The sequence below is a fragment of the Suncus etruscus genome, chromosome 3, assembly GCF_024139225.1.
Source record: "Suncus etruscus isolate mSunEtr1 chromosome 3, mSunEtr1.pri.cur, whole genome shotgun sequence".
Taxonomy (NCBI): Eukaryota; Metazoa; Chordata; class Mammalia; order Eulipotyphla; family Soricidae; genus Suncus; species Suncus etruscus.
In genome coordinates, this window is record NC_064850.1 from 99,599,974 (window position 1) to 99,672,062 (window position 72,089).

At 35.4% G+C, this 72,089-nt stretch overlaps 1 non-coding gene and 1 pseudogene across 1 annotated transcript; both read left to right on the top strand.

Moving 5' to 3' along the window:
- Positions 1 to 31,250: 31,250 nt before the first annotated feature.
- Positions 31,251 to 31,357, top strand: LOC126004584 (U6 spliceosomal RNA). The gene has a single exon (XR_007493856.1). It is a non-coding gene; the product is annotated as a U6 spliceosomal RNA (small nuclear RNA).
- A 14,674-nt stretch (positions 31,358 to 46,031) lies between these two features.
- LOC126005161 (uncharacterized) lies at positions 46,032 to 46,184 on the top strand (annotated as a pseudogene).
- Positions 46,185 to 72,089: the final 25,905 nt, after the last annotated feature.

The window sequence follows — 72,089 nt, forward strand, 5'->3', positions numbered from 1 at the left end:
GTAATTTTATTTTTGGTTTACTATCAACATATATGGTGACCCATGTAAAGAAATAAAGATGTTGGGCCGGGTGGTGGCGCTAAAGGTAAGGTGCCTGCCTTGCCTGCGCTAGCCTTGGACTGACCGCAGTTCGATCCCCCGGTGTCCCATATGGTCCCCCAAGCCAGGAGCAACTTCTGAGCACATAGCCAGGAGTAACCCCTGAGCATTACCGGGTGTGGCCTAAAAACCAAAAAAAAAAAAAAAAAAAGAAATAAAGATGCACTAAGAGTTGGGGGGAGACAGAGAGACAGAGAGAGACAGAGAAAGAGGAGGACAAAGAGACAGAGAAAGACAGAGAGAGAGAGAGAGAGAGAGAGAGAGAGAGAGAGAGAGAGAGAGAGAGAGAGAGAGAGAAAGAGAGAGGGAGAGAGAGGTTCTGACTTTTGCTGACTACACTGAGCTTCATGATTTCTCAAGTTTTCACCTGAGATTTGCAGTTTAGTGTTGATCTCTCCAGAGTGGTTATTGAAATATTTAACTTTTTGTCCAAGGTCCGAGGGTCAGTTTGGTACTTAAAAGGTTCCTCGGAAGTTAGGCTATTTCACTGAAATTGCACCAATTGTCCATAGATTCTATGAAATCAGATGGTCTTATGTTCATTTACTCCTTTGGGGACAGATCACCCCAATTTGAGTTTGTGTAAGAACTCAGTTAAGATAAAATAACCTGTTCTTAATTTGAAATTATTGTGTGTACATATTTAGGTTTATCTTCTACCCTCTTTCATTTTAAAATAGAATTTCAAGGGAATTGGGGCCAGAGCAATGGCACAGTGGTAGGGTGTTTGCCTTGCATGCGGCTGACCCAGGACAGACTGCGGTTCGATCCCCTGTATCCCTTATGGTCCCCAAGCCAGGAGTGATTTCTCGAGTGCATAGCCAGGAGTAACCGCTGAGCTTCACCAGGTGTGGCACAAAATCAAAAAAAAATTTTTTTCAAGGGAGTTTAAGATTTTCTGACTCTAATAAGAGAAAAATAAGGTCTAGATTACCTAGAATTTACAAAAGCATTTCTTCAGAATCCTCTGCCTCTTTAATCTGGAAGTCCTGGCAGTAGAAAACACACCCCACAAAAATCACTATATCAGTAATAGTGCTTTGAATTACTGGACAATGTGGCCACATTGATGACCTCATGACAACTTCATTTGAGTTTAGAACTATCATTCCCATAGGAACACACTAATTTGGATGCTAATATGTAGCTAAAGTTTTTTATTGTTCAAAAACAAATGAAGTAATAAAATGGTCAGTTAAATACAAGAGCTTATTAAGCCTTCTGCCTATGACTTAATGACCATATTGGAAATCAAATAATTGTCACAAATTTGTTTTGTTGCTCTACTTCATTTTAAAAAAATCTTATCTTCCTTTTTTCTTTTTATTTTTTTAAAATAATTTTACTGTCACTTATTTGGAAACAAATGTGTTGCAATAAACTGTCAACTACGTGAAACATACTCTTCAAATAAAGTAAATTAAAAAAAACTCAACTTTATTTAGATTAGGGTAAATCTGACTCACCATAAAATAAAAAATTAATATGCATGTAACTTAACCCCTTGACTGCTTTCTTTAAAAAAATGTCTAAAAATAACTTTTTTTAAAACAATTCAACAGTAAAAGTTAAAATGATTATCCCCTGAATGGCTAGTGATATTTTTCTAGGCACCCACTCTGATGCCATCTTTCTTTAATGGTATTTCTCTCTGTTTCTCTGTACCTCTTCTCCATGGAGAGAGTCCTTCTGTTTCCCACATACTGAAATCAGTTTATCCCAGATTGCTATGTTACCAGTACTTGCTTGCTTCATCAAAGCAAAAAACTACTTCAGATTGTTTGCTCATTGGTAAATTGGTAAATTAAACTCCACTAACTACTAATATAATTCTCTGTCTATAAATCAGGTTTCTTATTTTTTTAATGTGAGGATAGAAGTAAATTCCCCATAAACATGAAAATTAAAATTAGAGAAAAAATTATAAAGAAAATCTAGGATACAGATTCGCCAATAGAATTTTCTAGAGTAAAATTTCATGACTAATATAATATATGAAACCACCAATTAAGTTAATTATGAATAAAAAGTTAATTTATGATTAAAATCAGACAGAACGTTATTAAACAGAAAATGCACAATAAATGTATAAATAATACAACCATGCATTTAGAGGAAGGCTAAGAAAAATTTGATCTAAGCTCTTTAGAGCTAAATAAATAAAACATTAATGACTATAGATCTAACAACAATTAGAAATTCTGACAAAAATTATATTATTTCTATAAGTCAAATATGAAAATACAAATATGAAATATGAAAATAGGAATCATCTAATATGAAATTAGGAATCAGGTCATCATCTCAGCTAAAGTTTTTCTTTATTTTATTGGCTTTTGGGCCACACCCAGTAATGCTCAGGGGTTACCCCTGGCCATGCCCTCAAAATTCGCTCCTGGCTTGGGGGACCATATGGGATAAATATATGGGATACCAGGAGATCGAACTGTGGTTCATCTTAGGTCAACAACGTGCAAAGCAAACTACTTACCACTGTGTCACTGCTCCAGCCCCTCAACTAAAATTTTATTGGAAATTCAGTTTTTAATACATAGAATATTTTCTTTCAGGATGTTTCTTATTAATTCATTCATAGTTTTATGTTCATTTTCCACAGCTTATATCAAATTAGTTGTTCGTTATAAACTGTCACTGTAACTGATTAATAGAAGTTGTGATTTTCATTTCCAGTAATTTTCTAGGAGTTTATTTTTAATAAGACAGATTATTCAGCAACATAACTTTTATATTTGGTTTTATATTTAAAAACTTATACTAGATAAATGTTTTCAAAAATTGTTATGTAAAGGGAAGAGAGTAGGGAAAGCCCAAAGATCAACCCTCACATTATGTACAATTAAGCTATGACAAAACAACTGGAAACATGAAGTGGAGCAAAATACAAACAAACAAAATACCCCAACCCTTTAACAAATGGAGCTGGTTCTGGGAAAACTAGATAAATATATGCGGAAAATAAAGTTAGGATCCATAATTCACACTATAGATAAGAGTTAATTCAAAGGGCATTAAAATTAAATCAGAATGCATACTAACTTTCCCGAAGAAAATATAGATGGAATTCTCCAAGAGATGGGTCTGCTATGTTGTAAATGATTTATTCCATTGACAAAGATAATAAAACTAAAAGTAAAGAACTAGAACTACATAAAATTATTTTTTTTACACAGTAAAAAAACTAAATCTGAAAAAAAGACTTCCTCCATAATGGGATAAAATATTTGCATGCAATATATCCAAAAGGACTAATGTCCAAAAATATATAAAGATTCAAAACTTTCAGGAGCTCTTCAGTTCAATTGGCTGGCAGTTGCACTCTTGAATTTCAAACCACATTACCATCTAAGCACACATATGAAATGAATTGCTTTCCTTTGTCTAACCAATAATATTTGGAAATGAATTTCATGCAAAATGATGTCTTAATTATATGCTCTTTCAAAAATAAATAAATTCTGTTAATTATATGTTCAATGCTTTTTTAATTTTGAAGAATTTTCCCCTAAATGTTGTATTTTTGTTTACTTCTCTTTTCTGCTGGACCTTTTCTGCCATTAAAAAAAAAAAACTGAGCATGTTGAAAGTATTTAATCACTAGTAAATAATGCTTTAACTGTTTCCTTAGTATTTGCTGTTATTTTGGGGCTTATTCTTGATTTCCAAATGTTATGTCTTATTGCTATATTTTACAACATTTTTACAACATACAGCATATAAATGCTTTAAAATAATATTCAGTTGTAAATGCAACAGAGTAATAAATGTTAAACTCCTTTTTCTTTTCTTAACTTACAGATTCAAAGGCAACCCAATTTGTTTTACTGAATCTTACAAGAATTTTTATAGCAAGGTTTTGTTGTTGTTGTTGTTGTTTGTTGGTTTGTTTTTGTTTTGTTTTGCCTTGCTGTTTGGGCCACACTCATTGGTGTTTAGGGATTACTCCTGGCTTTGCATTCAGTAATTACTCCTGACAGAGGGAACATCTGGAATGCCTGGCATATCTGGTCTGAAACCAAGTTGACCACATGTTAAATAAGATATGGATCTTATGATATAATAAAATTAAAAGAGATTTATGTAGGCAGAATACAATTGCAACTAATTTTGACTAAAAAAAATCCCTTTTTAATTTTGTTGTTTTCCTTTTGTTTTGGTTGTTGGGTCACACCTGGCATTACTCAGGGCTTACTCCTGGCCCTGTACTCAGGGATGACTCCTTGTTGGGCATATCGAATGTTGTAATTATCCTACTTCCTGTATCTCTCTCCAGCCCATTGGTAAAAAATTTTAAGTTATTTGTTCTGAAGATGTCTTCTGCTTTGTGATGCTGGAGTGCTCATGTCAGCAGTAAGAAACCATTGTTCTGTGAAGGGGCTGCAAAGCAAGAACTTCTAGCAAACTACACATACCAAGTCCACCTTACGCTATTTCTGTGAGGTGCAAAAAGAACCTAAGATAAGTGTCTGATGTGAAATCTTTAAGGACATTCTTTAGGACAAGTAATTCAATGACCTTGATCTGATCATCAGAGAATGTGTCTGACTCTGTAAGATTAAGTGGTTGCTTTATTTCCCAATAATTTTTTATTACTGAATGAAATGTTTAGGGTAATTACATAATTTGTCCATGCATGTAACCTAATTGCAGAAATATATATAACTCCCCCAAACCTTTTGAATAGTAGGAAAATCACTTAGGAACAGTCACTTAGGAAAATCTATTGTTTGCTTCTGTTTATCTAGGTCCTCATGAAGATTAAGTAGTCTTTCAATAAATTGCATCTCATCTCATGTCTGTTTGTCTGTCTGTCTGTCTCTGTCTCTGTCTCTCTCTCTTTCTCTCTCCTTTTTCTTCCCCCCATCTGCATAAAACAAAAGCCACGATGTGAGGATATAGCAAGAAGTAGAGCAATTATTTCTGCAATCTGTGATTTACTACCAGAAAAAAAAAATCTGCTAGCCCCTTCAACATTCTGGGAAAATAAGAGAAAATCAACTTCTATTTTCTTAGTAATGGTTGAGACATTTGCAAATTGAAAGGTTATCAGAAATATAATTGAAATAAATTTTAAAAAATTAAATATTGAATTTTTGTATCAGTTTTTTAATTCTTAAAAAGAATGCAATTTTCAGTCTGGGAGATGGGTTAAAGGACTAGAACACAAGTTTAGTGTATGCAGAAGCCCCAGGTTTAATCCTGGTACAGAATGATTAGCAAAACTAGAACTAGAAAACCTGAACTAGCCCCTACCAGAGGTCTCAAACTCAATTTACCTGGGGGCCGCAGGAGGCAAAGTCGGGGTTATCCTTGAGTGTAAAGTCAGTAGTAAGCCTTGAACATTGGGAGGTGTGACACAAACAACTAAAACAAAACAAAACAAAAAAGATTCCTCTAGGACAGGGCCACAAAATGCTGTACGGAGGGCTGAAAACATCCGGTGGGCCATGAGTTTGAAACCTCTGTGAGTACTGCCTTCAAACAAATACAACAATAGAATTACACTCTTCAAAATTAAAGCTTTTGTCTACAATTTTTAATTTTAGAAGATTTGCTTTCGGTTGGAACATTAAGTTTCTAAAACTGTAGACACCATGCTGGCATCAGGAATCTGTCTAGTATTTATCAGATGTGTGCCACAAAACCTTCAGTATGAAAGAGCAACTATTCAAATATTGTTCTTAGATGACAACTTACTTGCTATTTACATATGGAAATGGCGTTCAGTAAAAAATAAGCCTCAATTACAATTGGTAAAATAAAAAAATTATGAGAATTTCTAGATACCAAGTTTAATGGTTAACAGCAAATGGAAATATAATTTACATAGATTATAGATGCTCTTGGCTATTCCACATATAATATAGAAAACAATACAACCTCTGTCTTCATCTTTGACTTACTGTTTTGCTTAGCCTTTGAGGGGAAGTGAGGTGAACACCATACAGTGCTCAAAATTACTCCTAGATCTGTGTTCAGGAGTTGCTCATGGTGGTGCTCAGAAGGACAAAGCAGTGCCAGGGATTGAACTACAGTTCAGTTAATGACCTGCAGGGCAAGTACTTTAACCTCTGAAATAGTTCTCCAAACATTTTACTTGATTTTTATCACCATTATTATTGCATTTTCAGTCTTATTTATTTGTGTCTTTTGCCAGTAGGAAAGAAATTCAATAAATTATTTATTTATGCATTCCAACACCCAAAATAACCCAGTAATATCTTTTGAATGATTGAATGTATAAATGCTAATTTGGATGTTAAATAGTATGGGGTATTTTATGAGTGAGAAGATTAATTAAATGTTTTTGTTCATTTGTTCAGTAAATATTTACTAAATACATATTTTAATATAGACAGTATTCTTAGTTTGAATATACAGAAGTCAGATATAGCTTCTGTCCTAAATATATCAGTTTTTAAGGTATCCTAAAATAAGTGTGGATTCAGTGGTTCATCATCATTCTCTCATCCTCTGCTACTTTGAGCAGGCCTAAAGTCTGTTCCTACCTGAGACCTTTTACTAATGCAGTTAGTTTGGAAGCACTTTTCTCCAGTGCCTAATGAATTGTTTTGATACGTAACTGTATCCATGCATAGTCTCAGAACTACCTTATAGAAAATTAATTTAAATGTCAAAAATAATACTTCTTCAAAAACAAGAACCAGAATTAGAATGATTAAAACTTGAGCTGGACTTGGACTACTACATTTAGTTTGGAGATGTTAATAAAACCAGTAAGTTCAATTGTTGATAGAGACCTAAGCAGGTTTTTTCATTTCTCTTAGAATCTTCTTGTAACAAAGGCAGAAATAAAATATATAATAAAATCTAGAATGAAGTGAAATAGCTATGGTTTGTAACAAAAACACTAAGGTGTGCAGTACCTGTTATTTTCTTAATCACCTTCACATCCAATTCTTCATTGAGATGCTTGTAAAATAGCCACAATACCTTCCCATATAAGCAGCATTAAATTTTGTGGAACCAAGATAGATACTATTTAGGTTATACTACAATAGAAAGTGACCTGTTCAGTGACAATCTACTTAATGCTTTAATGCTCAAGGAATATAAGAAGACATTTTGTTTACTTACATTATGACAATAAAAAAATATCTTCACATTAGACTATATACACAAAACGATTTCTATTTCTGTTTGTGATTATAGTTTAAACTTAATACTAGGTTTTCTTTTTTCTTTTTGTACTTTATTATTATACCTACACAGACCAAGCTCTTTAATCCCAATGCAATGTTCTTTTAAAGAACAGTCAAATAATTAGTCTATGCAATTAATAAAATTATTTGTCAATGAAGAGAAAGAGACATATTGCCGGGATAATACTCATACAAAACTTTCTCTTTTTAAAAAAATATCTTCTTCTAAATAAACAGCTGAATAAACCAGAGATTCTCAACTATTTAAACTAGAAACAGGCTGATCTTTGTAGTTCTAAGGGTTAAAACGTTTGATAACTGCATCACAGATATATTTTTGTTTATATAAAAACATGCCAGATACTGTGAGAAATTTAGATTTGATTCAAACAACCAGGTGAAATGATATTTACAAGTATTATTATTTATTTACTTAGTTGCAATCCTAGTCATAGAATGTTGGTAATAAAATATCGGAAGGAAAGAAACAATTGCTATTTGATAAGACAAAGAATGACTGGTTGAGAAGCTGACAAGTGTCTTCAGGGTTCATGTAATTCTGAATATATTATTAGTAGAATGTGCTTGCTTGATATCCAGCATATTAGTTAGTGTCACAATGTACTTGAAATAATTAAGTCAATAGTGATCCACAGGTTAATTGTATCTTGGGGGAAAAAAAAGAGGAAGCAAGCCCAGAATTATTTTTGAATACTTGGTATGGGAGGTGATTTTAATTGGAAGCTCCTGTTTTCTGCCAAGTAATTTGTTTATTACAGTCTTCATCTTTTAGCATATATTTAGAACATACTTAACAACAAAATGTTCCTCCATTCCTCTTGTTATTTGTCCTGACTTTGCACCAGTTTAAAAGTGTTAGTGATTTTATTTCTCTAGTGATCTTGTGATACAATGCTCTTCTGTCCATACTCTACTCCCATTAAAGACCCCAGGGAAAAAACACACTTCCTAGTTCTTCATCTCAAAGAATGGCTTAACTATGCATCAGATACTCAAAGAAGTCAGAATCTTTAGATGTTTCCTGTATTTATGTTGTCATCTCTATATTTATGAGTTGTTTAAAAAAAAACATCTATATAGAGTAAATAATATGAGTTAAACAAAACTAAATAATTTTCAAAATTAGTTAATTTCATAACCATCAGTAGATCAAAATCTAAGGCACAGAGACAATATATATATTGTATATATGTATATATATATATATATACTATGTAAGGCTGCAAAACCAATAGGTGCTAAATATACAATTTACCCCATTTTTTTGGATATACCATGTTGTCTCTCCAATTCATTATTACATTTTGTTACTTCTATTTTGTAAGTATTTATCACATTGCTCCATCTCCCCTATAATTATGCCAGTTAGTTTCCATTTTCTTCAGTAATCATCTCTTCTTATACTGTCTTTAAATTTAAAAATTTGATCTTACACTGAAACTTTCAACTAGGTAAAATTTTGACTAATAGCAGAGGGAAGTCAACACACGGGTGGAGGAGGTTGTGGTGTTGGGACTTTTTATATATACTATCCTATTATAAACAATATTGTAAATCATGGTGCCATCCAAAAATTTAAATAAATAAAACTATTAACATAATAGAAATAAAATAAAGTGGCATTTGAATTATATTTAATTGAATGTCTTTTCTTATAGAAATGAAATATAATATATAAATGAAATAATGTAAAATTATTCAAATAATACAGATCCACTCAAATTTAAAATTTACAATAAAGTCAATTGTGTTCTTTTTATCAATTAATTACCTTTATACTTCCTGATTTACAATTTACCTCTCTACTTCTTCCATTAACAAAGTTCTATCTATCAAAGTCTGCAAAACAAGAATTGATCAATACTGACTAAATTAACCCCATGTTTTATGGACTGCATGTGCCATAAGTAACAAAAAAATAAGTTTTTGTAGTAGTTTGGCTTCCACCTTGTCTCTGTTCATCTTTTCTCTTAAGATCTGCATAATTAAGTTCTCATATGATCCAGCAATACCACTCCTAGGAATATACCCTAGAACACAAAAAAGACAATACAAAAATGCCCTCTGCACTCCGAGTCCATTGCAACTCTATTTACAATAGCCAGAATCTGGAAACAACCCAGATGCCTGACAACAGATAAGAGACTAAAGAAACTCTGGTACATCTACACAATGGAATACTATGCAGCTGTTAGGAAAAAATAAAGTTTTGAAATTTGCCTATACATAGATGTACATGGAGATTATTATGCGAGTGAAATGAGACAAAGGAAGAGGAGTAGACATAGGATAGTTTCAATTATCTGTGGAATATAAGAAAAATAAAAGACAATATGGTAATAATATCCAGACATAATAGAGATAAAGAATAGGAGGACCAGCCCATGATATGAAGCTTGCTACAAAGAGCAATGAGTGCAGTTACATTTAAGGGGATGAAAATGGGGAACATTGGTGGTAGGAAAGTTGCATTGGTGAAGAGTGGTATACATTCTGTGACTGAAACTCAACTGCAAACATTTCTGTAACCATAGTGCTTACATTTAAAAAAAATTAAAAATCTGCCTAAAGTGTTAAAAAAAAAATAGAAGAGAAGCCTCTCCCATCACTTAACCCTGATGTTACTCAGTTTGGAACTGGCCCTTGGTTGAGAACTAAAATTGTGGCTTCTATTCTTTGGTAAATTCCTTGCCTGACTTTCTCTCTTGGCTTGACAGGCCAGATACTATAGTTGGCTACTGGAGACTAGAATGCTGGGAAAAAACTTATATGCAAGTAAATACTTTATTATAATATTTCTTGAGGTAAAAATGTAGGATGAAACAGGATTAGATAGAAGGAGATTTGACCTGGAATGCTATTTCAACAAAGACTTGTACATAACACAACGCTGAGATGATACATTTGACTTAACTTACCCTTGAATTTAGGAGCAGAGCATTTAGAGATCAAAGTAAATACTCAAAATAGCCTTGAATTTAAATTTGTTCATTATTGGAAGCAATTTGCCAAGAAGGTTGAGAGTTGGGACTGTAATTCAGCACTAACTGCAATAACAGGAAAAATACAGCAATCTACCTCTTGAGCTACTCATACCATTAGTTAATATTGAGAGGTTGAAATTAACTCATAAAAGAAAGACTTAAGGGGCAAGTTATACTTTGCTCTCATGTGAATTAAGGATTATTTCTAAAACTCATTGTCTTCTTCTTCTACAATTTATTAGAGATTTCCTCACCCAAAGTTCTAACCTCTACTCATTTCAGTATAATGAGTAGCTTGCAACTGTGAAAAATATTTTTCACAAAAGAACCTGAAAGTTCTTTGTTCTTTTTAGTCTATAGATTCTGCATTCTCCATCAAAATTGAGCAAGGATCTTACAAGAGGGCCTAATTAAGTGACCTCAGTGTCAACCAGGTTACTCTTTAAATCCATTGTGGAGTAATTATGGGGTATCTATTGAAAAATCAGAGGAGGCTGGTTTACCAGAGCTGGGGTGATTGTTGAATATTTGCTATGAATATTATTTCCAAAGAGTGAATGTGAATTTAACGATTGTCAGTGAAATTAAACTTCTAGCAACAACTAATTGAATATTTAAAAGTGGCTGAAGTAATAAAAATATGCATTATTTTATAGAAAATGAGCCTAGAGTCAGACAACTATCGAGTTAATTAATTTAGTAGCTCCATGATGTAAAGAATTTAAGTTGTTTCATATTTCTTTTAGATTTTTTTCTTGAATCCTGAAACATAAATATTACATGCCTACAACAAAGAGCCAGGCATCTTCCAATAAGCAACTTAAAGGAAAGTTGATTTTTTTTATTTATCTCTTTATTTATTCACTTTTAAAGCCAACTGTGTCAAATAGTTTTTTCTGAAAACACCCAAATTTATACTCCTTGCAATAAATGTCACTTTGGTATAAGAATTCTAGAAATAATAAGAATTTCCCAGTATGCCTTAAGAAGTATGTTTTAATTACTTAAATAATTTTACTTAAGTTATGAGCAGCAAAGACCCTAAAGAAAAATATTTTTCTTGTTTCTTCGTTCTTTTAAAACTTTGAGAAGCAAATAACTTCTCGCCTCCCCCATACTTAGTAGAATGCAATTCATCAACGAGCTGTAGAGTCTTGATTTTTTTTATTTATTCATTTAAATGTTAGATTTAAATGTTAGGTAACATGATTCACAAAATTTTTCATAATAGTGGTTCAGATATACAATGTTATAGTACCAATTCCACTACCAATGTCAATTTTGCTCCACCAGTGTCTCTATGTTCCATCCTCCTACTCTTCAGCCTCAAATACAGATTTTTCAGTCTCTTTCCTCTGTCTGAGACTCATCTTTTTTAACACTTAGAATAAAAAAATTAGGTCATTCCTTCTTTGTCATGAAAAGGATCTCTCTTCTTTTCTCTTGACATTCTAGGAATCTCAACATCACTACGTAAGATTTGCCACATTATATTTTAGAAGTTACAGTCATAATATTCTTATAGTATGAGGTCCAAATTTCAAAAACTTTCCCCACCATAGTGAAAAGGTTTCACTTTATGTTTCAAACCAATTTAATATATTTACAATATTATTTTATTTGAGGAAGTTTGCATTATTACAATAAGTGAATAAGTGAGGAGGCAGTAAAAGATAAGAGAAAGGTTTATGACACATTTAAAATGGAGCCAGTCTTAACAGATTGGCTTGCTGACAGATGTCAATATGGTCTGGAGAATTCCTTGAGCTATTCTTCCATAGAGAACCATTCTTAGAGAGTTTTCCTGATAGCCCTTGCTAAAATGTGAAGAATGTTTTCAGACTATGAAGGCTGAGTTCAGAAGACATCTCAAATTGATTAGATAAAATGCTATCAGGTGCTGGAGTGTAGGGTAGTTGGTAGGGCACTTTCTTACACACATATAGGTAGGCCACTTGCCTTACACTCATTTAGCATGCTATATTTAGTATCTGGCATGTTATATGGCTCACCAAACCCACCAGAATAGATCCTGAATGCAGTCAGAAATTAGTCTTGAGCACAACTGGGTGTGATCCAACAAACAATAAGAAATATCAAGATTATCTATTGATTTTAAATTACATAGGGTCTCTTACACAGTCACATTTTTCTATTATTTTTGTCTTTCACAATATTTATTTAGTAATATCTTTATAAATAAGTGATTGTTTTAGATTCTAATGTAAGGTACCCCTTCTCCATTGTCCCCCAGCTTCCTACCAGAATTCCACTATAATTTAAACATCTTCCTCTTTTCTTTAATTGGGCTTATTACACTATTAATGCAAGTATGAATGCACTATTCTTATGCTAATCAATTTTAGCTTTCTTTGACTAAGCAGCCTGATGTTAATTTATATGCCATCCCAGAAGAACTCAGGTGCCATAAACTTTTGCTCACTTAGCTCCCTAAAATATTGTTGTATTGTAAGTTTAATATCTACTATAGAAACTGACTAATTTAGTCTTTATTGGTGAGCTATAACAGCAGGGAAGATGGGGGCTGGTTCTGAGATGTTCGTTTTGTTCTTATTTATTTTTCTGCTCATACAACATTTAAAATACTGACATTTTAAAAGTATATCAAAGTTTTGTGTCCTTCTTATATAAAGATTAAATGAGTGTCTATAGTTCTACACAAGGGAAGTAAACCATTTTTATTAAGGGACATTGATTCTTCTTTTTATATATTATATATACTTTAGGTTTATTTCTTTTGAATTAATGACAAATATGGTAACTTCCAGGAAAAATGAAAGAATAGAAAATAATGGCATTGAAGATTATAGGTTCTAGGAATATGAGTAAATTAGGGGTATTAAAACGGCACTTTGATGGGAAAGATGTATGGTATATGGTATACATAAAACCAGCATTTTTTGAAAACATGAGATCCAAACTACAATAACCAAACTTTAAAATTCACCTTTCATGGAAACAGGCAAAGGGTTGGTAAGAAAACTAGGAACATTGGTGCAGGAAGTTAACATACAGAATTAGGACTGGAACATTGTATGTAACTTTGTAAGTCATGGTGTCTTAATAAAAATAAATAAAATAGGACTAGAGATATAGTACAACTGATAGGTGTTTGTTTTACAGGTAGTCAATCCCAGTTTGATTCCCCAGCACCCCATATAATCTCACAAATCTACCAGGAGTGATCAATTCGTGAGAACAGCATAACCAGGAGTAAGTCTTGAGAACTACTGGGTGTGCCAAAAATTAAATAAAAAAAAATTAAACTAGATTAAATCTTTGAGAAAACACAAAATTCAATTGATTACATAATTAGTGTCTTAATATCTATATTCAAAAAGAAAGGATCTCCAAGTAGCTTTACAGAATAAGATATTTTATAGAAAGTGGGAATCAAAGAGGGAAATTAGCAAAAACAGCTTATTTGTGGCAAAGTCACTTTCTTTCAGGTAATAGCCTTAGTAAATGGACTGTCTTATTTGCGCTGACTAGGTGATCTCAAATTATCTGGTATCATTTCATTCTTGAGAGTTGTTAAACTTATACTTAAATTAATTTTATTTGCCACATTTGCACCAGGCTAGCTCCATAAACTTACCCTTTTTCTCAAAATAGATGCAAACCAAGTTGTGAAAAATTATGTATACACTGGCCACGCAACAGAAAGCTGGCATTTTCAGAAGAGGGCAGGCCAAGCCTCTGCCTTGCTGAAATCACACCCAGAATCACCATTTTGTCTATCACCCCACCTCAGTGCCCTCGATGATTCTCTTTGGGAACACCACCCTGACCAAATTTTAGGTTCACCTGGTATTTGGGATGATATTATCAAGGGTTTTTAGAACAGAGTGTGGACACCCTCCCCCTATATCTTTCTTCTTCCGGTAGGTTTAGCAGCAGAGTACATGACCCTAAAAGCCATAGTTTTGGTAATAGTGCTTTGAATTTCTGGACAACTTCCTTTGTTTGATGTTGTCATCCCTATAAGAACACCCCGATTGAACAGATTAGACAACTGATAGCAAGAGCTTAAAAACTTTTGCATTGTATTAATAATTTCATTAGAGATACAATAATTTTCATTAATGTGCATGCTTGCACTTCTTTTTCCTTTCTTTTTAATTTTTTTCTTTCTTTTCTGCCTTATTTTGTTTCTTTTTTCTTTCTCATTTTTGTTTAATTAACATTGCTCTCACTTTTCTGGAACAAATGTATTATGGTCACCTATGTCAACCATGTTTTGAATTTTCTTTAACTAAAATATAATTTTATTAAGTTATGGTTTAATGACACCAAATTTAATATAAGTTGCTGTATCTTTGGCCTATTTTTTAAAGACTCAATTCCAGTTATTCTATGTGTACTTTCAACTGCTCAGTTTCCTTAGTCCTCAGTTTATTCATTAATAAAATAAGAATAATAAAAGTAGTTACTTCATAGCCTTTTAATAATTAAATAAAAATTTTTTATGTTCTTAGAAAAATTCAAATAAAGAACATTTTTCTCTGAAAGATCTTTGGTAGTATTTTATAGGAGAAAGGAGCACTCGAGTTCAAACTTAGCTTTTAAAATTGTCTTTGATTTGTTCTGTCAACATCAGTTTCAATTAAAATGATACATTTTCATTTATCTTTATGACTACTTTTCCTGAGATATTTTATCTTTATTCTTTCTTCTTATCATCCCACCTTCTTACTTTTCTTTTAAATCTTGAAATAGTTTCAAATCCATTGGTATAAGGTTTAACATTTTCTATAATATGTAGATTCATATTTTCCATCTCTGAATGAAACTAATTTGCTGAGTTATATTTAATAATGAGATTCTAGTTACAGGTCAGGATTTGGTGGTGGTGGTGGTGGTGGTGGCAGTTGTGGTGGTGTAATTGGTGGTGGGGTGGTGTGTGTGTGTGTGTGTGTGTGTGTGTGTGTGTGTGTGTGTGTGTGTTGAGAGAGAGAGAGAGAGAGAGAGAGAGAGAGAGAGAGAGAGAGAGAGAGAGAGAGAGAGAGAGAGAGAGAGAGAGAGATGGACCATTGAAGTGAGATTGAAGGCAAATCCCTTTCTTCCTGAAGAAATGCCTCTACCTTGAGGTCAGGAGCTTCTAGGATTCCATCAGGAAAGACCACAGCAGTGAGCTGACATTTGTAAAGAACCTACTGTGTGCAAGTGGCCATTTGTCGGAATTGATTCTCAACGTTACAGCCAGTTGAGATCTGCTTTGGATCCTGGTGAACTGCCAGTAAAATTTCTCGTTGCCTATCGGAGATACTCGGTGTTAGAGGTCTTTATTTCACATCTCGGCTGGTATTTATCTACAGACAGTGAAAGAGGAAGGTAGGAAGTCAGGCAGACAGGACAAAAGTGAGGCAAGAGCAGAAAGTCCCTTCTGCCAAGAAAAGGGTGGGTCCCTTCTTCTGCTAGCTGGCCAGGGAGAAGCTCAAGAAGACACCGAAGGTGATGGAGATACAAATCGATCATGAGGGCCTGATGGTCCCGAACTCGCCCCAACCCGCAGGAGGAGTGAGGCAGCACCATGCAGCTCCTGGAAGCCACCCTGGCCCTGGAGAAGGAGCTCAACCAGTCCCTCCTGGAGCTGCATGAGCTGGGCATGGTTCACAGTGAACCCCTGACCCTCTGTTCCTTCCTGAAAAGCTTCGTGGATGAGGAGGTGAAGTTCATCATAGAGATTGGGGACCTGCTGACTACCCTGCACAGAGTGGGGGAGTCCACGGATAGGCTGTGTCAGTTTCTCTTTGAAAAGCTCACCCTCTGGACTGAGTAGGAATCTGGGGTTCCCCAAAGTCCTTTTGTGCATGTTCATGATTGTGCATGTGGTTCCCCCAGATGTCAAGGGCTTGGTTGTTTCTGGGCAATTAACATTTACTGGGTTTATAACTGACCAAATAATTTACACTCCCAAAAGAAAATTAATAAAATATGTTTTTGCTAAAGACAAATATATTATTCTCAGTTTCTGTAATTGAAAAGTAAAATGCGGTAGGGAAGGTAGTGTATAGCTAAGCATCTGGAATGGAATGTTAACTGTATATATTTTTATTTTCATGTCTAAAGCAACAATTGTCTCCGCTACCTACAAACTGCTCCTATTCTAGTCTTTGACATTACAGATTTATAATATTGATTCTCTGATAACAGATTAAAAAATCTGTTCTGTTCAAAGCACGAAGTTACTTTTCATTACCTGAAAAGAATGCATCAATCTTAGACTGAGTTTAACCTGACTTGCAGTTAGTCCCTTTTTTCATGCATCAATCTTCACATTTGTTTGTTTATATTCCCCCTAAAATACTATATTCCTCCTAAATTTATTTCTTCCAAATAGTTCAAAATCTAGTTCACTTCTCATTCCTATGCCAATTAAACTAAATTTCTCCCTTCTAATTCATCACCTCTTTTAGAGTTCTTTACCACATAGTATATTATTTTTGGGGGAAGGGGGTGTTTTTGTTTTTGTTTAAGGGCCATGCTAGGTAGTGCTCAGGGGTTACTTCTGACTCTTCGCTGAAAACTCTCTCCTGGCAGGCTCAGGGGACCAGATGGGATGCCAGGAATTGAACCCGGATCTGTCCCAGGTAGACCACATGCAAGGCAAACACCCTACTGATGTGCTATCCCTCTAGTCCCACACAATATATTCTTAATGTTAATGTCATTCGTGATTTAATTTTTCTCACTAGATTATATATGCCTTAAAATAGTAACTAGCTATGTTTTGCACACAGAACCTAGTATTGACTCTATTTATTCTATTTTCAAATATTTTAAAATTGTGGTTTATTTAATAAGACATAAGTGCTATGGTGGAGACTAACTTTTTTAATACGTGAAATTTCCCATATTGGCATGACTTTTAAATCTTGTTTTGACTCAATTGGGTTAACAAGATATTTTTCAATCCTGTTTTTCAGGTGTTACTATTCCAAAGAGTTCATTATTTTCTCCTCAATTAAAATGCAGTCACTTTTGAAATTTGTAAGAGAGGAAAATAACAAGACTTACTCTCATTTAGCAGATAATAAATTTGCAAAACATCTTAAGATCTTGAATTAAAATTTGTAGAAATGTTAAGCATTGTTATCTTGTATCATTAGCATTTTGGCTGGGAATCTCTTCTTTTAGGCACATATGGGATTTTTATTTTTATGCATAAATTTGCATAACTGTTTTACTCTCTTACACAGACTATAGTCTTTTGGCATAATTTGATAACCATCATGATCAAGTCATCCGTTTCAGTCTTAGTCAGTGGGCTTGAAATTTCTTAATGAAGCTATTTCCATATCTACTCAGCCTCTAGTTTTCTCTTCCCTAAAGTAGCTCTTGATAAAGCAGTGTCTGTAGATTGGCATAACACTGCGCTCTGAATGCAGTATTATTATATACCATATGCCATATATCTAATACTAGAAATCTCCCACAATATCCTTTATACAATCACTGTTGCTAAGACTCTGTTAAACTGTTTATCTTAATACCACTTGTTGATAAAAATACATAATTTTCCTATATCCATGAATCTTCAAATTATCAACAAATACAAATTAATACCAAATATTTCTATTAATTTGTAAGTATCTGACTCCTAGGTCTAAAGTATTAATTTTTAAACAATATGAAAGCTGGTATGAACAAAGAATAAAAATATTAGTGTAAATAGCTTTAAAATTACAGCTGTCAGTTTAAGTATGCCAATTATAAGAATGTCAAATTTAATATTGCTCAACTCCTTACTTTTTTATCCATGCCAGAGCAAGTGAGTTGGTTACCTTTTGCTGTATAACAGATAAATATCATCAAGTCAGCTGTTTTGAAGAACACATATCTATTATCTCAAGTTTCTCTTGATCATCAATCTGGAAATAACATCACTGGGCTTTCTAGGAGTATCACTCAGGGGTGGGTTTCAGGTGAGGTTTAGATTTAGAAATGCACTTCCAAGTTTACATGACATTTCCAGGTTCAGTTTCTTATATCAAAGTAAGAATGTTATCTTGCTAGTAGTTAGCTGAAAAGCATCATCAGTTCTCTGCTATCTTGCCTTCTCTAGATGATGGATTACACACACAAAAAGAACCACTAATTCAAAAAAATATATACAAAGCAATGTTCATTGTAATGTAGTTTATAATAACCAAGATCTGGAAACTGTCCAAGTGCCCATCAACAGTTGAGTGAATAAAGATGTAACATATGTTCATAATTCACCAATTAGAAAAAATAAAATGTTTCTTTTGCTGTGAAACTAAAGAAGGTCATGCTAAGCAAACAAACAATAAAGAGAAAATCAAATATAGAATGATTTCTCTCATATGTAGTGTATAATGAAACAAATCAGAACAAAATTAAACGAAGTCTTAGATTCTCATCACAGATTATCGAGGCGCAGAAATGTGGGCTGATAGAGTGATAATAACATTTTGGTATAGACCTATGATGGGAACATTTTAATATACATAAATATTTGAACTCTTGTAACCTGTTATGAAAGTAAACTAAAAGGCTAAAAAACAGTAACTTCATCTACATTATAGTTAAGTAAATTTCTATAAAGATTTTAGTTGACTTTTTTTACCTTGGACTATTTTAGCAAGCCCATATTCAATCTTCAGCATTTTCTGATCTTCCAAACACTTTCATGAGAAATCCTAAGCACAGAAAAACCTAAAACACTATCAGTGTGACTTAAGACTTAAAAACAAATCTAAATAGTGAGTCATTTGCCTTTCCAAGAGTAAATGACAAACATTGAAGAAAAAAAAACAAGAAAGATTACTTAGCCTCTATTCCACATTTGATTACTTCCTTCATTTGAAAACAATTAGTCTCTTTTATAATGTTTAGATGTTTTTATACTTGAAAATTTTAATTAATGATTTATTTCAAATATCATGCAATCCTGCTAGCCTTGCCAATCATGCTTCATTAATTTTGTTAGCAACCTGAAAACAGTGGGTGGTGTGGGTTGTCCAAGTATCTTCTGATTATGCCTTTAGAAAGGAGTTGAGGGTTCCATGCCAATATTTCTCTGGGGTTCTCTTAATGACAAGTAGATGATGTTCTGAATTCCTATCTTTCCACTCTTTTTTGTTTGTTTGTTTTTTTGGCTACACCCATTTGATGCTCAGGGGTTATTCCTGGCTAAGCGCTCAGAAATTGCCCCTGGCTTGGGGGACCATATGGGATGCCGGGGATTGAACCACGGTCCTTCCTTGGTTAGCGCTTGCAAGGCAGACACCTTACCTCTAGCGCCACCTCGCCGGCCCCTATCTTTCAACTCTTAAAAAAGATAAATTTTTCTGGGTATCTTCCACTGGTATGTTGGGGGCTCTGGGCAGGACAGCTAGCCATAGGCCCCCTGGGCTGACCACTTATCCAGGGAACTGAGATTCCCCCCACGCCAGACTGATCTTCAGGGCCAGGCCTGGTAAATCGGGCCCTGGGGCGAGGGTTGGGGAAACAAACTTCTGTCATATGCATGCTGGACCCCATTCAGGGGTTCTTTTCTTACTAGTAGGGGTTCTTTTCTTACTAGTATACATTTTCAAAAGCGCGCGGGCACATTTGCACCTGCACGATATATATACTTTTTAACTTTACCCAAAAATGTTCTTAATTCTTGATTGTTTCTAGGGGGAAAAAATGGAATGCTCTAGATTTGGAGGATAACATTCAAATAGGTCTCTAAAATCAGTGCATACTTAGACGTGACTTCCTATACAGTGGTCCTCTCTTACTGCCAAGCCTAATCCATAAACAATTCAGCTATACAATGTATATAACCCATCTGATATATTGCCCCTCCTCCACACCAGAGCCCCTTCTACTCCCTCATCTCCCAATCAGGATTCGTTAACTTCCCCTGAATTAACCCTCTTTACCCTCAGTTCTTAACTTCTTAGGCACCAAGACCGACCTCCTGCCCCAACAGATTCTGCCTTTCACATACCCATACAAAGCTCATTATTACTCCTTAACTTTCTCACCCCAATCATCAGTACCATCAGTACATTTACTCTTTTTAACCTCAGCACTGCACAGTCCTAATCACAGATCAAAAGTCGTGCATTGGATTTAACAACCCCCAACTATTTCAAAAGACATAAAATGGACACATATGTCTTTTGAATATCTTATGTGTATTTTCTTTGACAGCTATAACTCTCACTAAGTATTCTTTTACAGTGACAATTCTACCCACTTTTATCTTTTCTTCTCTTTGTGAGCTGTTCAATAAGTAATTTTGGTGAAAGAGTCCCTCAGATTAATTCTTATGATTAATTGAACCATGTCATGGGGATTGTTGGACTTGTACGGCCCCCATATGCGCTGATAATGTCACGTGGCATTGTTCCTTGTTTGCATAGGCACATTAAAATGAGAAAATACTATACATACAAATAAGTTCTTATCTAATAGAGATTGGAACACACAAATCTTGTAGTGCAATGGGACCTTACACCTGAACATTGATATAATGACCAGGCACAGGCCTCAGAAGAATGGGCATCCTCCGTTCACCTCTGATTTATGGAAGACATCTACGAAACATCCAAGGTTTTTTATAACAACACCTGGAAACAAACCTCTACCAGGGAAGACCCTACTACTGCACTGACATCGACCTGCTCAAAAGAGACTTTCTTTAACACTAAGAACACTTGACAACAACAACGACCTGCTTACAGGGCAGGGCTCTCTGCATTGCCCTTTAATTGTGAGGTGAAACGAGAGGACACTCCGCACCATCCTGACTGCAATGTAGGATATGCAGATTCCGGATCTTTAATACAGAAACATGATACCAACAACAGATACTGTGTGAAAAATAAAAGTGTAATGGCACTACAGACAATGACTTGGATTGGAAAATCTAGTTTGCCTGGAGCCTAGAGTTGGTCTTATGCCAGGACACTTCAGGGGTAGGGTCCCCTTGTATTTAGGCCAAGGCTTTTCCTTTCCATGTCCCTCATATTTTGGTGGGCCTATGCAGACAATAATTGCCATTCTAACACCATTTTTACTGTGCTCCTTTGACTCTAATTCTTAAGAAAAACAACCCAGTTAAACTTTTGAGGTTAACTTAAACTAATATGCATGTTCATGGAAATGTAAAAAGTACTTTGCCTTCAATGTTTAAGGAGTTACATAAGTTTTATGGCTTTAGATTGCTTTGTGTGCTGCTAAGAAATATTATGTATTACAATCTGGGGACTTGAGGGACAAAGTAACTGTACGTGGGTTCTGTTTTATTTTTCTTAATGTTCTTTGGCTGAAAGTTCAAAGTTCAGATATCAGCAAGGAGATTTCTGAGAATTCTGTTTATGGGTGATTGTCCTTCCACTGTAACTTTACCTTGTCCTCTTTCTTTGCATCTTTGTTCTCATAATTAAAAATAGAAAATTAAAAAAAAAGATAAATTCAGTCTTTAGTGTTTAAGTAATTCTGTGGCATAAAAAACTACTATGGTGTTCACAAAATTAAGTTGAGAACAACAAAATTGTCAATCAGGTACTCTTCTTATTTCTCCTAGAAAAGTTTATAATATTCCTTTTCACATATAATTAAGCAATGGTGAAAATATGGTTATATTAATCATTTTCCCAAGATTCTATTAAAAATTCCTTGAATGAATAAGATTGATGAAAACATGTTTTTACTGATTTGTCACAAATGTTATGGGGGTAATTAACAAATAACTATTAAAATATTTAAATATTAAAAACATTTCTGATTCTCTTAAACTGCTCATTTCCTTTTTCTCTCCTCTGCCTTTCCTTTCCTCCCTGCATCCTTCCTCCCTTAATCATCTTTTAAGTGATACCACATAAAATACTTTGATTTAATAATTATCTTCTATTTCTTTGTAATTTTAGATTCAGATTTGTTTGTTTGTTTATTTGTTTGGGGACTGCAGTAGTAACTATGCTCAGAAATTACTCCTAGGAGACCAGGGGGACCATGTGGGAGTCTGGGAACCAAACCCGGGTTGGCAGAGTGCAAGGCAAATGCCATACCTTACCTATGCTATTGCTCTGGCTCCACTAAATTCCTTTTTAATCACTTTCTTTAAAGATCATGTATCACATAGTTGACATAGTTAATCATAATGCATTTGTTTAAAAGTAATTGGGAGTGAAATTATTTTAAAATAAAAGAAAAAGCAGAAAAAGGAATAAAGTACAGCAACAAAAAATCTGTGAAAATTATTCTCTCATAAGCTCAAAGTCATTAAATCATTATCAGAAGCTCTTGTTGCTAGTTGATCATTTTGTTTCTTCTTTAGTTTCTGAACTAACTGAGCTGGCTTCAGATACACATTGGTATCTAAATTGTTGTGTTCCTACAGGGATGACAGTATTTTAAAAAATTGGAGTTGTCCATGAATTCTAAGCACTATTGCTGATACCATGTCTTTTTTGTGGGGTATGGTTTTGACTTTCAGGGATTCTGGAGTATGAGAAAGTGGGGTGTGAAGTTTGAAGATATTAACTCCTATAAAATGCTGAAGGTAGCATCCCAAATACTGGCATACTTGAAGTTTTAATCAGATTGTTATCTTTGCAGAGAGTCATAGAGGAGTGGTGAAGCTGGGCCATTGGTGAAGTAGCAATTATGGGGTGATGGATTTGGCAGGCATGGCTTTAACAAGGCTAGACTTTGCCCTCTTCCTGAGATTTATAGCTTTCAGCTAGTTGTGTGGCTGCTGTACCCATAATTTCTCATGGCTTGGTTTATATCTATTTCAAGAACAGATTGACTCTATAGAGCTGGACAAATGCAAACATGGTGACTTTCAACTCAATTCTTTATTAGAAAATAAAGTATTCCCATTTTTGTTTCCAAAAATGGTGATATCAGAAACTGAATAGAAATTCATATACTGAATACTGTCTTGATTACCTCAACCTGTTTCTCTTCACAAGGTTCCTGAGGTTCCCATTGGTAATAACTCTAAATGGCAGGTTTGTCTACTGACTAAATGACTTGAGCAGCTTGAGCAACAACCAGATATTTGGCTTAGTTTACTTTGATAGTCTCATACTGTTATAAAAAACACTTCACATGAATTCACAGTAAGTCTAAATCTCAACAAGAGAAACTTTATAAATCACTATGGTTTAATTATTTTTTAAATTTTATATTATAAAATAAAAGAGAATCTAAGGCCGGAGTGATAATATAGGGATTGAAACACTTATCTTACATCCTGTTCACCCCAGTTAGACTAACCTGTACAACATGAGCCCCTGAGCACCACCAGGGACTACTCCTGGCCACAGAGCCAGGAATGACACCCTGTAGGAAATAAAAGCCAAGAAAAAAAGTACTAGAATTTAGGGGTTGGGGATGTGGTTCATGGCAAAGAGCACAATAATTTTTTCTGTGAGGCACTAGGTTTGAGCTCTAGTACCTCAAAAAATAAATTAAAAAAATAAGAATCTGCACTGTGGAATTGTACTTTAAAAATCATAGAGGCTAATTCATCTTCCAGCTCAAATTCCCAAAATTAAAAAAAAAAGTACCTTATTTTTTAATTTAATGTAGAACAATTACAGAGAGTAATAGGAAAGCAATATGATGGCCAAATATTAATATGAGTGAAATCAATTTAGGAGCAGCTGCAGAACCAGAGTGAAGGAGGCATTTAATTGGCAAGACTATAATTTTGATATAAGGGCATCTATACAAACTATGTTTTTGTCCTTTTTATGACTGTTTTCTTTTTTAACAATCCAAACTTAGCTATAAATTTCAAAGTAGGTTTTCGCAGCTTTTCTCTACACACACCCCAACATTTGGAAGAAATGTCTGTTAACATGTTATTTTTGACACTTTGTTCCTGAAAGCATTTGGCAGTGAAAAAGGATAAAATGGGAAAATTTTAAATCCAATAATCAAAATTAGTTTAACTTATGTCCTAGACATAGGCACATCATCTTAAGAACTCTTTGAAAACTGTCTCCTTTGTTGGAAGATTTATTTTTCTAACTAATGACAGTGATCTTTACTAGCTCATCTTTAAAATAGTGGTCAGTGGTCTGATTTAAAACTTAGTTCTGATATACTCTATCTACATAAGAAGCAAATTTGGATTTGTAAGTAGCACTTTTGATGCTTTTACTAAATTATTAATCAAGAAATTGAAATATAATATAAAATTACAATTTCTATATAAAGAGAACAGTTTTGTTACTGTCCTATCAGTAATTTTTCAAATATTCTAATTCAATAAATTAATTTATTAATAAATTATTAAGTTTTTACACACTTAAAGTACATGCCTTAAGATGAGAGTCTATAATATTTAATTTAATTGTATAATTTCCCCAAATTAAGACATACATACAGGTTGTCAACAAGTTGTTTGTTTGTTTGTTTGTTTTTGGTTTTTGGGCCACACCCAGTGACGCTCAAGGGTTACTCCTGGCTATACGCTCAGAAGTCACTCCTGGCTTGGGGGACCATATGGGACGCCGGGGGATCGAACCGCGGTCCATCCTAGGCTAGCGCAGGCAAGGCAGGCACCTTACCTCTAGCGCCACCGCCCGGCCCCAGTATTTAAAAAATTATTTTCTGACACAAATATTTTGAAGAATCACTGTCCATTATTATTATTTCCATACATTCACCTCACATTTTTTTCACATGTGAAATTAGAATGTAAGGAGACACTATTCCATAAAGTAAGTTTAAGATTGAATTAGATAATGTATACAAAAATTTTAGTTGGGACTAACATTAAATTTCTAAATAAATTCAACTCAATAAAAATATAATGTAATAATTACATAGAGTATAATCATGATCATCTTATCTTATAAATGTAAATAAGATTGGTTGGGAAAATGCTGTGTCCATAGAATATTGCATATAGTAAAGTATTTATCATACACTCTTAGAGGTTTAAAAATGCTTTTTTTTACAAATTCATTATAAGTGATGTTGTTATCGAATACTACTCAATGAAAACTAGCAAAATAATAGTGAATAATGGAGATCTAGATATACAATCACATATACAGATACCATATATATGCCATAATTTACATTAAATCATATATTTCCATATTCTACTCTTAAATACTGGCTAGATAGCATAGATAATAAATCAGACATAGGTACTACATATGATGGGACAGTGACTAATTCTTTGTCATTTATTTTACATACACTAAAATTTTATTATTTATTTGAGGGAGGTTTATTTAGGCTACATCAGTGATGTTCAAAGTTTATTCCTGGTCTATGCTCAGGGATCATGTCAGGCAGTGCTTAGAAAACCTTATGCAGGGGCTGGAGAGATAGACTGGAGGTAGGGCATTTGCCTTGCATGCAGAAGGATGGTGGTTCGAATCCCAGCATCCCATATGGTTCCCCGAGCCTGCCAGGAGTGATTTCTGAGCATAGAGCCAGGAGTAATCCCTGAACTCAGCCAGGTGTGACCCAAAAACAAAACAAAACAAAAAAAAGAAAGAAAAAGAAAACCATATGCAGTGCAGAGGGGCATAAAAAGTTGAGTGCAACGCATGTTTCTAAATCCCTTGTACTATATCTCTGGCCCCTGCACATTTAGTTTTAAAAACAGACTGTTTAGGGCTGGAGCGATAGCTAAGCAGTAGAACATTTGCTTTGCATGCGATGGATCTAGGACCAACTCTGGTTTGATCCCTGGAATTCCCGAATCCTGGCAGGAGCTATTTCTGAATACAGAGCCAGGAGTAACCTCTAAGCACAACTGGAAGTGGCCTACCCACTCCCCAGTCCAACCCAGATGTTTTAATAATGGAAGGATGATCCACATAACAACGTTGGGTGGAGGTTTGTGAAGGAGGGTTTTTCAAGTCCTTGAGGGAAGAAGGGCCCAGACTGATCATGGGTCCGTGGTGTTGAAGAAAACTTAATTAAGAGCATTGGAAGCCACAAAATCTAATTAGTCTTCATTTCTGGATAACCAGTAATCAGTAATTTAAATACTATATAAATTATAATTAATTGAGATCAATTCTATTATTAAAATTTTGCATATGTCTAAAATATTTCTATTGTGTGTGCCTTGCCTTGCACACAGTTGATCCTTGGCATCACATATGCCCCCCCCCCAAGCTCTGTTGAGATTGCTCTCTGAGCACAAAGACAGGAGTAAGTCCTAAGCACTACTGAGTGAGACCCAAGGCTCTCCAACACTTTCTTTTTTTCAAGTTTTATTTCTCCCTTTTTAATCAACAGCAGAAATGTTTACATATTTTAATGCCATAAATATTTTTGGAAAAACTCATAATGTCACCTATCATCTGTACTAATTATATTTCAATATTTTTGTGTAAGTAAGCATAAATATTTAACTAGTGGAAAAATAATAGTTTGTCTGTGATAATTTTTTTTCTTAAACCTCCATAATCTTATATGAATAGTATGACTTGGGGGGGGTTGGGGCTACACTTGGTTATGCTCAGAGGTTACTCCTGGCTATGAGCTCAGAAATTGCTCCTGGCTTAGGGGGGCCAAATGGAAAGCCAGGGGATCAAACCACAGTCCGTCCTAGGTCAGTCGCATGCAAGGCAAAAGCCCTACTGCTGTGCCACTGCTCCGGCCCCTAGTATGACATTTTTTTTAAAGGTATTTATAAGTAAGGAGTAAGTCACTATAAGTCCAGTGTCAAAGTCCACTCTATGAGTCATCAGGGAGATTTTATCTACAGAACTGAGTTTCATGAGAAGGGATAGCTGGGAGGAGCCCTTGGGACAACAGTGCAGGGAAGTGGGCATTCTAGTTGGTGTGTTGTGAGAACAATATATGCATAAAAAGTACAATTAACTGTTGTAAATCCCAGTACCTCAATAAAAATGGTTTTAAAAAATCCACTTTATGTTTCCTACAATAAATACAGTATACCTATCCACAAATAATTTTATAAATACAATTTCAAGGGCATATCACTTAATAATTTTTAAAGAATAAATGAGGTGGTTTGTTTGTTTTTTATGTAAGAAAGTCACCCAATAAGAATGGTTGGCTTATTCAATCAAAGCTATATTCCTGAGGTTTGTTAGAAAATTTCAAATGAATTCTTATTTGGCTTTAAAAGAAAAATTCTAATAATAAAATATTCAGTTCTTTTTGTAACCAAGAATGTTTATATTATGAGTCTATACATTTTAGAACTTAGAAGAAATGTCAGTTACAAATGTAAATAGAAAAATAATTATAATAAAGTTAACAAGTTCTCAAGTTAACAAGTGCTTTAGCTCCTATACTATTTCTCCAGCTCAAGAGAAAATTATTTTCCTGTTCCAATTTTTATTTAAGCATAGTGATTAGCAATATGGTGTTAATAACAATGTTTTGGGCAGACAATACACCCACATCACATCCTCCACCAGAGTATCAGTGTCGTGTCTCTCACCAATGTCTCAAAGGTTCCATTTAACCCACCCCATTCCCTTGACAAACTCATGTACTTTCTTTTATTATTATAGTCTAGATTACATAGCTACCATAGTATTGATATTTAAATGTTTGATTACCTCACAACTCCCTAAATATCTAAGATGCTCCATCAATATTCCTATGTTACTTTTAGACCACTTCATTTTCCTCCTTCGTAATATAACTGTATCTTGTTTAAGAACCATTCCCTTGGTAATGATTCCAATAGAATAGAAAACACAGATATAAATCCTCAGTTTATGGTATAGTTAGTCTATGATAAAGGAACTGTGTTCAAGAAGTGGAACACAGAAAGCCTATCAAATGTGATATTGAAAAAATTTGATTGCTACATTCAAAAAAATAAATCTTACTATTTCTCACAGCATTCACAAAAGCTAATTTAAAGTGACATATAAATACATTGAGGTTAGATCAGAGTCTATGAAATACACTGAGGAAGACATAGGCAGAACTCCAGGATATTGGCCTCAGAGTTGTTATCAGTGATTTTATTCTATTGGCAAAGATACAGAACCAAAATAAACAAGTTGCAATTATATAAAATAAAAAAGTTCATGGCAAAAGAAATTGGACTATTAAAAAAAGACATCTTTCCAAACGTATCCAATAAATAATGTATAAGATATATAATGCACCCATAAAACTCAACTACAACAACAAAGAATTATACCTCGATTAAAAAAAATGGGAATCAAAAGAGATGAGACCTTTCACAAAGAGGACAGATGACTCACAACAGGTATTTGAAAATATTTTTATCATTACTTAAAACTAAGAAAACCAAATCTAGATGACAATGAGAATTCAGCTCATATCAGTGAGAAAAGCAGTGCCTTTCTCAAAAGTAGGTGAAACAATCTGTGTTGGTAGGGATTTAGTGAAACAGGAAAGCTCATCTACTGCTGTTGGAAATGTCTGGTTCAACCCCTGTGAGTAACAGGATAGAGAGTGCTCAGTAAGCTTAGAATTGGCCTGCCATAAAAATCAACAACATTGAAAACACAAGATCCAAACACTACCAAACTTTAAAATAGCCTGTTAAGGTGGCAGTCTCATGGGAAGAGAGGGAACCTAAGGAGTGTGGTGAAGGGAGGTGAAAGCATGGGCTCTAGAATATTATATGTTTTAAACAAAACTTTGATTATTTTGTAAATCACAATCCCTTAATTTTTTTTTGTTTCGTTTTGCTTTTGGGGCCAAAACTGGAGCTGCTCAGGGGCCACTCCTGGCTGTGTGCTAAGAAAATGCTCTTATCTTAAGAAACCACATGGGACTTTGGGTTCGAACCACCTTCCACCCTGAATCGGCTGCATGCAAGACAAATGTCCTACCGCTATACTGTTGCTCCAGTCCCTTCTTTGATTAACTTTTTAAATCTAAATTAAAAAATTAACTTTGGGGGCAGAATTAATAGAAGAGCAGGCTAGGCACTTGCTTTGCATGCGGCACATGCAAATTTGTTCTTCAGCATTCTATATGGTCCCCAGAGCTTGCCACAAGTTTCAGAAGTGATTCTTGAGTGCAGAGTCAGAAGTAACTCCTGAGAATTGCTAGGTGTGGAAAAATAAACAAATGCACATAAATAAAAGTCAAAAATTGCCTTGTACATGTCCAATCAGAGTTTGAGATTTGACACAACATATGACTCCCTGAGCACCACCAGGAGTAATTCTTGAACGTGGACCAGGTGTAATCTCTGAACACCTATGGATATGGCCCAAAAATAAAACAAACAAGAAAATAAACATAAATATAAAACTATTACATAGGATTTTGATTTAATTAATGATTCATAGTGAATCAATACTATGCTACAACAAATTTAGAATGTTCCATGCATACATGTCCAAATGCTAAAATTAAATTACAAATAGTTCTTTTTACAAGTAACAATTAATTTCATTCTACATAAGAAAATTAATTTGTATAGATAAAAGGAGTGTTGTTACTAGCTCCTCACAACCTGTAGAACTATAAATAGTGCTAAGACAATAAAAGTGGGAAAATCTAAAAGGGTGTGCTAAAAGCACACCTAGTTTGAAACCTAATTTCATTCCATTTTAGTCCTCTATGTTTTCCTACAATTTATAACTAATATAAATTTTGTGGCCATGCTAAATTGTTGCAAGTCAGCCCCTGAAGAGGTTGACGGATGGAGGGATGAAGGATGAGGTCTTTCCCCTTCAGCTCGGAGCACGCGTCTGCCACCCTGTCTAGCCGTCGGTTCTGAGGTGAAACTGTAGGTAAACAGCTCGCAGACAGTCAGGCTTGTGAAAATATTAGCTTTATTCGGTGGACAAGACTGAAGTCCAAAGCCTCAGCATCAGTTCCTGCCAAAAGCCTCTCGCCTTCCACAGACCATTGTTTTTATCCCCCAGAATCAGGTACCACCCAATGGTGGGATCAGATACTACCCAATGGTGGAAGCAGAATCAGGTACCACCCTAGGGTGGGGCAGAATGCCAGGTCACACCCTAGGGTAGGACACAATCACCAATCAGGGTAGGGTCAGTAGCATAATAATCCCCTAAAATATTTACATACACAACACTAAATAAGTTAGAAGAATTAAATAAATAAATAAATAAATAAATAAATAAATAAATAAATAAATAAATAAATAAATAAATAAAAATTAATCCATCCTGATTCTGGCTAAGTCAGGAGATTGTAGTACTGGGCAAGGTCACTAAGAAGAAAATGATACTGTTCAAACAAAAAAAAGTCTCCTTAGGTCTGAAAGTTAGTCAATTGTTACTTGATAAATTTTCACCAATTAGAATCAGATTGATGGAAAACTTTACTTTAAAATAGAATTAAATTAGCACTAGCTTCGCCATTTGCCTAAATTTCACATTTCTTGCCTTAGTTTCTTTGGTTTTCAAGCAAAAGGTATTAATAAGAGATAAAGAAAAGTTTTTTTATGCTTAGGTGTTACCAGAAGAAACAGGGAGAAAAGCCAAGGATCTTAATATTGGTTAATTAGATCAGGCCTGGATGGATGAATGGGAGCAGTTTGGGGATGGGCAGTCTTACTATATTGTTACTGTGGATTTGAGGACTTGACCAAGGAAAGGAAAACCGAGGTGCAGCAATAAGCAGAAGTGTTTGCAGGCTTTGAATGACAAGAAGTCTCAAATCTTAATTCTGGTTGTAAGAAGGCAGGAATGGATGACCAGGTTTTTGTCAGAGGGAGCTGATATGTTTATACTGTGCTATATCATTTTATCATCACCCTGGGAACTTTGGCATACAGTTTTGGGGACTGTAACTTCACAGTTTTGAAGCCCTGAATAAATATCAGTAGAAACACATAACTGCAATAGATTTGCTGCTTATATCATCCTACAGGCTCTGTAACATTCCTCTGTCCTAACATTAGGGCTGTGATGGCTTCTGAAATGCTACCACACATCTGAAATTCAACTAGACTTCTGGTTCTTTGTAAACAGTCTATTAAAAGATTGGTCTAGTGCTCGCTTCGGCAGCACATATACTAAAATTGGAACGATACAGAGAAGATTAGCATGGCCCCTGCGCAATGACGACATGCAAATTCCTGAAGCGTTCCATATTTAAAAAAAAAAAAGATTTCTCTAATACCTAGCTGAAAAATACTGTTTCTGTTATAATGAACTAGCTTTGAAATCAAGGCTGTTTTTTTTTTTTTCTGGAAAGACCAATGGGTCTTTTAAGCATTTGTACCTGCTTCTTGATGCACATCAGCTTCAAAAACGTATGAATCCTAATAAATTACATTTACTTTGATACTGTACCCAAGTTCTGGTACTTACTGCTCCAAGTTAGTTATATGAGATACTAGGGTGTGAGTGCATAGAGGAAGTTTAATTTAGGTGTAAGAATTCAAGAAGATAATGGACTTGTCATCCAAAACTAACTTCACCTAGGACGGAGCCAGTGGTTTATATTGAGCATGGTTGGGGAGCTAACAAAATTAAAAGTAGAGAGTGTGGGTCAGGGAGAAAAAGGGATTAAGTATTGAGTCAGTCTGGCTGGTGTTTGTGGTTTAATAAATTCTCCCAGGGATAGCAGTCTGTTACTAATTAAACACAAAGATAATATTGTTAAACAATATCTACCTGGTTGGGGAAGGGAGATGGAGAGAGACAGGGCAGGGAAGAATGAAATGACACTAGCGCAACCATCAGGAACCTTTTTGGTGGCCCTGATATTTATAGTTTTCCTTCCACTCCATCAAATTTAATGTTAAACATATGATGTATGAAGTTTGGGAGAGAAGGCAAAGTTCAATGAGGACCGAGAGGATCTAAGAAGTACACACGTGGGGAAGAAGACAGCGTCTCTAATGCCTGTACCAAAGCAGAGAATCTAGTCATATAATGCAGGAATTCTAGATCATGAAATTTGTGTGATTAGTTTTAGACACAAAATATTTTATTACCAATACCACTACAGAGTCAACCTCTCTCTACCAATGTTCTCAAAGTCAATCCCATTCCTCCATCCTGAAGCTCTGCCCAGTCACTATCATAACAGGCATCTTTTTAATGAATGTTAAATGTTTAATGGATGTTAAAGTTTGATTCTTATTATTTCAGTGCCATGGAATCCATGGGTTGGATACTTAGTTCTGTCCTTTGATGTTCATTTATTGTTAATTTGGTGCATAAAGTTTTTTGAAGTGGCCACTGAAACCATATGATATCTTTGGTACTATTGGCCCACTGAGATGGCCCAATTAAATGTCAACAAAGGCAAAGAATCAGTTTACTTAAAGCATAGACACAACAAAAGGAAAAAATCAGTTGCTGCACACTAAGTTTTTGTCTAGGTCCCAGTGGTTCTCAAACTATGGCTCGCGGGCCACACATTGTATTTGTATCTGTTTTGTTTCTTCATTGCAAAATAAGATATATACAGTGTGCATAAGAATTCGTTCATAAGTTTTGTTTTTACTATAGTCAGACCCCCTCAATGGTCTGAGGGACAGTGAACTGGCCACCTGTTTAAAAAGTTTGAGGACCCCTGGTAGGCCTTTGAGTTCTTAGTGCCATAGTATGATCTAGAAGAAAATGTAAAAGCTGAGTATTTAGTGAGAAGCTTCTTTATGAGACAAGTGTTCTAATAGTTTTCAATGTTTTTTTCATGCTCACCAAATGTGCTACTTTTTCTTAACACAAACTTTATCATCAAACACATTAAGAACTATTTCCTATGGGGCCGGAGTGGTGGCACAGCGGTAGGGCATTTATCTTGCATATGGCTGACTTGGACGAACCAGGGTTCGATCCCCTGGTGTCGCATATACTCCCTCAAAGCTATTTCTGAGTGTATAGCCAGTGGTAACCCCTGAGCGTCAATGGGTGTGGCCCAAAATCCAAAAAATAAATAAATAAATAAATAAATAAATAATAAATAAAAAACTAACTTCTATACACACAGAAAACAGAGCCTAAACTTCGTGTTTTAGAAACATAGTAGTTAATGAATGCAAAGAATTCAGAACCTAACTTTCCTATCCATGTAACCAAACCAAATTGCAACATCATAAAAACACCATGAAACATCTCTGGAACCAATAAGATAGTACAGAATGACAATAGAGAATGATCTCTCTCAAGTGTGACACCATTTGGGAGGTAAAACCCCTACTTCAATTAAAAGGATGAGAAATAAGTCTTCGAACTGATGCATATTAAGAATAACAAAGAAACTATTAGCATAGATGTGGGGAGAAAGGAAACTTCATCTACCTTTGGTAGGAATGATGACTGTTTTGACCACTTTTTCAAACACTATAGTCATTTATAGTCATTCTTTTGTTTGTTTGTATTTTTTGTTTATTTTTGGGTCACAGCCGGCAGCACTCAGGGGTTACTCCTGGCTCTATGCTCAGAAATCGCTCCTGGCAGGCTCAGTGGACCATATAAGATGCTGGGACATGAACCACCATCCTTCTGCATGCAAGGCAAATGCCCTACCTCCATGCTATCTCTCCAGCCTTTATAAAGGAAATTATAATCCTTGGTTCCAGAAGTCCTGGCTACCTAAACCATGCCCACAAATGTGTCTCCATGTCTGCATTGTTCAACTCTATTGCTTCACTCTGTTCTAAAAAGAGATGTTAACTAAGCAAAAAAAAAAAAAAATTATGGGTACAAATTTTTTTCTCTTCTGGGAGCACAATCCCTTGCCAGCATGGGGACTAGCAAGGCTGTATGCCAAAGGCTTTCTTACCAAGATTAGGGAGGACTGCGGGACTTGGGCTGCCCCCAACAGCCTTCTCTCTCCTTCCTCCCAGACTCTGAAGCTATCCCTGGACACCTGCCCACGGGGCCAGTAAGGTGGATGCTGGGGAGGACCCCAGGTTTTCCCCACCCCCCACCTTGCACAAGAGAGGTGGGGATGGGGAAGTCGACAGCCACTTTCCTTCCTACTAGTGTCCATTCTCAAACCGGGCGGGGGCTAGATAAATAGGATATTATTATAGGGTTTTGTATATGTTTCAATATACAGAATGTCTATATTGTTTACTTTCCTCCCCCTGGCTTACCACCTTACAAGCTCATTTCCAGTCATTTACTCCCTCACTGTCTATTACCCCACATTTAACCCTTTTTACCCTCAGTTCTTGGCTCCTCATGAAGCAGATCATCATCTCCACTCAAGCTGGCTGCCAACCAGCTCTCAAAGTGAAAAAATAGACTCTCAGCCTGAGAAGAAACCAATACTCTGTTCCTATTTATCTACTCTCTGTGATCTCCTATCCTCCACCTTCCTTCACTGTGTACCTGTAATTGCTACCATACTCAGTTCCTGAGAAGTCCCCACTCAAAGATATTTCATGACATTAGACTGCTGAGAGTTGTTTTTCAGACTCGAGAATACCAAATCAGACTAAAGTGGTGTCCTGAATTCAACACCCTCCTCCTGACTGTTTCTAAAGACATATAAGGGATATACATATCTCCTTTGTATATCTTAGGTGTATTCCCTTAACAGCTATAACTCTTTTTGAATACCTTCTTATATAGTGACGATTTTGCCCACTGTTTTTTTTTTCTTTGTGAATTGTTCAATAAGGAATTTCAATAAAAGAGTTTCTTTTGTTTAGAGTTCATGTTAGAACCAAATTGCGGGAATTGTTGGACTTGTTCCCTTGGCCCCCAGATGCACCCATAATACTTTGTGGCATTGTTCTTCTTTTGCATAGGCACATTAAAATGGGAAAATATTACATATGCAAACAAGTTTTTTTATTTGTTTGTTTTGGGTCACACTTGGTGATGTTCAGGGGTTACTCCTGGCTATGCACTCAGAAATTGCTCCTGGCTTGGGGGACCATATGGGATGACAGGAATTTGAACCATGGTCCATCCTAGGCAAGCACTTGAAAGGCAGACAGACAGCCTTACCTCTAGCACCACTACTCTGGCCCTACAAACTAATTTTTATCTAATAGTGATAGAACATAAAATTTTTTAATACAATTAGGCCTTATACCCTGAACATTGGCATAATGACTTGGCTCAGGCCTCAGATGAATGGACATTGCCCATACACCCCATAACCATTGTTACCATCTATAGAAACAACCACAATTGTTTATAACATCACCAGGAAGCAAACCTCTACCAGGAAGACCCTACCGCTGCCCTGGCAGTGACTTACTCCAAAGAGTGTTCTCTTAACACCCAAATGACTTAGCAACAGCAACAACCTGCTTGCAGGGCAAGGCTCTCCATATCTAATGGTGAGGTAGAACTAGAGGATGCCCCACATCATCCTGACTTCGATGAAGGAAATGCACAGAAACCAGAATCTTTAACTACAGGAGCCTCACACCAACAACAGCTAATGTGCGAAAAAATTTCACTGGGACCACAGGGAATGACTTAGGGGTTGGACTTGGTATGCCTGGAGCCCAGAGTTGGTCTTATGCCAGAAAACTTCAGGGGTAAGGTCTCCTTATACTTAGGCCAAGGATTTTCCCCCCACATTTTTCCATATTTTGCGGGGCTTATGCAAACAACAACATTTGCCACTCTCGCACCGTTATTATTGTATTTTTATCTCTTATCCTTAAAAAAAAAAAAAAGAAAAAAGAGCACACTAAACTTAAAATAAAAAGTAACTGTAGTAAAATGACTGTCTTGAATACAGGTTGGGGATGGGAAGGAGAGAGGGCATTGGTGATGGGAATGATGCACTGATGAAGGGGGATGTTCTGTTAATGACTGAAACACAACTACAATCATGTTTGTAATTGTGGTGCCTAAAGAGTTTATAAAAAAAATTACAAGTACACTGGCCATGCAACTAAAAACTGACAATCTAGGGAGGAGAGGCAGGCCAAATTCCAAAATTTCTGAAGCCATCCCTGCTGCACCCATTATTCAAATTGACTCCACCAATTTCCCTACTTCACCACTCATCTATAGCTCTCTTCATAAACACCAGTCTGGCCAAAACTCCATGTATGTTGGTATTTGGGTTGATATAATCATAATTTTACTTTGGCGTTAATACAGGAACTCTCCCCTAACCCTCTCCACTTTCTCTTCCAGAAATCCTGCCAACCAAAATACACTCCACAAAAGCAATAATATCAGCAATAGTGCTTGGGATTAATGGACAACTCTAATATTTTTAATACTGTTATTCCCATAGAAACATACCAATTTAGACACTAAACTATATCTGAAGCCACCTAATGTTAAGAAACAAAAGAAGTAAAAGAATGATAAACTAGCAACAAGAGCTTACTGGATACTTTGACAGTGACTAAATGACTTCATTGCAAGAGACAATAATTTCCCAAAGTATCTTGTTGCTGTACTATTTTTCTTCTTTCTTCTTTTTCTTCTGTCTTTTCTCTTTTTTCTTTTTTAATAATAATTTACCTGAAAACAAATTATGGTTAATTATGTCAAATATGTGACACTGGATCTTTATATAAAGTATTATAATAAACTTTGTTATGGCCCAGTGATTCCACTTTTTGTCGTCTACCCTAACGGCCCAAAAGCATTATTTTTAAAACACATTTGCACTCCTATGTTTATTGAAACACTATTTACAATAGCTCAGGGGTGGCAAACAAGTTCGACACAAAGAGCCAAAATTTTAAACTGTGAGAGTCAGAGAGCCACACCACACAGTGACCTGCCAAAACAGACAAACACACAAAAGCATATAATTTTTAACAATAATATATTAAACACATATTGCATTTTGCCATTTTGAGTGAGGGTAAAAACCCTGCAGTGATGGTTAATGTGCGCTGCGTCCTCCACACTAAGAACTAACGGCCAGATGCGACACAATATGTGACACATGGGTCCCGTCCCGTGTCGTCCCCCCCCCCCTCCTTGGCCCGTGCAGTTGTTTCCGAGGGATAGGAGATGGGAGGACGCAGCCTGGGGGCAGGACTAGTGCTCGGAGATCTCTCCTCAGAGGTCCCTCCTCAGAAAGCAGAACAAAATCCAAACTTGGCAAAGAGCCACAGCATACAAAATAATAGTCAAAGAGCTGCATTCATTTTGGCTTGGAGCCGCATATGGCTCGAAAGCCAAATGTTTGCCACCCCTGCAATAACTAATATCTGGAATCAACCCAAGACCAAAGACTGGATAAAGAACCTGCGCTACATATCTACACAATAAAAATTCTATTTGGCTATGAGAAAAAAAATGAAACCATGCAATTTGTCAATTCAGATGAATTAAGCTGAAGGGTATCACGCAAAGTTAAGTTAGTCAGAGAGAAAAAATGAAGAATAATTTCTCATATACTATACCTGACACTATACCTGAGCCTATGGAGCTAAGCTTACCACTTTGGAGGGGAAAGAAATGGATAGAAAGAGACACTGAGAAAATGGTGTAGGGAAGCAAATGCTCTGTTGTAGCTTGTAGTGTGTGGAAGCTATATACATAAAACCCTATCATTAACAATATTCTAAATTGTGGTGTTTCAAATAAAAACATACAATAAATAGGGCTAGGGAAATGGTTCAAAGTACTAAGCAAATGTTTTGCATGAATTGATTCCTGGAATTCAGTTCCTTACCCCACATGATCTCTTATGCTTTGTGCTGACTATAGCTCCTGAACATAACCATTTACATTTGTTTTTTGAATTTAATCTGACCCTGTTTAAAAATGTTTTTAATTAAATCACTGTCAGTGAAATACAAAGTTACCTTGTGGTTTAGGACTGTTTCAGCTATACAATTTTATAGCACACATCTTCACCACTGTCCACTTTCCTCCTCTTATGTCCTCATTTTCCCTCCTACCCCCACCTCCCAGCCAACATCTATAAAAGACACTTTTCTTTCTCTTTCTTTTCTCTTTTTAGACACTGTGGTTTGCAATACCATTACTCAAAAAGTTACATGCATATCACTTTACCTCCTTTCAACACGCTATTCTTGTCCAGGCTGACCATCTCCTACAATCACTGTCATAGTGTTCTTTCTATGTCCTGACTCCCACCCCCACTCATGGTAAGTTTCCTACTAACTACTGGTCCTCCTTGCTTTCATTTCTATTATCTTTGGGTATCATTCTCATACTATATTTTCTTATATGCGGCAAGTGAGAGTGATCATTCTATGTCTGACCCTCTCCCTTTGACTCATTTTACACAACAAGCATTGATATCAGACATAAATCTACAAAGTACATAGAGGCAGATTGTTTTTATAACATTGAAGCTAGAGGCATCTCTAAATATAAAACACCATTGGCAAAGCAAGTGGAAGCAAATATAAACAAATGGGACTACTTTAAATTAAGAAGATTTTATTTGTTCTTTTAAGGAAAGTCAGAGAAAGAGAGAGGAAGGAACATTAAAAAAAAAAGAGGCAGGAGAGGGAGAGAGAAAGAAGAAAAATGGCTGCATAGAGGTAGGTGGGACCAGGGAGAGGGCAGAAGGTGGTGAGGATAGAAGGGAATCTGGGGACATTGGTGACAGGAAAAGTGCACTGGTGAAGAATGTGACTTGGACATTGTATGATTAAAATTCAATTATGAACAACTTTGAGTTTGTGTATCCCATGTGATTCAATTAAAAAGTATTTTCAAAAATAAGATCCTTAAAATCAAGCATCACTCAATATTCCAGAAGCTAGCTTTACCAGTCATTTCTTCTGCCAATATAATATAGAGAAAGAGAATATATCTTGTTATGTGCTTTCCATCGTTTTTTTTTTTTTTTTCAGAAGAAAAAATGTTATAAGAAAGTTTCCTTGCTCACTAGCCTGGTAAACAGAGATCCTGTTAACAATCTAGAGACATATTGGGAAGACTCAAGTATAGCTGGCTCACTTAGTTTTGAGATTGCCAGAGAAAAATCTCTTCAACTTTGTAGGTTAGTTTTTTTTTTTTGAGGTTGATTGAACAGGAAAATTAACAGATTACTAGGGAAAAAAAGTTTGAATTTAGTTAATATACACATGCAGACTCTTCATGATTATCTAGAGTGAAATAGGTGTGAATTGGAATTTAAACACAGAAATAACCAAGAAAATCAAAAAGAGAGAAAGTAGTTTCACATGATTAGGTCGGCATGATTTCATATCATTTCCTAACATGTTTCACAAAGCCCTTCCTCTGGATGTTTGCCCTGCTTAAAAATAGGTTTCTGTAATAAAAAGTTTGTCTTTTGGAAATATTCCTAACTCAAGGTAAGATTCATTCTTTACAGGACATTTAACAGACTTTTGTCAGCTCAAAGAGTCTTGATTGACCTTCCTTACACTTATTCCTCAAACCCTATTGTGAACATCTTGGAAAAAGTCCATGTGATTTCTTTTAAAGAGTCACTCTCAAAAATATATCCCTATATATTCTAATTTATGGTAAATACTTAGAAAGCAAAATTCAAGCCTCAAATTCAAGAGATGCTGCAATTGCATGGAATACTATAATTAGTATTCTGGGCTAGAGCTAGCATCTTGGATAACTTTGAACAAGGAGATAGATATATATATATAGTAAGGCTAACATATGCAATCTGGAAGAAAGATACACATTTTATTAAAAAATTAGAATGAGATCCAAGAATGTGGCTCAGTGGTAGAGCACATGCCTTGCAAGCATAAGAATATGGGTTTAATATCTGGCACTGCCACCAAAAGAGAGAGAGAGATAGAGAAAGAGAGAAAGAAAGAGAGAGAGAGAGAGAGAGAAAACAGGGAAACTTTCTTTATATTACTAGTAACTGTTCTGAATTGTAAGATGCAATTTAAGGACATTTCTGCTCATTATCATAGTTTGGAATATTTCTCTATAAACTAAACTACAAAGATTATGATATCTTTATAGTTTATTAGTAATCAGAGGCTATTCTCAAATTTTATAGATGTTAACTGAATTTAATATACTTTTATCATCTATTTACACCAATAATAGGTTCTTATTTAATGTTTTCATTGTCATTGGTGTTAGACAATTTTTTGTTTGTTTTTTGGGTCACACCCAGCAGCTCTAAGGGGTTACTTCTGGCTCTATGCTCAGAAATCGCTCCTGGCAGACTCAGGGAACCTTATGGGATGCCGGGATTTGAATCACTGTCCTTCTGCATGCAAGGCAAATGCTTTACCTCCATGCTATCTCTCTGGCCCTAACAAAGATAATTTTTAAAGAAAGGTAGAACATGAAAACAATCTTTAAAAAGAAAACTTTTTGCCATAATTGAAATATTTGTTTTACTGAAGTTATATATAATAAATTCTTGTTTATATAACATTTTGAAATAACTATTATAACAGAAAAATTATTATTTATTCCTGTTTATATTTCAATTGTTAATGAATACTATTTTCTCATTTTCTAATGTTGGTTGTTGCTACCCAATCAGCTATTTTACTTCCAGGCCCCTATTTATTTTGGTGAGGTTAGCATACATTTTTTTGGTCCTGTTGAATGTCAGATTTGATGTCATGTGTCCATTCTTTATGAGTCCTCATGTGAATCTATCATAAATATTTACATTGCAAATAGTGAACTATTTTTGTGATACAGACATCCATGTTTATTAGTGTTTCTAATATTTGTTGATAATTGTGTTAAAAGATAATTTTCAGAAAAATTGAAATCCATGGTTAGCAGTGTTTGTATGGTTGGAGAGAGGAGTTTGAAGAGGGAAAGGACCCTCATTCGATGCCACTGGGAATGTCAAATAGTCAAGTTTTCCTGAGAGACTCTTCAGAAAAGTAGGATTGGAGTTTCCATTTGACCCAGAAATTTTACTTCTTAGAATATACTATAAGAGCCCCAAAACACAATATAGAAAAAGGCAACTGCAACTTTTCATTCACTGCAGCACTATTCACAATAGCCCAAATTTAGAAACAACCCAAATGTCCAAGAACAGATGACTGAATTGTGAAACTATGGTACATGTGCACATTAAAATATTATTTGGTCTTAAGAAAAAACAATGCAATTTACTGTGAAGGGGATGAATCTGGAGAATAACATGCTAAGATAGAATAACCTCTCTCATATGTAAGATATAAAGACAATATATGCCCAAAAGCAGGGAATGGAACACTATGACATGTAAAGTTGTGGGTCACTCTGGAGGAAGATGGGGTGCTGACAGAAGGTAAAGCATTAAGCTCTATCAATAATAGTATTGTTAGCCATGTGCCAAAAATTGATTAAAAAAAATTCCTAAAATATGTGCAGACTTGTGGGTAGCAGGGACACTGGTGGAGCAACTGATTTTTGTTAGAACAAGGTACACCTGAAAACAAATCACAAATAACTTTATAACCCACAATGACTAAACAATTTTTAATTGCCTAAAAAACAAACAAAATAAGGTTGTCATACAAATTGAAAGGAAAAACCTATCAAATATCTTATTTTAATTGTTGAGGGAGAAAGCATCAAATGATTGCATCAGTTCAAGGGGAAAACCAAAAACATAGATGAATATGAATTATAAGAAATTATATTAAGTTAACATTAGAAGAAAAACAGATTTTAGGGAAAAAATTGTACCAGGCAAGTTAATATCTGCTAAAGAGAACAGAATTTTTGCATTTATTCATTACCAAACCTTAACAATTATTAAATAAGTCACAGACACTGTCATTTTAAATCAAGTAACCTGAAAGAACATTTTATATATAGGGATTGCATAATCTTCCAAACTAACACAAATTGTTGCTTCCCTGTGTAAGATGAATTAGATGTCAGTCTGATGTTCCATGTCCTTATATAAGAAAGTAAACAAAAACTAAACTGGATAAATTAAAAATAAATGTGTTGTTTTAAATTTAATATCAAAAACATATGCATTAATGAAGTAACACATATTATTCTGAGTAATGGTGACCAGAAGTAATGTAATATGCATCACAGAAAAAAAGATAGTTTTCTATATTTGGATGTGAAAGCATTTTTTCAGATACTTCTTCCCTTTTCAAAATGTGAATTTTATTAAATTTTATGTGCTCTAACATTATATAACAGCAGTTGTTCAAATAGTGGGTTAATTAGATAGATAACTTTTCTCTTACTTCATATCACTTTTGTACAGAGAAAGATTTTCCGCCTTGTTGGAAAAAAATTATTCAAACTCATATTACATTCACAAGTGGTCATAGTATTTTTTAAAAACATGGAGCAACACCATGAAAGCACCACCGGGAGAGTAAATAAACCTGAACAGAGTCTATAGTTAATCCCATGACAATATACTCCAAAGGTGGAGAAACCCCATATCTCTTAGGCCAAGTGAATTCCTTTTTGAATGACCCCAATATTTACTGTGCCAGTGCAGGAGGAAAAAAAAAAAAGCAAAAAGCACAAGACATTTTTTATTTTTTATATATTATTTTTTATCTTCATTTATTATTATTATTTTTTATTTTTATTTACCTATCTACTTTTTGTCCATGTCTTTGTTTTGGTGTGGTTATTGAAGTTGTTCTCCCCATTTACACTTATTTTTTTTCTTCTTTTCTTTCTTTATGTGCTCTGCCATGTTTCTTATCTCAAGACCATGTTTTTTTTTTTTTTTTTTTTTTTTTTTTTTTTTTTTTTTTTTTTTTGTGGTGCTTATCATTATTGTTGGAGTCCTCACTGGATATTTGACACTTCTTTTTGTACTGCTGGGGTGTTTCACCTTCTTTTACTCCTTCGTCTCTCAAACCGTTGATGAGAGCCTCTAGAAGGATTCTGCCCATTTTTGGTGCATCAGACTTTTACCCCAGTTTATTAATTTTCTCTTCTTCAAACAAAACCACATAACTTGAACTAGCTAGTCCTGCCTTCCAGTTAGAGGGGGAAATTAGGGAGGCACCAAGACCAAACAGGTGCAAGACTACTAAGTAGTAAGCTAGGTACAGAGGGAACCACATATTCTAGCAGCCCCGGGGGTGAGGGAGGAGGTTATGGGAGGTAGGACAAAAACGGAGGTGTAGGGAGGACAAATCGGTGATGGGAATCCCCCCTGATTTTATGTAAATATGTACCTAAAATATTATTGTCAACAATATGTAAGCCACTATGTTCAAAATAAAAATTATCTTATTAAAAATTTAAAAAAAACATGGAGCAAATGAAAACACATTGAATATTTTTTGAATAGTGCAGATCAATAGACAAATACACTTCATTCACTTTTCTTTCATATCAAATGAATACAGAATGACTGTATGCCCTAGAAGGGTAAAATATAAGAAGAAAAACATCTGAGATTTACCATAATATAAAGATGCTTTTGGATATCACCAAACTGTACTGTTTACCAAAAAGAAAAAGAAAGAAATACATTTTTGTGACTATTATTTTGTGAAATACACTTAAGTGACTATATAAAGTCACTGAAAGTGGAAGAACTTGTTTGTTTTAAAGTATCTAAGGTTAGTGGAGATTACTGATACATAGATACTAACCATCAGCTAAGAGGAAAGGTCAAAAGAAAAGATCTGAATGAAATTAAGATAAATCAATGCTACTTTAGGAGAATAGGTTTTTAAAGATAAGATCTAGGATCCCAGTTCATTTTAAGAACTCCAGTTTTACAGGTTAAAGAAAAAAACTCTGCAGACTCTTGAGGTAGCATTTGAAATAAAAAGCAAACAATAGCTGGAGACTGGAAACTATCAATACATCACTTCAAATAGCAGAGAGTAGTCAGTGATATCTATGTTGCTGAGGGTCCAGTAAAGATTAGGCTAATAAATATTTAATTACTTGAGAACTAATATTTGAGGTCTTGACCAAAATTAAACAGTTGGTAAGTGGTGATGGTGATGGGAGCAGAAAAAAATTTTTGAATAGAATCAAGAATAAATGTTAAGGCAGAGAATTTAAAAGAAATTAATGAAGCATACTAACAGTGTGGAAGGCAAAAAGAGCCATGGAGTCATGAGATGATAATGTCAGGGTAGGAACCCAGGGCTAGGGAGAAAAGGAGGTATCGAACATAAGGGAAGAAATTGTTCAGGGAAAAGTGGGAAAGGAAGAACAGACAGAATCCAGGCCCTCTATGAAGAATGATCCTTTAAAGGAAGCAGAAACACTTCCTCTTTAATGGCAAAAAATGAATATACTAACAAAATGGGATTTTATTAAATTATTGATTATGAAAAAAATTATTGATTATGTTGAAATTTTCCTTTACTGCAACAGAGTAATCAAAAGGAGTGAAGGAAGTGATATTGGACATTCAAAAAGAAACTGTATGACAGAAATACTCCAATCTGAAAGGAAAAAAATGAACATTGAGGCTAACTATAATAGGATTCAAGAACATTTTGAATTGAAAACTGTTAGAAAGCCTTTATTCGTCATTTTTGTAGTATATTCAATCACAACATGTATTTTGAGTCTGTAAAAAATGAAAATTAACAAAGGATACATTTTTTTCTAGTGCATCTATCAGTCAGAAGATCATTGTGGTGTTTGCATAAAAGTAATAAGAATAGTTATTCTTATTAAAAGAATTATTACTGCTCATAACTAAGAAGAAGTTTTAAAGAAAGAGAAAACCAGTGTTATTGAAAATGACCTTGGCTAATTGAGGCAGACCAGGTTGCTAGAGCAATTGAAATGATAAGTTACCAGTGCTACTAATGCTAGGCAAACAAGCCAGAGTGTGAGACACTTTTTAAAATAGAAGGCTTCTTGATGGTATAGTTACAAATGATAAGTTCTAGATTTGAGTGGAATGGTGGGAATGGCTTTGCCAAAATGAGAGCTAAGGAAGAAATTGAGATTGAAATCAGAGAGGGGATGAGACAATACATTTCCCCAAAGAGTGTTCAGCATTTAAAAAGGGGTGAGGGATTTAAATCTTCTGTGAATAAAAAAAAAATAGTAATTGAGAAAATGACATAATCACAATGAAGGGGGTCCATGGGTAAGGTATCTAAGTGGAAAAGCTTCAAAGAAATATAGTTGTGTTTGTTGTTATTTTTGTTACAGTTTCAAGGCTGCCCCACCTACTTGATTCTACCTGACTTTACTTATATATTTTATTGCTTTGGGGGCCATACCTGCAAGAGTTACTCCTGGATCTCTGTTCAGGAATTGCTCAAGGCAATAGTCAGGGGACCATATGGGATGGTGGGGATGGAAAATGGACTAACTGCATGCAAGGCAAGTGTTCTCTGCCCTCTGTATTATCATTCTGAGCCTAGAAGTCTAGTTTTTAAGTAGGAAGCTAGCAATAAGAAGATTCACAAACTCTATATATTCTTACTTTACCTGAAGGTTCAAGAAAGAAAGAGTTATGCTTTTTACATTGAATTTTGTTCCTCTTAAATCTTTTGTTTAAATTAAATAGAGTAGGATCAAATTTTCTTTCCCAGTTATATTTCATTCTGTAGCCTTTTCCCACAGTCTTGCTTGCTTGTGTATTACATCTTACTCATCTCCAAAAATGGATGCTGCCATAGAAACAGAGAATAAGAAGATTACCCTTAGAATTTTGGTCATATAGTTTTTAAATCTATGTACATAAATTATCTAATGAAGAGGTTTTGTTTTAAAAAAATTGAGCATCTCAGAGAAACAACTAGAAGAGTAAAGATCGAAGAAACTGAGAATTTCTTCTTCAGACTTAGAAAATTTTTCAGAGAGAAGGGCTGTTATTTTTGATAATAAAAAATACCAGTTTTCAAAATTTCTTAATATAGCTTATATAAATTTATGGTTTCTTACTTTTGCTTTGAAGGTAAACTACTAATCATAAGTGATAAGATTTATTTTGATAGCAAACCAGTTTAAAAACTGGTTCACACATACTTACCTGGCAGGGTAGTTACCATGATCACGAAGGTGGTTTCCCCAGGGCGAGGCACTCCGGATGTGCTGACCCCTGCGATTTCCCCAAATGTGGGAAACTCGACTGCATAATTTGTGGTAGTGGGGGACTGTGTTCACACTCTCCCCTGAAAAAATAGAAAAAAAACTGGTTCACAGTATTCCTAAAGTACATATTTATAAACATTATTTAGCTCAAAATATATATAAAATTCTTAGATAATTAAAACAGAAAATCAATAATTTCTATTATGTAAGAGTTAAAGCTGACCATTATCTGTTTCTTCCCTTTTGTCCTCCTACTCTCCTTCCTCATCTCTCTATTCTTTCTTTCTTAATTTTATAAAGCCAATACCTGACCAGCTTTTAGATTTTGAGAACAATGATTATATTCTGAACATACAACTCATTTGGCACCGAATATGCACCTTCATATAAAGTTCCTGAACAATGAATACACCTAAGAAGTGCCTAGTAGAACAGTGAGTAAAGAGCTTACTTGTTAAGCAGCCAAGCTAGGTTGAAAGCCCAGAACCCCTTATGCTTTTCCAGTCCTTCCTGAAGTGATCCCTGAATGCAGATCTAGGAGTAAGCTCTAAACTTACCTGGGTGTGACCCAATAAATAGAAAATAAAATATTTCATTTTTTTCTTGTCAACTTTTGTGTTTTATTTGAAATTTCAAGTTTAATAATATTAAAACAATATAAATGCATAAGGCAATACACCCTTAATAATTGTCTTCCAAAACCCCAGGCATGTGGTGCAGTGAAAGACAATTTGCTTGTGGGTGTGAATTTGATCTCCAAATTCACTGGGATTTGCCAATAACACAATGAGGGACAATTCTCCAGGGGACCACAACCTAATATGAAAACACAGTCAGTTGTGCTATCACAAACCAAAGAACATCAGACATACTAAAATCAATGGCAAATGAATGGGAAAGAAAAAACAAAGAAATTTTTTTAATCTTTACCAAAATAATAGTTTCTTTCAACTGTTGAGATAAGAGTGATTAACTTTTTTTGGTTATAAATTGGTATTTTTAAATACACAAAAATAAATAGGTTTATAAAGAATAAAAACTAGAATATAAACTTTTTTATCATGAACGGAAAAAGAGAGGTTTAATGTTTACCAGCAGTGCTCAGTGGTTTACTCCTCACTAACATTTGTCCTCAGGGAATTTGTGGTGGTGCCAGCGATGAAACCAGAGTTGAACCACAAGCAAGGGATGGTTCATAGCACCTGAGCAATCTTTCTGGTTCTAGATATTATCTTTACAAGGCAAGAATATTACCTGAGAATATTTTCTTAAAAATTGTCTAGATGTTGGAGAGATGGTACAGCAAGTCGAATGCTATGTGAATGCACACAATATAGATTTGATCCCCGACACCACCTGGTGTGATCTCTGAGTGTAATACCAGAGTACCAGAATTCTGCCAGATATGGCCAATATACAATTTTTTTTATTTCTTTCTTTTTCTTTCGGTTTTTGGGTCACACCCGGCAGTGCTCAGGGGTTACTCCTGGCTCTAGGCTCAGAAATCGCCTCTTGCAGGCACAGGGGACCATATGGGATGCCGGGATTCGAACCACCATCCTTCTGCGTGAAAGGCAAACGCCTTACCTCCATGCTATCTCTCCAGCCCCTTTTCAAAATTTTTTTGTCAATTTTTTTTCTTAAGTGAGTTATAATTACACATCAGATGAAAAATCACCCAATTTTGCCTCTTGTTCTTATTCTATTCTCTTTTCAACTTTCTCCATTATTTTTTCTCTTGGTTTTAAGATCACGCTAGTACTTAGGCTAACTCCTAGCTCTGTACTCAGAGACCACTCCTGAAAGCACATGGGACTCCGTAAGTGCAGTCTTCAGAGAACTGGGGTTGAACACATACAAGGAAAGAATCTTAAATAATTCTTACACTATCTATCTAGATCCCTATCTTATTTCTTCTTAAAATTAGGGTAGCACTTCCTTTTCAAGCCACAATTCCCAGTACTTTTTTTTCTTCTTTTTCTTTTTTACTAACATTATCTTCAGTCCAGATGGGTAAGTTGTTCTTTGTCTTTGCTAGTTATGACTTATCAACTTTAGTGATGCTTTGCTATTTTAAGTCAACCAAATTTATTAAGACCTTATGTGTCTGTTTCTTTTTAAAATTCCTAAAAATATGAACTATTTTAAGACTGTCATAAATCTCCTTTTGAAGTTTTTCATTTGTTTCTTTTGAAATGCCTCAGAATTTATCTGAAAATATTGAATAATAATTAAAAACAAAAAACCACTGGTCACAGCTATCAGTAATTCTGCCTTTTGTTTTCCTTTAGTTTTCACTACACAGATTCACAGTGTTTGTTTAATTTATACTGTTATATACAAACCTTGCTCTTACTCAATTTTAAATTAGATTTGTGTTTGCTTTTTTTCTAGAAAGGAAATATACTTGTGTAATACATTTGTTAAGCGGTGTAGTACAATGTATTTATGTGAGTGCTTCTTGAAAATACCTCCATCTTTGTCTTCATAAAATATTTCTATAACATTGGAATAATTTGCTTTTTTTATCATTTAAATACAATAAATTGAGAAAAAAATCATTTTTTATTGCTTGTTTTTAGGCCACACCCAACTTGCTGTGGAGGAGATGGAAATCATATAGTAGCAGATGGAAATCATATAGTAACCCTGTGCTCCAAAAGACAAAGCACGTTCTCCTGACCTTTGAGCTATCTCTTTAACGTCTTTAAAGCATTGTGTGTATGAATGAGTGTTTGTGTATGTATATGTGTGTGTGTGTGTGTGTGTGTGTGTGTTTTGAGGCCACCTTGTGATGCTAAACACTTACTCCTAGCTCTATGTTCTTGGATCACTCCTGACAGTGCACATGAGAACATATACAATGTTGGGGATCAAACAGAGGAATAATTGCATACAAGACAAACACATTCACCACTGTTTCAACCCTGTATCTTAGGCCCTTAAAGCTTTATTCATGTATTCCTATGGATAAATTATTATGAATTTTGTTTTTAATGCTATAAATTTCAAAATTATTTAATTTCATATCATCATTGCCAGCATTGTAAAACCCAAAATCAAATCTCTGCATTTCTTAGAATCTAGCTAAAATTGCTTCCTGAGACCTTTGTTTGCTGCATTTCAAGAGTACTTCACATATTCCTGCTGCAGGGAAAAGAGGATATTTGGTTAAATCTCTTCAGGCCAAATCTCTTCAGGGTGCAGGGTTTAAAGTGTTTGTGTTACAGCCTGTTTCCCTGGCACCACATATGTTTTCCAACATACTGTCAGGGGTCACTCCTGAACATAGAGCTAGAAATAACCCCTGGGCACTGATGGGTGTTGCCCAAACTGACTTCCTAAAGATATGTTAAAGAAATGTAAATTTGGTATGAAACTTTTTAAGGGGACTGTTATTTTTCAGAGGTCATTTTAAGATACATGAAGACCAAACAGAAAAGACACAAAAGCCATAGGAGACAGGTGTTGGGCCATGCACAGAAAGAGCTGAAGAAAATATGGAAATTTTTGCTTTGCTTTTAGGATAAAATCTCTTTATCAGCAGGAGCAATAGGATAATCAGCAGGTAAGGCATTGTCTTGCACATGGCTGACCAGGGTTTGGAAATAGGGTGCCCCAAACCCCACCAGATGTGATTTCTGAGTGCAGTGCCAGAAGTAAACCCTTAAAACAACCCCTCCAAAAAGAATCCTTATCATCTCATCTGTTATTTCACACTTTGGTTGTTTCTAAATCTGAGCTATTCTAAATACCAGTGCAATGAACATAATTTTTAAAATCAGTTTCTTTGTGTTCTAAATATCTGAGGTATTTTATTATTACAAATAAATTTGAATATTTTTTCTATTTACTTAATCTGTAGATCAGTAATAGAGTACATTGCTCACTTATAGAAGCCCTGAATTTAATCCTGAAACTGCAAAAATTAATTAGAAACGCTGTATATAACTATAGAGATATGTTACAATTGTTGGGGAAATTTTTATTGAAATTGCATGGCATTTTTATATCAGTCTCTCTGTATGGCTACTCAGGTTGTCTTTCCATTTTACCATCTTAATGCATTATTCATTCTCTCTTTTTCTGTTTGTCTGTCATTTCTCTCTCTCTCTCTCTCTCTCTCTCTCTCTCTCTCTCTCTCTCTCTCTCTCTCTCTCTCTCTCTCTCTCTCTCTCTCTCTCTCCGCTTTTGGGTCATATAATGAAATGCACAGAGGCTACTCCAAGCTCACTGCTTTGGAGATGACTTGCAATGGTATTCAGGGAAACATGAGGTTCTAGGAATCAAACTTGGGACTCTGGCATGTGCTAACACTTGGCCCCTGTTCTGTCTTTTGTAATCTCATGGTATTTGCTACATAAGTACTTCTGTTTTAAAAAATTGTTTTAAGTTACTAAATTATAACTAGAAATTTCTTTTTATTTGATTTTACAAGTAGAAATGCAATAGATTTTTGTGTATTAATTTTGTCAATATACAAAAACAGCTACTGTCATATACATAATTTATTTCAATAGCATTTCAATGGAGATTTAAGGTTTGCTATTTATATTATTATCACATATCCAACACTTACAGTTTTGCTTAATTTTTCCTTTGCATTCTTTTTCTATTTTGTTATTTTCTGATTGCTAATATTGATAGCCTAATACTAAATTAAATAGAAGTAATATAAGTGAATAACCTTGTCTTATTGCTTTAGTTCCATTTTTTTTTTCTTTAGGCCAGTAGTGTTGGATTCAACTAGCAGTGATCAGGATTTACTCTGGACTTTATGCCTAGTGATTACTCCTGGCAGTGTCTGGAAACTATTTAATTATCTGATAAGGATTCAGACCAGAGTTTTTTTGGGTTTTTTTTTTTTTTGGTTTTCTGGGCCACACCCATTTGATGCTCAGGGGTTACTCCTGGCTAAGTGCTCAGAAATTGCTCCTGGCTTTGGGGGACCATATGGGACGCCAGGGGATCAAACAGCTGTCCTTTCCTTGGCTAGTGCTTGCAAGGCAAACACCTTACCTCTAGCGCCACCTTGCCGGCCCCTCAAAGCAGAGTTTTTTTTGGGGGGGATGCAGAGACACTGCCAGGAATACTTAGTCTGGAAGTAGAGCACAACAGTTCACTGTTCCTTTAGAATTATCCATGCAGTGGCATGGGCCACTAAGGCCATATCTGACAGTACTCAGAGACCACAAGATCTACACCCAATTGTTTTAAGGGGGTCTTGTGGAGTTAGGGATAGAACTCAGGGCCTTATATATACCAGGCATAAGTTTCACCATTTTGACCCATATTGGGGCCACACATACAGGTTTAATTACTAATTATGTGGTCCTTTGATGCATGAATGATTTTCATATAAAGCTCCAGATGTTCCTGAAAAAACAACTTATAGCTAATTTAACTTAGTGGTTCTAGGTCCCTCATTGAAGTCCAGATCACTCTCTTTTCATGCATGCACAGTGTCACTTGTCTTGTTTATTGTCCATGGATCAGGGAATAAGGGTCAGGTACTGTCACCCTCACCTCCCAATGTATGAAGATGGGAGGAATTATCTGCATAGATAGAATAACATATATTATCATATATATGACCAATCATATCTATATGATTGATTTATATATTAATCCATGTATAGCTTTCCATCTATATTAAGATCTGGGATAGAACACTGAAGGGACCTGAATCCCTGCAACTCTGTACAGTTTTGCTGGGCCCAATACTTTCTCTGCTTTCCTCATAGTCCAGGGGTTCCCAGTTATCTTGGCTTTACTTATTCTCAGGTCATATAAATGAGATCTGTTGCTTTCTATCTGGGGCATAAATAAGGTATCCAAGAGAAAGTTACCTGTAGAATCAAATAATTAACGATGGTGGATCTGGATGGCGATGGATGGTGAAGGATGGAGGCCTTTGTCCTTAGGCCCCGGCCACGTGGCTTCATCCCCCATGAACCGGCGGGTCTGGGGTCCAGGAAAGCGACGGGTATTGAACTCACTCACAGGCAGGCATCAGGAAGCATCAACTTTATTCATACCCTATCCACCACATGTGTGGTCTCTATCATAACCTTTCAAGCACAGCCATTCTTCGCTAGCCCTGCATCTTAACTCCTTTCAGCCATCTCCCTTTGACCTCCATGCTGGTCAAAGACCAAAAGAGGCAAAGACCCAGCCTAAAGCCAAAAGGGCAAAAACCCCAATCCCCTGGCTTTATATAACCTTCCAAGACCACTCCCCGGAATGGGAGGGGTCTTGCAGGTAAGGTTACACCTAATATCCAGTTCCCAAGACCCCTCCCAGAAAAGGGGCGGGTCTCAGGTAGGTACACCTAAATCCAGGGTGGAGTTACAATTACCTAGCCCAAACTCCACTTTATATACTATTATTTCTTACTCCCAAGCCATTCATTATCTAATTTAAACAATTGCCTTTATAGTAAATGAGACTTAAATGAAACAATTTAAACATAACAATATAATTGGCCACTTATAATATCTAGTTGAAATTCCTCTCTTATCAGCTAGGTAGGTAATTAGTGTGCAGTCTATTTAAGTCATCTGAGATAAATAGACTAGGAGGAGTCACAATAAACATGTATCTGGCTTTCTCATAACTTATTGGAATCCCTGCCACATACAACTAGTTTTAAAACAAATAATCTTAAAACTAAGTGGAGTAAATAGCTATTTGTTATCATCAAGATCTGTATTAAGAATTTGAATATGGAGTGGTGGGAATCATTTGTGTCTCTTCCACAATACTTGAGGAAGTTTCAGCTGGAAAAATAATCTGAAAGTCTGACTACTTAAAGTTCTGGCATATTCTAGTGAAACACTTAACAGTGGTAAGGGTTCTTATGGCATGGCTTCCTCACAATATAATAGATGAGTTTCAAAAACTTGAATCCTAAGAAAGAAGATAATATAAATAGAAACCCTTTTTAGCCAGCCCAACTCAAGATATCACCTAGTCTTTTTTTTTTTTTTGATTTGTTAATATTATTGCGAAGAAATGCCTGTTTTCAAAGGATGCAAAATAGATTTTTGCCTTTTTTCTGGAGAATGGCAAGTTCTAGAGAACCATAAGGACTGAAAATATTTTCTATTTTTTTAAGTATCTTTTGGAAACACACAGTGCCACAGAGGGTGTCATTGAGACAATAAAAAAAAATTACCTGACATTTGAAAAACAAAAGGAAGCAGTTTCTTGAAAAAAAGGGAAAGAGTAAGGTCAGAGCTCCTTAGATGGGAGCAGGGCTGACACTCAAGAAAGAGCCAGGGCACCAGTTTGGTATGGCACTGAGTAACTGTTCCCTCTGAGAGCCCTGTTCTCTCCCTGTGCCAGCTAATCTTAAAAAATCACAGGCTTTTGTTTTCTCTCCAATAATAGGAAAGACTTTTCAGCTCCTGCAACTTCCTCCTTCAGACTACTTTAAGCAATTCACATCTTGAAATGGGGCAGGAAAACTGAACAGATTTTCGGTGAGTTAATTGTCTCAGCCACTTAAAAATTTAAATTAGAAAAGCTGAAATCACTTTGTGACACCATTTAGGTTTGAGGTAAGCAGGTAGGCAGACAGACAAATAGGTAGTTAGATCCCTTGGCAAGGACTTTTGGGAAGTATTAAAACTCAGTTTTAATTCAGAAGAAATCTTTCTGTCACCAACACTTTCCCCAACCCAAAAGTCATAAAGATTAAACATCCTTTTGAGGTGACTCACAAGAATAAAGGCCTATTAAAATTCTAAATAACCTAGCCCAAAGGGAAAATGATGGATCCACTCCAGAGAAAGAAAACTTCAGTATGATCAAAAGCTGCAGTGATTGCACCCATCTTGAGCTGTTTGTCCTGGACATAGCTGTCTCAGTTAAGTCCCTGTACTCCATATGGTTCCCTGGTCCACTACCAGGAGTTATCTCTGAGTACAGAGAGAAGAGTAAGCCCTAAGAACAAAAAGGTTTACCCCTCCAGTCCCTCAAGAAAGGTCTCTGACAAAACTAAAAAAAAAGATAATCACGGGGTCCGTTATGTGGCTGAATAAAAACGCATTTCCTTACATTAATGGGGCTTTGGAGTTCATTCCCAAGCCACTGAGCTGGGAGAAGCCCCTAAGGACAGTGGGCAAAACCTCAAAACAAAACAAAGAGACCACTAAAATTTCAAAGTTGTATCCCTTGGCAACACCCTAGCAATGGGTTCTCTATTAAACAAAAAAAGGCTTTTAGTTGGTATAATTAAAAACAAAAACAAGAAAACCAGCCACCCAGAAAACCTACTTTGTAAAGGCAAACAGAGCACACTCCAATTCTGGCCTTGCCTGCATCCCATTTTAGGTTGCTGAATTCTTTTTCTTTGACTTTAGGTTCTTCCTTTTTTTACTTACTGCATATCTCATATTTCCTAAATAAAAAGACTTTTCTTTGCTATTTGTCACCTACTGAAACATTTTCCTGAGAAAATAGGAAGACCTGAATGGAGGTTGAGCTCTTTGGTGACACAACAGAAGTATGTGCGCACTATTACCAGCTCTGACCTCCTGGAGCTCCTCAGTGCTGAGGTCTTGCAAAGAAGGTAATAAACTTTTTCCCTGTTGTGACCCCACTAATCCCTAGTTCCCCACATTTCTCACTGGCAACAGATTGGCATAGCAGTGCAATTTAATAACAAATACAGAATTGTCCATTTCTATATTGTATCATGTTTTTTTTAATATAGCTAGCGGGTGTGTGTGTGTCTGTCTGTCTGTCTGTCTGTGTCTCTGAATGGAGGAAACACACCTGGCAGGGCTCAGAGGCTCCTCTTGGTTCTGTACTTTGGGAGTCACCCTGGCAGTGCTTGGTTAATGATATGATGTTGGGGATCAAACTGCAGTAGATTGCATGTAAGGCAAGTGCCTTGAGTCTTGTCTTACATTCCCTGCCCCTCAATACCTCATACAGTAAACAGCAAAGTTGCAATTAGATAACTTGCTTTTTGGTGCAAAGACAGCTAGACATATTCACTCTTTGAATTATTTATTTAATTAGACTCCCCATATTTTCTGCCTTTTCTATCCATTCACTGACATTATTTTCAAATGACTTATTTTTGCATCTGTCTTTTCTCCAATAGTGTTCAATCTGTGCGAGTGGGAACTAATTCTTCAATTTTGAATCGCCATTATTTAGTGCAAAAGTATGACTCAGAAAATATACTAAATTTAATATATGCTAACTGAATTAATACATTATTTAATTGTAAAATAATAAAATGTTGCTATTTTTTAATTGGTATCATCAAACATCATCATATTTATCTCTAAAACTGAATTGTTAAATGACTAGAAACCTTTAAACAAGTGTTCCCTATTCCCCACACCCTCGGTTTCTGGAACCTACTCAGCCTACTTTTGATCACTATGATTTTGACTACTTTATGTATAATTATATATTTGTTTATTTTTTGTGGCTGAGTTATTCTACTTTGCACAACATTCTGGAAATTCATCCATGTTGTAACATCAGATTTCCCTTGCTTTTGCATTTTTGTGGGGGGTTGTATATTTGTTTATAGGCCAAACCTGGTATTATTCAAGGCTTTCTTTGGACTTTGTGCTTAGGGATCAGCCCTATTGAGAGATCGGATGGGGTAGGGTTCCAGGGATCAAATCAGGGTAAGCCAAATCAATGCCCTCCCCTTCTGTTTAATGGTGAATAATATTCCCTAAAGTTATACTCTATATGCCCTATTTTTCTCAATCATTTATTGATCAATGTGCATTTAGGTTGCCTGTTATGTATTTTAGCTGTTATGAATAATAATTCTACTATGCACAGGAGAATGCAGCTAACACTTTAAAATCATGTCTTTATTTCTTTTGGGCAATACCTATATTTACAATTACTGTAGTATATGATAATTCTGTTCCTACTTTTCTAAGAACAGTCATATATTTTCAATGTAATTGTTCCATAGAGTATAAGAATTTTTGTTTGTTTTAAATTGTCACAAATGCATATTTTCTGCTTTTTAAATGATAGAATTATTTGTTTCTTTCTTTGGTATCAGGACCATGCCTGGTAGTGATTAGAATCTATTTCAGAATCAGTGCTCAAAGGTTGTTCCTAGTGGAGCTCTGGGGGACATGCCATATTGGTACCATAATGGGAGTTTAATCTGAACCTCCTGCATACTAAATCTGTATTTCAGCCTACTGAGATATTGCTCTGATGATAATGACATCATTTTAATGCTTTTAATTCTGTAAAATGTGAGACAAAGTGATCTCTTTTCTCTCTTCTTTAAGAAGTCAAATTCTTACATAATTTGAGCCATGAAAACTAGTTTGTTTTTCATTGCTTTGTTCATGTACTGTATGTAGACAGGGTTTAAGACATTACTTGATATGTGAGAAAATAACTTTTGAAGAGCCAGAGAGATGCTCAAAGGGATAGAGTGTGTGCCTTTCCTGCAGAAAGCCTCCAGCTCAATTTTTGCACCATATGACACTTTGAGTTCTATCTACATAGTTTTGTAGTCCCAATCTCAGATCTACATGGCCTAAGCTCTAAGAAGTATTCTGATGCTGAGTCCAACCAGTTGAACTGTCAAGTCCACACTTCCAGCCTCAAGATTCTCAGGAGTTTCAAGACTTCAAATTACTGAGGAATCCCATACAATAAAGCAAATATTGAGCAACTAACTAGTTGAGTAAACTGGGCAGAATGTCATCTTCTTAATTTTATCAATTTAATTCAAGAATCTTCTGGGTGAATTATTTAAAAACACAGAAGCAACAGAATGTCACACTTAATATTTTGAGCTTGGCAATGAAAATAATCATTAAAATTATATAGGTTAGTAAATTTTACAATAATTTTGTTGACTAGAATTAAAGTATTATTACATCAAGTTACTATATCTGATTGATACTGGTAGGTGTTTGGGGTTGTTTTCCTTTGTTTTGTGGTGCTAGGCATCAAATCCTGGGTCTCAGACACGCAAGGGAAGTGTTCTGATGCTAGCTACATCTCTGGCCCTTGTCTAGTAAACTAATTAATTGCTAAGGCTTAACTTCTGCAAATGGTAAAATGCATACTAGCAAGCAAAGCTCCCTGCTGTTATACAGCTATAAATCAATTACATATCACACATGCCACAAATTCCTTATCAGCACCAGCCTAATTGGCCTAGGAGACAAATTCTCCATGACTTTGTAAGTGAGTGCACCCAGCAGAGAATGGTAAACTTGGAAGGCTTGCCATTCAATGAAGGTATCTATGTTACGGTGCAGTGTACAGCAGTTGCCACTGCTATTGACTGATCAAACCCATGGAAACAAAAGATCCCACCAAGAGAAACTCCAGAGAAGTAGACTTAGAATGGATCCTTAGCATAAAAGATCTTCAAATACTGCCTGCCATCCACCCTAACCACAGACAGACACTTACCTAGGTAGAAAGTTCCATTCGGGGGTAGGTTGTAAAAACTCTATAGAAGCCAACATTAAACAAAGGAGATGTGTACATGTGTTCCCTGGGCCTGTGTACATAGTTTCCGATGTTGGTATTCAGTTTTCCTACATACATGTTGGCAAGTGTACTGGGGCTTTGTCTACTTTTAGAGAAATCCATATTTTCCTCTGATCACATTATATTCTCTCTCTCTCTCTCTCTCTCTCTCTCTCTCTCTCTCTCTCTCTCTCTCTCTCTCTCTCCCTCCCTCCCTCCCTTTTTCTTTCCTTTCAGCATCTCCAAATAAACCTTGCTTTTTTACTTAAAAAAAGAAGTAAATGCCACAAAGTCAATAACTATGAAAATGTGTTGACTAATTACTCCGGGTAGAAATTGAGCTCAGAATTTTAGCTATTTAACAGGGATTTGGGGGTTCAGTATAGTAGCTATTGGACCAGGGGTTAACTTTCTCTTCAGAATGTATCACAGTATCTGGGCCATAATTCAGAAATGAAAAAAACTCAGCATTGTCATTTGGAGTGAACAGACATTATTATTGGCCATGTAGAAGAGGGACAGCATGGAGGTCTCCAGCCTTTGCTTCTGATTGGACTTTCAATCTCCATTGTTAATCCTGTAATCAAAATCTTTTTCATCTCTTCCCCATTATCTCCCTCTCTCCATGATGAAATAAAAACAAAGATCTTCAAAACTAAAGACATATTACCACTGTAGAGAGAAAAAAAAAACTAACTCAAATGTGTGAGCAGAAAATAAAAACTATAGTCCCCTCTTAGAACAATTAAATTGATTCCTTAAAGAAAATGACATGTCTTCAAAATTCATTGTAAAGAAAAGGAATTGAAGAAAATGACAGATAAAACAATAGCATATGTTTGGCATGTAGCAAAACTCAGTTCCATCCCAGCACCGCATGATCATGTGGAGCATTCCTGGGGAACAATCCTAGAAACAGGCAAAGAACTGCTGGGGTGAACCAATTAAATTCTGACTCTACAGGGCAGAGCTGAGCAGAATAATATCTTCTAGTTCTTATATTGAATCTTGAGTCAGACATTGACTTGGTTGGCTGAAAGTTACCAGGAGTGGTCCCTAGGCCTCCTGACCACTGCTTACAAGACAGCCCCACTTTTATTTTCAAGAAAAGATACCATTTAAAAAATGTTACACATTTGGGGACGGAGCAGTAATGGGGCAAATGGTAATGCATCTGTCTTGCATGTGTTCGAACCCCAAGCCATCCCATATGGTCCTCAAGCCAGGAGTACTTTTTTTTTTTGTTCTTTTGTGTCACACCTGGTGATGCTCAAGGGTTACTCCTGGCTATGCACTCAGAACTTATTCCTGGCTTAGGGGTCCATATGGGACGCTGGAGGATCCAATTGCTGTCCATTCTAGCAGGCACTGGCAAGGCAGACACCTCACCACTTGTGTCATCGCTCTGGCTTCCAGGTTCGATTTCTGAGCGCATAGCCAGGAACAACCACTGAGTGTCACCGAGTGTGTCCCAAAAGAACAACAACAACAACAACAACAACAAAAACTTATACTTTAGGGGCCGGAGAGATAGCATGGAGGTAAGGCGTTTGCCTTTCATGCAAAAGGACGGTGGTTAGAATCCCAGCATCCAATGTGGTCCCCTGTGCCTGCCAGGGGCGACTTTCTGAGCATGAAGCCAGAAAAAACCCCTGAGCGCTGCCGGGTGTGACTCACTCAAACACCAAAAAATAAAAAAGTTATACTTTAGAGAATCCAAATTAAACATAGAGAAGCAGGTCTCAATATACCTATTTATTCAAATAGATTTTTATTAAAGAAGCTGACCAGAACAATGTCTGTGAGTGAGGGATGTAGAAAGCCTGTCTCGAATACAGGTGGGGAGTGAAGAGATGGGACATTGGTGATGGGAAGGTTGCAAGGTGAAGGGGAGTGTTCTTGTTATGACTGAAACCCAACTACAATTATGTTTGTAATCATGGTGTTTTAATAAAGAAATTTAAAAAACTTTTTTATTAAAGAAGCTGGAAAATAAAACCGGAGGTACCAAATATGAAGATTACATCAAGCTAAATCTAACCAAAAATAGAAAGTATGATTAATAATAGACTTGATCTCACAGAGAAAAAATATAAGAATTTAAAAATAAAATTATAACCATGACTCAAATAGGACATAGAGGAATAAAATGAAGAAAACATGAGAAGCATGTTAAACTCTAATATCGCAAATAGAAAAAAATAACAAGAAAGTAAGAATTCCAAAAGATGAAAATAGAGAGGAGAAAAAAAATATTGAAAAATATATAATAGCTATGAAGTTCCTAAGCCTGAGTAATAAAATATTATAGATGTCCAGGAAACAGAGAGTACATTCAAATTGATAAATCTAAAATAAACTACACAAGACACATCACTATCAAATTTTCAGAAATTAATTATTAAAAAATAGAACTAGAGTGATAGCTCAAAGTATTAGTGACTATATTTTGCATGCAGGAAGCCCACCCAAGTTTGATCCCTAACATTACATGGTCCCCAATACTAACTATCATATTTTTCCGGCGTATAAGATGACTATTGAAACAAAAAAAAAATCAACCGAAAATCGGGGGTCATCTTACACGCTGAGTATATCCCGAAAAATGTTTCAATATGCTGTTAAACGAAAATTGTCTGAATATTGCCACAAATTGGATTTTTCAACTCGATCCTGCACCAATCATTGCCCGGCTGCTCAGACTGCCTCTCTAACTCAGCCAATCCAAGCAGGCTTTTTATGCATGCAAATTAGACAATGTTCTGGACATGAATCTACACTGTAAAAAGCCTGCTCAGATTGGCCAGAGTCAGAGAGGAAGTCTACTACAGTATAACCTTTGGACCTTTGCTTGTTGTAATTGGCTCACTGTGGAAGATACAGTTGCAGCACAGGAACGTTCTGTCTGATACAGCGAATATAGGCCTAAACCTATGTTTTAACTGCAAAATTAGGGGGTCATCTTATAGGCCAGAAAATACGGTACATGGGCGCCAAAGTACCAGAAAAATTAACACAACCCATCACTACACCATAAGTGCTGTTTGAGCAAATTAATATTTAAAAGAACATAAGCTGAGATAGGGAGAGAAAAGGGAACAGTGGGAATAGAAGGTAGAAGAATGAATTGGGAGTTTATTGGTTTGGAATGACCAAATTGTGGTGGTGAAGTGATTCCTATAGCTAGAGAAGTACCAAAATCTACCCTTGAGATTGTATGGTATTGTAAACTAACTGTAAATAAATAGGAAAGAAAAAAACTAAATTTATGGCTATTTAAGAAAACTTTAAGTTTATTTATGTCTTATAAGACAGTTATTTATTAATGTTATTATCTATAGTCTATATGTGATAAAATAATCAAGCAGAATCTATTTGAAGACAACATATGCAAGAAAAAAATGAAGAACAATAAGCTTACAAATGTAATTTGAAGAGTGTAATCTAAATATTTAAGCATCTCTAAATACTATTCAATGTTCTTTTAAATGCGATTAAATTGTTAATTTACAACTAAAATAAATGATACAATAAACTTTAGTACCTGCAAATGTGTCACAGTTTAAATATTATAAATTATTTCAAATTATGGGTAAATTTCTGAAGTTTATACATATGAATTACCTGACAATTTTCAAAGAATTCACATCCACCCTCCTAAATTATTTAATTATTTAAATTATTTTCATGCAAAATATGTAAATACTTACATTAAATCCTATATGTTTAGGAAATATCTATCATTTGTCAGAATAAAAAGAAAACTATTTTTAATATATTCTAGTTTGTCTAGTTTAAACTGTTGTGCAAAAAATTTAAAAATGACATTAAATTATACACCAATAAATGTGAACAGAAATTATTAGTCACTTTCTTATTTATTCAAGATTATATTATTATAAGTTATCAATTACTCACCATATTTAGAAAACATTAAAGAATTAGAGATTGAAATTAATAAGACATTTGATATACAAAGAAATAAAATATTTTGCTATATAATTTAACAAACAATTTGAAATCTAAAAGAAATTTATAGTTAGAAGACATCAAAGTGTTTCTGATTTTTAGTTTTCTTATTTTATCTACATATTGTGCATCTTGCATTACTCTTATACAGTGGAGAAAGATAATAATTATCATAATATAAGAGAAAGAATAGTTATTATAAAAATATTATAAACTTAATTTGGGGCATCCTACATATATGCTGACCTTTGCAAATATTTTAAGACCTGAATGCATAGAATTATTTGAAACAAAAGTTCTTATATAGCAGAATTATCGTATTATTTATAATGACCCTGCTTTTTAGAGCTCGTCTAATTAAAATTATGTATATTAATTATTAATAACACTGATTTTTTTTAGTGCTCCTTTAATTAAAAATTCCCAATACTTTGGTCACAATTGTAGTATTAAATAATAAAAGGCCCTTTGGATGGGCTTGGATGGTAGTGGATTGTGATGGAGGCCTTTCTTCTCCAGCTCAGGAAAGGTGTTTCTGCAACCCCCTTCAGCCAGCGGTCTGCAAGTTCAGGATAGCAGTGGGTAGAAAACTCACATGCAGTCAGGCTTCCAGAGAGATCATCTTTATTTGCCCTTGCCAACATGTGTGGCCTATATCATAACCATTTACACTGGATCCTTATTCAGCCCAGCATCCTAACTTGTCTTTCAGCCATTTCTCCTCCTGCTTCCTTCTCCATCCATGCAAATCCCCTTTTGCCACTGAGGCCAAACCTTTTGTAACCTCCCCAAGACCCCTCCCAGAACTGGGAGGGTCTTTCTTGTAGGTAAGGTTACACGAAGAATGCAGGGTGGGATTACAACAATAAAAATTATTTTAAAAAAAAATGCCCAGTACTTTCAGAGATGAATACTTTACTCCACTTTACTTTTATAAGACTATAGATAGATATTGTATTCAGTTTGAAGTTTGTATTCTTAAGAAGTCAGCAAAAATCTAAAGATTGGTTTCCTTTTTCTTTCTCTCATGCATATATCAAATATTAAGAATTTACACGATCTGGAAGGAAAGAGGGAAGGAGGAAAAGATGGAAGAAGGGAAGAAGGAAAGGAAGGAAGGAGAAAATGAGGGAAGGAGGGAAGGAAGGAGGAAAGGAAGGAAGGTGGGAAGGAGGAAAGGAAGGAAGGAAGGAGGGAAGGAAGGAGGGAAGGAAAGAGGAAGAGAGGAAAGGAAGAAAGAAAGAAAGAAAGAAAGAAAGAAAGAAAGAAAGAAAGAAAGAAAGAAAGAAAGAAAGAAAGAAAGAAAGAAAGAAAGAAAGAAAGAAAGAAAGAAAGAAAGAAAGAAAGAAAGAAAGAAAGAAAGAAGAAGAAAGAAAGAAAGAAAAAAGAAAAAGAAAAGAAAGAAAGAAAGAAAGAAAGAAGAAAGAAAGAAAAGAAAGAAAGAAAGAAAGAAAGAAAGAAAGAAAGAAAGAAAGAAAGAAAGAAAGAAAGAAAGAAAGAAGAAAGAAAGAAAGAAAGAAAGAAAGAAAGAAAGAGGGAAGGAGGAAGGAAGGAGGGAAAGAGGAAAGGAAGGAGGGAGGGAGGGAAGGAAGTAGGGAAGATGGGAAGGAAGGAGGGAAGGAGGAAAGGAATGGGGGAAGGGGAGAAGAAAGGAAGGAGGAAGGAAGGAAGGAAGGAAGAAGGAAGGAAGGAAGGAAGGAAGGAAGGAAGGAAGGAAGGAAGGAAGGAAGGAAGGAAGGGAGGAAGGGAGGGAGGGAGGGAGGGAGGGAGGGAGGGAGGAGAGGAAGGAAGGAGAAGGAAGAAGAAGGAAGGAAGGAAGGAAGGAAGGAAGGAAGGAAGGAAGGAAGGAAATAATTTTTGAAAAACTTTAACATTTTCTCATGGTATGACCTTTAAAATATGTAAAAATAATTAAGCCTGTTATCAAGCTCTGTGTAATCATGACATGGAACAAACTGCTAGAGAATCCTCAGGAGAAAATTGTCAGCTGTAGACCCTGCTTAACTACACAATTCCCAGACAGCTGTATTTAACTCCACAGGCTAGTTGGCAATTGTTATCTGGTACAAAATTTTGTTGCCTTATCTGGAACTAGTGCTTGCAAGATAGTCACAAAAAAATCTTTGTACATAGTGTATCTACTATGTGTTTTTTGGTGAAATTTTAAAGAATATAATTATTAAAGCTAATTTTTGTTATATTCAGTAATATGAAACCAACAAACAAAAGCACACATAGGATCAGACTTTATTTAATACATTAATTTTTATGGAGCCTACATTTCAAATCATTAAGCTATATAAACAAAGCAATGTTTTTTTTACTTTTTATGGTCTTTTTTAAACTACTAGTATTACTTTATTTCTATTCGTAAGAACTAGAAGTTTGAATCAAATTGAAATCTATTTAAAGGCAAAGGAAAGTTGCCAAGTAGCAAAAATGTATGAGACCAAGATCCCAAAGAGATGATGTGAATTCAGGATGTCAAGTCCAATTTTAACCATGTACAAAGCAAAGCAAAGACTTTTACAGTCACAAAACTGAAACTCTGTAAATTAATCAAGCTATACTATTTCTCTGTCCCCAAACACTCAATGATAAAAATGTGATTCTGGGGACCAGAGAACAATACAATGGGAAGATATTTGCTTTGCACATGGTTGACCCAGGTTCAACATTTAGCACCTATATAATTCCTCATGCCACACCAGGATTAATCCCTGAGTGAAGTTGGGAGTAAGCCCAGTTTAGGAGCATCACCAGATGGTCCTAAAATAAAAAGTATGGGGGAAATCTTTAGGTTTATAAAGAAGGAGAAAACTTAGCAAACATTGTTAGTTTTATACTTGGGTCCTGGAAAATTGTACCCTAAGAATCAAGGGTAATTCCAAAATTAAGCTGAAATTTTAAGCATTTTAATGATGAAATAGACCTGAGATTTTTTGTATCATATTAAAAGGGAATAGCTGTTTTACGTGTATGTGGAAAAATATCTTGGGATAAAACTATGTATAATTTTGCACATGTCTAATATTGAAAAAACCACTAAGCATAACAGAATCAAAAGACAATAAAGAAAAATAATTCAGTGTGAAAAAGTCCAAACTAAAATATGAAAGACAAAAAGATTGTAAATCATCATAAAAATCATGAGAGCTTTTCAGGAGATAGCTCAAAGGGTTAGTGTGCAAGCTGTTCTATTCAAGAGGCCTAATTTGATCTCCAGCATTGCATGAACTCTGGAGCAATGCCTGGAAAGACTCCTGAAAACTGAGTTAGGAGACACCCCTGAGCATAGCCACCTATGGCCCCAAAACAAACAAAACAAAACAAAACAAAACAGCATAAAAAATGGGCCACAATGTCTCAAATGAAGTCTCAGGAAGAGCGGCCAACAGTAATATTTGAACAGAAAATTCCTGAAATTATTTCAACACTGGTTCTAATGATGAAGACCTGAGGAAAATCTCAGTTGTGCACTGATGGAAGAAGGGAAGAGTCACCTCCTGAACAATGGCCACTGACATTCTGTATAATAGGAATAATTCCTGTCTTTAGCTGGGTTTGTCTGGTTTTCTGTGGTTTGTTTTGTTTTGTTTTTAATTTTGGATAATACCTGGCAGCGCTTAGAGAGTTGCTTCTCCTGCTCTCAGAAATAGCTCCTGGCAAGCTCCGGAGACCATATGGGATGCCGGAACAGAACCTGGGTCTATCTAGGGTCTGCCACTTGCAAGGCAAATGCCCTGCTGCCATGCCTATCGCTCCAGCTCTTAAACAAGTCTTTAAAAGAATAAGAAAAGAAAAAAAGAAACATGACTTATTCACTAGGGGGAGGGGATCGTTAGCAGTCTTCCCAATAGAGAAAAAAAGCTTTTCATTTCACTTGATTTTAGTCTTTCTTCCTCACATTTTTTCACTTTGGAAATGCCATGTTCTCTCCTGAACATTCATTTCCCTCTTTCTCTCCCTTCACATCTTTCTAAGTAAAGTTATTTTAATATTAACTATTTTGATTCACACACACAATAAAAAGAACATATATCTGGGCAACATTAATAGAGAGAAGAAAATTAAGAAAAACTAAAACGGATATGCTGAAAATACAAAAAAAAAATTCTCTGATGGTTCATTAGTACACTAGGCATAAGCTTGAAGTAAATTAAGGGAAAATTTCTCCACACAAAATAAAAAGTAGATTGAGATAACTTCAAATAGTGTAACAGATACAATTATAAATCCACATGAAAAAAGAAGCTGATAAAATATTTAAATTAATAATTACTAAGAAAGTTCCAAAAGGACTGACATAAAGCTAAGCACAGATTTCAAAGCTCAGAGAACTTTGAGACTAAGTTTACTCTCAAGTCAGAAGCATAATTGATGATTCTTTGAGTGCAAATTTGACAACTCCTATTTCATTTATGTTTATGTATATTAGTGTATTTTATTGTTTGATACTTGTTCTTTCCTATTTTTTAGTCAGAAGAATTTAGGGAATATAAATTCTACTAATATTAAGTACAGAAATTCACCTTAAGGTCCTTGTTCTTTCTAGATTAGCAACAGTTCATTATAAAAGGAGATATAGAGAATAATATGAACACTCAGTACTGAGTTCTAGATAAAAGAGCACTAATCTCCTTACTTAAAATGTTAATACATCAATGTTTAAATGTGACTTAATTAGATTTATGGTTTATATATGACTTTTTATGATACATGGTTTAACTGAAGTAGTATTTATATATATGTGCATATGATTTAGAAAAATTTTTTTCAAAGAAACCTATGCTTTATAGGGATTTTAGTTAAAATGAAGAGGAAAACAAGATGACAGTCAAACTGAACACTGTTTCCCAAGAGTTCTTTTTATAGCTAAAAATATTGTATTATACGTTCTAATGTTGCTAAGAGACTAGATCTTAAATGTTCTCACACCAAAAAAGATAATTGTGTGATATGATGGTGATGCTAATTAATGCTATGATAGTAACTATATTGTAATTTCAAATCAAAAGTTTGTTTCAAAACCACTTTGTAACTTTAAACTTAAACAATGCTATGCTAATTATATCTCATTGCTTTAATCAAATATATTGCAAGATTAAAAATAGTATTCAGCTAATCAAATCTTAAATATTTTATTAGTAATGCTCAAATGACAAATGCCAGATGATCTCTTTCATATGTAGTATATAAAGAAGCAATACAAGGAAATGGCTAGAATCCAATAAAGAACCTTTGGATTTTGACTACAGAATTGATATTATGAAGCAGCGGTAGGAGGATAATTAGGGGGTAGGATAAAAGAGGCAGATTTGACTTGACATAAGGACAATGGTGGAGCACTATTGATACTTTGCTGGTGATAGAAGCACAGGAACATTGTATTTCAAAAACAATAACATTATTACAACAATATTACCTCAAATGCAATAAAATATTTAAGTAATCAAGGGATTCTTCATCACAAAATAATATGTTTTATATCTACTATCATTCACAACATATATTCTTTATGATGCATCTTTTTCATCTTTTACAATAATTAAAAATAAATATCAGCATTAGCTTAATCAACTAAAATAAAAATGAAAATAAGAATATTATTTAAATAGTTGCTAAATATTTGTGTTAACAATGTTATGATTTATTTTTAAAACGTACATCTTATATACTAACCACTTAATAAAATGTATTCAGATAAATTTTATGATATCTGGAATATATTTAAAGTAAAATTAATCCATTCCTCACACCTTACACAAAAGTCAACTCAAAATGGATTAAAGACCTTGAAATCAGACCCAAATCCATAATATTTATTGAGGAAAAATAGGCAGAACACTCGAAGACCTATGTATCAAAAAAGTTTTTGAGGATAGAATGCCAATGGCAAGAACTTTAGCATCAAATCTAAATAAATGGGACTACATCAAACTAAAAAGTTTCTGCATGGCCAAAGAAACCCTACTTAAGGGCCCGGAGAGATAGCACAGTGGCGTTTGCCTTGCAAGCAGCCGATCCAGGACCAAAGGTGGTTGGTTCGAATCCCGGTGTCCCATATGGTCCCCCGTGACTGCCAGGAGCTATTTCTGAGCAGACAGCCAGGAGTAACCCCTGAGCACTGCTGGTGTGACCCAAAAACAAAAACAAAAAAAAAACAAAAAAAAAAGAAAAAAAAAGAAAAAAAAAAGAAACCCTACTTAATATTAGAAGACAGGTAAAGCAATGGAAAAAAATTTTGCACTCAACATGTCAGATAAAGGGCTGATTTCTAGGATAAACAAAGCACTCAGAAAGGTGAGTTCCCAAAAAATTCTAATAAAGCCATAGAAAAATGGGGACAAGAAATGAATAGACACTTTTCTGAGGAAGAATGATACATGAAAACATGCTCACCTTCTCTCATTATCAAATTCAAATCAAGAAAACAATGAGGTACCACTGTACACCAGTAAGGATGGCTCACATCAAAAATAATGGGAACAATCTCTGTTGGTGAGGATGTGGTAAGAAAGAAACTCTCATCCACTGCTGGTGGGAATGCTGCCTAGTGCAACCCCTATGGAAAAAATTGTGGAGAGTGCTCAGTAAACTCAAAATTGAGCTGCCACATGATCCAGCAATTGCTCTCCTGGGTATCTATCCCCAAGTCAGAAGGATATTCATCCCAAAGTATGTGTGCACTCCATTATTTATCACAGCACTCAGCACAATAGCCAAGATTTGGAACCAGCCTTGATGTTCAACAAAAGATGAGTGGATCATGAAGATGTGGTATTTATACACAATAAAATACTACATAGCAATTAGAAATGATACAATCATAGACTTTGCAGCAACGTGGATGGATCTACAAAATATGTTAAATGAAGTATGCCAGAAGATGAAGGATAAACACAGAATGATAGCACTTTCTGACGTACTTAGAATATACACCATATATGCATTTAATACTCCATGAACAAATAATATAGTCTAATAGAGTAAAAACTCCAAGCACTATAGTGGTCAACATTTACTAGGAAGTAGTGACCAAAATAAATAGAAGAAGTACAACACAGAACCTTGACTATCCATTATACCATAAAGAAATCAGTAACAATGGAAACAACAGAGTGAACTGCAAAGGTCCATAATAATGTCTTAGGGATCTTATACAGGGTTGTGGGTGCAGACTATGATTGGAAGCCAGAGACTCCAGGGGAAGTATTTCATAATAATGTGTTTTAATGTCTTAATATTACTAGATTCTCAGCTTCTCTGTCCACAGGGGTTCTTGGATACAAAGGGTGGATACCCTAATTTGACACCTCAGTGCTCAAGCACACTAAATAACATATTCAGTTTGCATTATGAAAATGTCTAGATAAAACACTCCAGTAAACCCCCTTTCCTTAGTTGTTTATATCAGCATTAATAGAATATTTTCAAATAATAAAACATTCAATAACATTGTTCTTATTAAATTATCATCTTAAAATTGACATGTAGACCACAACAATAATTATTATTTGTTTTTTGCCGGCCACGTCTTTGTTTTTGTGGGGAATTGTTGGACCATGCATAGGCATCTCCATTAAAATGGTGATACAATAGGCCCAGCAGAGTGCATTCTGAACATTCCTGACATGGATAACTTATTCCCCAAGAAATGTTTATCCAGCAGGCCCGTTGTGGATGTTCTGCTTGTACGTGGATTACTGGCAATATTTCTGAGATTCATGTCATGGTACTGACATTACATTCCCTTCATATTATTTGGCTATTTCTCCCTTGTAAAATTACATGCCGAAAAATGGCCTCAATCAAATTCTTTTGCCCAGAGAAATCCCAGCACCGAAAAGCTAAACAAAGACAAGCTTCCTCTCTCCTTGTCAGTGGTATTTACATATAAATGCCAAGTCAGAAAACACTACAGCAGAAAGCAGCTACAACTTTCTCACTGAGACCCTGTCTTCTGGGCCTAGCCCCTAAATAGCAGTCAAACAAATTTTCCATCTTTTGTTATAAGATCTTTTTCTCCTAAGCCTAGCCAGTCATATGTTAATACTAACAGGCCTACTATTAATGTTTCTGTTTTTCTCTTCCCTCCCGTCATTTGTCAACATGGAAATTTCTTTCATGCCTAAGACTATGGTTTTGCCCTATATATACTCCCAGCATGGAGATTAAATTTTTTCACACCCGTTTGCCAGAACATGGGTACCCATACGTTGTGTGGTCTTATTATTTTTTTCAATATGATTTTGTCAACCGGTTAGTGTTCACCCATTTTACTGTCTTAGAGTATTATATGTCTAAATCTGGGGGACAGCAGCTGCTCCTAGCAGGGAACCATGTAGTATAGACATTGAACATAAGGGTCAACTGTGCCAGCATGTGCTCAGTCCTTTGAGCAATCTCTCTGGCCCCACAGAAAATAATTTTGTACCATTAAAATAAAGTATACATTGCTTGTAAATTTGGAGTATTATAGTTGCATTCTTTATTTCATTAAGTTTCATTTAAAGTGTGTTATTTTTAATTTAGATTATTATTATTTTGGGGATCAAACCCAGCAGCGCTCAGAGGTTACTCCTGGCTCTATGCTCAAAAATCGCTCCTGGCAAGTTCGAGGGACCATATGAGGTGCCGGGATTTGAACCACCGTCCTTCTGCATGCAAGGCAAACACCCTATCTCCATGCTATCTCTCCGACCCCTTAGATTATTTTTTGTGGATTTTAATACACATAAATGGAATACTAAGGTCACATTTTATATACTGAAAAGGGAAGTCAACAACTAGTCACACCAGCTCCCACTGCTGTAGCTCATGGAACTTAAAGGTCAGGTTTTGTAACCAGAAATCTGTAATTTTCTATGCTTATACCTGCTTTTTGTATCCAACCCTTTTTGTCCTAAAAAGAAAGCTTATACCAACCCTAAGCTCATATGATAACTTGTACTACCTCAGCGGATGTTATGCTCTTATAAGAAACTTGTACTACCTTAGAATGTCTCAACGGATGTTATACCCTTATAAGGAACTTGTACTACCTCAGTGATGTTATGCCCTTATAAGGAAATTGTACTACCTTTAGAATGTCTCAGCAGATGCTATACCCTTATAAGAAAGTCATCCCTATCCCCTATCCCCTTCTTATGGTATATAAGGATGAACAAAGAAAGCCACGTGGTCCTTTTGCCTCTGTTTGATTCTGAACAGGCACTGGACCCTGGCCGGCCAGAATAAAAAACCCACTTGAGCTTTTGCCTGAGTGACTGTCTCTTTATTTCTCTGCATTGGAGCAGCATCTGGACTACTGAGCCTTTCATTTGGCGAACCAGCCAGGAGTCCTTGATCTTTCCGGAGAGGAGTGGTGAACCGACAACTCGGTGGGTTCTAAGTAGTGTGTCTTGTGTTGCTGGTCGTGATTTGATGTGTGTTGAAAATAGCAGTGTGTCTTGTATTGTTGGTCTTGATTTGATGTGTGTTGGAAATAGAAATATGGGAATGGTAGTGTGACTGAGGACTTGAAAGTCCCCACTCGCCGTGGATTCCAAGTGGTAATGAACTGACGAGTTCAAAAACTATAGGTCACGACCCTGGAGGAGCCCCAGGAGTTCAATTTTGCCACAGTGGGAACACATTCTCAGGCTGCTGTGGTGAACCCTATTTCTTTTAATTGGAGATCTTTGTTTTGAGATTTTTGTTTTTCCTTTTGTGAAAGTATGTAGGTATGTGTTGGCTTTATTTTCTTGAACTCTTCTTTCTTCACTTCCTTTGTCCCCTCCTGTCTTTCTCTCATCTACTCCTTTGATTTTTTATTTCTCCCATTATGGGTCAGCAGCAAACCACCCCTTTGTCTCTTACTCTGGACCACTGGTCAGAAGGAAGGACCAGGGCACAAAATCGTTCCCTGGTCATCAAGAAAGGAAAGTGTCAAACCACCTATGTAGCAGAGTGGCCACTTTTAAGGTTGGATGGCCAGCTAGGGGGTCATTCCATCGTGACTTGATTCTAAAGGCTAAAAGTGTTAAGGAATGTATTCGTTGGAAATGTTCCAGTGTGGCACCATTGTCAGTCTGTCTGTTGTGTTTTGTTTTGTTTTGTTTTTTGTCTGTGGTTCTGTATTCCATGTTTTCTTTGTCTGATTTAAACATGGAGGGAAACTCTAGAAAAAATGCTACCTCTCCTTAGGCCAAAAATTGTGTGTTAAACTGGCTTTGTTATTCTAGGGACATGGCAGAGGGTGTTGAAGATCGTAAACTCCAGATTTCTCAATGGTCATAGGGGATAAATATTTCCTGGAGAATTTCTGGACTTTGCAATCACCCAGCTTTCCTGCCATGTGTTAGTTAAGGCCAGAAAAAATGAACATGTATCTAGAGAAAGGAGCAAAGGCTAACTGGCTGCTTTTTGGCTGGGAAAAAAAAGTGCTTTTTTTTAACTCCCCATCCTGGAGAGACGGGACTTTATCTAAAAAAAAGAATTCACCCAGCCCCAAGGCAGGGGCTAGTTATTGTCTTCCCAGACTC